The sequence below is a fragment of the Coffea arabica genome, chromosome 7e (assembly GCF_036785885.1).
Source record: "Coffea arabica cultivar ET-39 chromosome 7e, Coffea Arabica ET-39 HiFi, whole genome shotgun sequence".
NCBI classification, from domain to species: Eukaryota; Viridiplantae; Streptophyta; class Magnoliopsida; order Gentianales; family Rubiaceae; genus Coffea; species Coffea arabica.
The window spans coordinates 24,915,844-24,977,852 of NC_092323.1; the positions used below are offsets into that span (position 1 = coordinate 24,915,844).

The 62,009-nt window shown below is 35.2% G+C and overlaps 1 protein-coding gene across 8 annotated transcripts; it reads right to left on the minus strand.

The window, feature by feature from the left end:
• Window positions 1-40,648: 40,648 nt before the first annotated feature.
• Window positions 40,649-56,373, minus strand: LOC140010917 (putative late blight resistance protein homolog R1A-3). Of its 8 annotated transcripts, none has more exons than XM_072058566.1 (11): window positions 56,128-56,373; window positions 55,711-55,840; window positions 55,582-55,625; window positions 46,123-50,325; window positions 45,585-45,630; window positions 44,443-45,036; window positions 43,798-44,309; window positions 43,467-43,506; window positions 43,064-43,176; window positions 42,878-42,950; window positions 40,649-41,206 (listed from the first exon to the last, which is right to left on the minus strand). In XM_072058566.1, exon 4 carries the CDS (start codon window positions 50,015-50,017, stop codon window positions 46,214-46,216), a length of 3,804 nt encoding a protein of 1,267 aa, XP_071914667.1. In that variant the 5' UTR covers window positions 50,018-50,325; window positions 55,582-55,625; window positions 55,711-55,840; window positions 56,128-56,373; the 3' UTR covers window positions 40,649-41,206; window positions 42,878-42,950; window positions 43,064-43,176; window positions 43,467-43,506; window positions 43,798-44,309; window positions 44,443-45,036; window positions 45,585-45,630; window positions 46,123-46,213. The 8 variants fall into 8 exon arrangements, with proteins under 8 accessions (XP_071914667.1, XP_071914663.1, XP_071914666.1 ...); XM_072058562.1 differs by having other exon boundaries at window positions 44,443-44,543; window positions 44,828-45,036; window positions 55,582-55,840; XM_072058565.1 differs by having other exon boundaries at window positions 44,443-44,686; window positions 44,828-45,036; window positions 55,582-55,840.
• Between the last annotated feature and the right edge of the window lie 5,636 nt (window positions 56,374-62,009).

Sequence of the window (62,009 nt, forward strand, 5' to 3'; positions counted from 1 at the left end):
GGTCACCTTAACTTTCCAAACAACTTCACCAATCACTTTAAAATCACCAAGTGGAGGAGTTTTGTGGAGCAAAACCAAAATTAAACGGTAGGAGTGGAAGATTGAGCAAGTTTGGATCCAATTTTGGAAGAGCTTTTCTTTTCTTTTCTCTCTAATGAGGGCCGGCTATGAGCTTGATATTTGTGGGGATTTTTGGGTCAAATTTTTGAGTTATTTTGGTAAAATGGTAAAAGCATGAATAGTAAGTCAAAAGTAGAATTTAATCTCTAAGTGACACGTGTCACTTGCATTAATGGTTTGCCTAACTTTTGTCTCTCTCACACCTATCCACTCGGCAACCTCTAAATATCTCATAACACCCGATAATTTAATTCCAGTATCCAAAACTTAACCTAGTTGGCCGAATTTTTCCGAACTTTTCGCACTTGTGGGTCCCACGTCCGGTATACGCTCTTAATTTCTCAAAATCTATTCGATATTAGAAAAATCATCTAAAAACTATATTTACTCATAAAAATTATCTAGAAAATTTTCCGGATACAGAAAGTGCAGAAAACAAACCATTGAAGATAAGAAAACCTAGAAATATAATGAAACCTAGAAAATGGAAAAATTACGGGTTCTCACACTCTCTCCCCCTTAAGGAAATTTCGCCCTCGAAATTTTTCCTTCAAAATTTAAAGTAACCAATGGCCTGTACCTTCTCCGTCTTCAGAGTCAGAAGAAACGAGGTTCTTCATTCCAGTCCCTTCTCCACTTGACGGTCCAGGGTCGGTCTTGGTTGGCAGCTGGGTTCCCTTCTTTTCGGGCACTAAACCAGGGCAATTACCAATCAGATGCTCGGCGCTCCCATAACACAGACATCTCCTCCCCCTTTATCCAACAATCTACTTCAATATGATTGGATTTTCTACAATAACTACAATTTGTCACACCACTCGCTCCACGGCCCCTCTTAGCAAATGGCCTTCCAACTTTACCCTTTTTCTTTGCATGGAAGATCTTCAGTTGTGGCCTTGCAATTCCTGTCTTTTGAGCTTCCTCTGGAATCCCCATAAAAGTATTGCTTTGTGCCATTGCTACTGTCTCCTTGGAAATCTCTTCGTATTTCCTCTTTAGCTCCATGTTTTGGTGTAAGAGCTCAAGTTTCTCCGAATACTCTTGCTTCCATCGCCCTTCCTAGTACTCGGTTAGCCTCCTTTGAACCTCTATTTCGTCTCGGAGAACCGCGATTTCTTGATACGTATCAACCCAATGTGTCATCGTACGGAGTTGCTGGAACTCAGATGCTAGCCTATCGGGCAATACAATGGGTCAATTACATTCCTAAGTACAAGTGGCATTCTCGGTCCTTGTCCAGCTATTGTTTCCCTTTTCTTCTCTTGGTTCTTGGCCTCGCTTAGTTCCACGGCCACGACCACGTCCGTGACTCCGTTTTCTTTCCATGTGCTAGATATTATATATATATACATATTTTTGTTTTTCCTCTCTTTTCTTTTCTTCCCCCCCCCAAAGATACTTTAGTAAATAAACATAGCAATAGGAAATTGACTAAAGCATCTAAAATTGAGGCCACCAATTACACAAATAAACATATATGCACATAACACTCCACATATCAAGGAAACAAATGATCAAACATACAAATACGTATCAAATCAGGCAATTATTCATATACACAATTATACAACCGACGGCATGTAGTAACAATATACGAGCGAATCAAAAGAAAAGGGATATATCGTCCCAAACCTTGCTAAAATAACCCCGTCCGGTCTCTCACATCACCTATTATACAAATGAAATATCCATTAACCTCTTGTACTCATTCCAGTCGAACAAAGCCTATTCATGTTCCCAAAATGCAACTCTCACCTACATAACACCGCCTCAACTCTGGAGTACTCAGGCACAAGAATCCGAAATAAGACAATTCACCTCTCGGGCTGGCCAGTCCCAAGAGTAAACCATCTACAATCAAAATTCCCACCAGACGTACCGATCTATCATCCTCAGATACCACAAGAAAAGTTAAGGCCTATAAAATTCACAATTCAGAGCTTAGGCTCGAACGAGCACTTAATCCTTCATACCTATTCACCACTTAGTCCAGGCTCACTCCGCGCAGAGACCACGCGAACCTGGCTCTGATACCAACTGTGACAGCCCTACCTCCCCCTAAGGCGAATCAAAGGGTTCGGCGGACCGCCTGCCCAGCTCTCGCCAGGACTAACGGTTCGGGATAGAGCGAGCTAATACATTCCGGAACTTACCAACGCGGTAAACAAATCAAAATGTCAAAATAAAAAAAAAATGAAACCGAAGTCGGCTATGAATAGTAACCGACCCGTCAGAACCCAACCAAATATCAAGCAAACATTCACATCTTGAACTTAGCATTTACAAGCCAAAGTGGCATACAAAAGTATTCAACAGTGGATACATGTCTGGTTTGCCAAGTAAAAAGGAAAACGGTCCCAAAAGTACATTTAGGGTTTCAATACATGAGCGATACAAAAGATATGTTCAACTAGTTCAATTTGGCAGCCAATTGTCAAATCCAGTCCAAAAGTATTTATTTTCCTGTAAGGAAAACAAAAAGGAACAGAAAGGGGTGAGCTTGCGCTCAATGAGGTACCAAACATATAGCAGTAAAATCATGGCATTTCACATTTAACAAATCAGGTACACATGCCAGACGTAAAGTAAAGGAACCAATGATTCAAATCAGAAGGATACAGGTGACACTCAGGAGCCAGCTTTCCAGCGCAGTACTTGATCCAAGCCGGTTGACTCTCCGTCAACATATATAGAACCAACACGTCCGTAGACCCCACTTTACACCAAATTCCGTCCACCAAACACCCCTTTACCGGGCCCGCTCACCTCAACAGAAACAGAAATGGTAATACTCGAGTATACCCGGAATCAAGGGTCTCAATACCCAAAGATCCCAAAACAGACTACCGTGGTTCGTTATCTAATCGTCCAGGCCCTTGCCGGCTCGACTCGAATAACTTAGCCACAGGATTTGAACTCATAGGTCACGGAAAGGTCGTTGGACACAAGCTTCCAAACGACGTCAGAACAGATACAGATCTAGATACAGATAACATATACAGATACAGATACAGATAGCAGATTCAGATACGCGTTCAAAATTGGCATATGAACAGACCAGAGAACGAGTGTGATAAAGTACACCCTCGCCTCCATTTTATCAAAACAGTATTTGGCTTCAATAGTCATAAATCAAGTATTCAGATATTCAGATATTTCACATAACGGATAGCAGGTAGTGGAACACTCACCGGTTCAAGTACAGATACCTCAAAAGTTTTCACTTCGGATTGGCTTTAATCGCCAAGAAACCCTAAAATAATCAAAGTAAACCAATTGAAGGTTTCACATCCAGAATCGAGTAAACAAAATGCACATGTGAGGCTCGACTACTAGTCGTATGCCTCGCCAAATAATTACTAATGCAAGGGTACAAAACATGATTTTTGGGAACAAAAAGGTAACATGAAGACCTAGGTTCAACAACCCAAAAGCCCTTCATTTCTATCACAAGCCAATTCAAACTTAAAGGAACCAATCGGCCTAGAAAAATTGGACAGCACCTCCCCTACATTTCTTACTTTTCCAGCCATCACGGTTTCATTATTTTCCTCAATCAACTCCCAAAGTCATACTCAATATACATTCATCACCACAGCCGTTCAATAGGCTCAAGGTTATCCAAGTACAAAAGTTAGCTGGGAAAATGACCGGAAATAAAAGTCAAGCCCTAGAATATTCCAATAAGCACAAGAAGACTCGATTACAAGTCATAAACCGATGCCAACACGATCACAATAGGGTTCCATAAGCATATATAAGCATTAGAGGAAACCAGAAAAATCCGGAAATGGAATTAGTTTTAGCCCTGAAAAAACAGTTTTTGACCTCATTTTGCGGTAATGGCACCAATTTCACTACGATTATTTGATGAGGGTACAAGACCCACCATTTCGAAGCTAAAAGACAGGGCTACAACATCACAGAAGGTCACTCAACCCAGTTTTGAGTGTAAACAGGTCAAAAATGCAAGATTCTACATCAAAACGTAAAACAGATTCACCAAAACGCATTCTAGCGGAAACATCATAACTCAGGCTCTCCATGTCCAAATCTAGAAATTCCAAAACCAGATGAAAGCTAAGAAACAGGGATAAATTTAATCAGAAGGCCTCAACAACCAATGCGGAAGCAATTCCAGCCAAAACAACCAATTACAGGCGCAGTTCTCAATTTCGGGTAAAACCAGAACAGCAATAGTAATTTCGACTTATCTCATTCTACACTACTCCGATTGACCTGAAATGTTTTAGGCACCTCCAAAATGTCATTCCCTACAACTTTCATGTTTTGAGCTAAGGCCAATTCGGCCTCTATCTAGGACCTAAAAATTCGTACAGAATGCTCCCTTAAGAACCCTAGGTTTTTCAATTTTCTTCCAAAACAGAAATTGGTTGCAATTAATCACTTTTTCCACCTCCTAGAGTCAATATAGACCATTTCCAATCATCATAGATAGCCACACAATCATGCTTATATTAAAACAGAAAAATCCCCATGTCACTGGCATTAATGGTTTGCCTAACTTTTGTCTCTCTCACACCTATCCACTCGGCAACCTCTAAATATCTCATAACACCCGATAATTTAATTCCAGTATCCAAAACTTAACCTAGTTGGCCGAATTTTTCCGAACTTTTTGCACTTGTGGGTCCCACGTCCGGTATACGCTCTTAATTTCTCAAAATCTATTCGATATTAGAAAAATCATCTAAAAACTATATTTACTCATAAAAATTATCTAGAAAGTTTTTCGGATACAGAAAGTGCAGAAAACAAACCATTGAAGATAAGAAAACCTAGAAAATGGAAAAATTACGGGTTCTCACACTCTAAGCTAACTAGTACAAAAGAAATTTCATAATCTGATATTTCATGACATCTTACGCATACTTTTCTTGATAATTACTTACTTTTATGCTATTAAAGCTACTAGCATGAGATATTTGCTATTAGAACTTTTGAAAATTGAAAGTAGGTTGGTTAGTGAATGTATTGGTTCACCTCATAGTCTGAAGCTTCGATTTATAGTGGAGCATCTTTTCCATTATTTTACATAGTTTCACTAAAATATTAGATGCATCAAATTTTTGTTATTAAAATCATTAAAACATTACCAATGGGTGCAAAGAATCTCTATATATGCTGGAGTTTTATTTGTCATCGAAACTTGGTCTAGTGGTAGACAATATCGTTTTCAATACTTGAAAAGTTAAAGTTGCTATGCATGATCTATTTAATGAACCATACAAATGGAGCCTACGAAGCCATAGAAGGATCACTGTTTGGTTCTTAATATGGTAGCATAAGCATATTCATTGTTTCCTAAGTTCTTAATAATTTAGTAGAAGTAAAAGAAGTGTTTCTTGAACTCTAATGTTCTAAGTGCTTTATCTCTTACTTTGCTCTTATTTAGTCACTGTCTAGATTATACTTCAAAAGAATGATTTACCTTATTTTCTTGCAAATTCTTTGGTTCTCTTTCTTGTCTCAAGTTTTTCTTATGACCAACTAATAATTGCAGGACTTCACTGCAGATATATTGCTCATTTTAGCTTTTTGGAAGATCAGCAGCAGGAGTTGCTAATTGACTCAAGAACTATAAAGAAAATCTTATACTAAGGAAATGTTTTGACAGCACATATTTTTTTTGGGACTTGGATTTGTTTTTGTAAAGCTACCTTGACTTATATGTGAAATTTAGGCCAAATACCACTTATCAAACTATTTGTAGTGTGTTGTTGAACTTCATTATGATATTCGAATGTTTGATATGATAATTTGGCATTTTGTAATGTATTGGATGCCTTCATCTGTTAATTATCAAGCATTGTCATTTTTTCCCATTTTTAGATATAATTGTATCAGGAAAATCTTCAAATTTCATGGTGATAAAGTGTTGTCACTGAATCAGAATTCTCCATTGATAACAACCTGTTGTCATAGAATTAAAAAGTGTTTAGTGACAACAAAGGTTGTCAATAGTTAGTCTATACCAATGACAACTATGGATTAGTTTTAGTGACGACATTACTTTGTACATCATTGACAAAATACTGTGTCATCACTAAAATTACAACAATTATTGATGACACCAGTTGTCACGAAACAGTTTGATTCACTGACGACTTTTAGGGTCGTCGCTATGTACTTTTACCGACGGGCCTTCAGTGACGACTCTGCGACGACTAGAAAGTTGTCAATAAAAGTTATCAATGACGACTTTAAATTTTTTTGTGACAAAAATGGCTTATCACTAAAGATCAATTTTCTTGTTGTGCTTGGAGAGCGTTTTCTCACTAAAACTACTCTATATCTTTTGTATCTTCAGTGTGCAAAAGTTATTTGAAATTTCTGACCATGCTCTATTTATAGGAGACCAAGAAAGTGCTTTATTAATGCTTCCAACGGATAGAAAGTATTAAAGAGTCAACTAGCCGTTGGGAGTATCGGACGTCCGGTACATCCGAAGCATACGTCCGACAGCAGGCAGTGTGTTTGAAAAATCTTCTTCAATTCTATCGAACATTTGGTGCTTGCGTCCAAAAGCAGACAATGAGTTAGAAGGAATATTTCAATTCTATTGGACGTCCGGTATTGTTTTTGTGAGCGTCCGACAGCTTTCGTCGAGTTTGAAGGATCTTATCGGACGTCCGATGCTTGCGTCTGATCGAAGTCAATAAATTGGAGAGAATATCTTATTTCCTTCGAACGTCCGGTGATGGAGTTCTTCATGCGTCCGAAGTTGCGCAATGATTATTGGATTTCCGATCCTGTCTTCACAAGCGTTCGACAGCTTTCAGCAACCTTTGTTTCTTTCAATTGCACTTGATCTTTGAATCTGATTTGCTTCATAACTGAAAGTATATCTTGAAGAGATATTAGTATCATCCATTTGTTTTGTAAACATTAAAAGCTAGGGACCAAGATCAACAGTTCTTATGTTAAAAGGCTTTGTAACTTAGAGCAATCACTTTCCAGTGATTTGTCTAAGCCATTTGGTTCGATTAGATTAACGATTTTTAGGAAGAAATGCTACTATATATATCTTATGGCAACATCCACTACTTATCCTAGGCACCATGGCACACAGAACTAATTTATCTTTTCTTTGTAATTTAATGAATTAGTTTATGTTTTTTTTATTTTGCATTTGGGTAAATACACAAAAAATTTCTGTTCCTGTTATGTGTTTAATTTTATTTTCTTATTAAAAAATTAAAAAGAAGATGCATGTGTTTAGCCATTTTGAGTGAAAGTGTTTTCCAACTCAATGCATTGATTGTACTTAACAATTTGAATCTGATCTTTATACAAACTATAAATGTAGAAAGGAAATTAGTGTTTGAACTTTGGAAAAAAAAAATTAAAGATTAGCTTAACACAAAGAGGTCATTTTGGTACAAAGATTTTCATGTTTTTTACTTTTTGGTCAAACAAAAAGTTGATTCTGAGGTCCAAGTGTTTTAAAATATTTAGTAGAAATCCTTTCTATAGAAAGTAGTGAGTTCTAGTATGATCTACCTGCTTCTATTTCTTGAAATCTTTAATTTGTTTTGGGATAAACTTTTTATTTTTTTTAAAAAAGAGTATCAATAGTGATTCTTCACTTACCTTCTAATAACTCTAATCCGTGATCTCTTGACTCAAATCGCTTGTAGCTTGAGATAATTGTTCATTGGTTAAATTAATGCCTAACGTTTTCATATTTTACATAATTTAACTGATACTAAAAAATTCACATTACAGTTTGTAATGGAGCCTTTTTTATTATCCTTTATAATTTTGTTAAAAATAGTAATTAGTTCTTGTAAATCTTGCTTAACAACCATAGAGTGGATGGCTTCAATTACTGAAAACTGCGTCTTCAGCCATAAGAATTATTTTTCTTTTGTCCTTTTTGAAGGAAGAGTTGATTACGGGTCCAACTGTATTAGAAATTAGATTACAACTCTCTCATCTAACAGTAGCCAAAAGCCCAATACTACAGGTTAAACTCTTTTTTAATTTTTTTTGTGTCACAAAAGATAAGGTGCATTATAGTAATAATAAAAAGTTCAATAAATAAAAGTACGCTTTCCCAGCAAGTACCATTGTGGCAAACAAGTACCGACTACCAAGACCAAGGCAACTGGTGTTTTTGGTCTAAACTGTGTTTATCGTCAAGGAATCACTCTAAGGAGTGTTTGGATTATTGAATTATTTCACATAATATTTGACTTGTATTATAAACACATTTTTTAATTCATATTTTTATATTTCTAATTATCATTTTATTTTACATGTATCATATCACAAAAAATGTTACAGTAATTATTTTAAATAATATTATATCCAAACATAGAAAAAGTCAATAGTACATGGTACGCATGTGGTGCTTTTTTTTTTGCCCAGAAATTTGTGGAAGTCTATGAGCTGCACGTGCTGGTTCAATTAGAATATATAGCAAAAGCACAGCCATGTCAATTAGAGCAGGCTTATTGTTAGGAATAGAAAAAAGATGGCTGCAATATGTGATATTTGCAGACTGCTAGAGACTAGTAGTGTCTAATAGTAGGATAGATGATGAATCGTTTTTATCTTTAATTCTTAGGGACATTTGGTAACTACAGGAAGCCTTTTGGAGCTGCCAGTTTGTTTTTGTTTGTAAGAACTCTAATAGTGCTAGGACCAGCTTGGCAAGCTTTGCCATCAAACTGATGAGGGAGGTAAAGTGGGAAAATGATTCCCCCCTTTGGCTTGCAAGAGAGGCACAGAACATTGATGGGGTAGTCCCCTCTTTTGTAAATGATATGTAAAGCTGATTATGATGCTAATACAAATACAACTGACATTTTGACAAAAAGAAAAAAGAAGCACAACCAATTTTGTCACTTTCTTCGTTTCTTCAATCCTTTTCCTCCAATTTCACGAATTATTGGATAAATAAACCTTAACCACAAAAAGATTCTCCGTGATGCCACATAAAATCTGAATTGCATTTCATGTGTTGTAAACAAACTTTATCAAACTTCAAATCTCCTAGAAATAGAGGTTCAAGGTTTAAATGCCTTTGTCCTCTCACCGCTTCTTAAATTGCATCCCTCTTCTTTTAGAAAAAAATTTAAAAAAAATTTATACTTTAACCCGTTTGGTAGTAAATTTGAGTCTTCTATCGGTTTTCTTCATTTATTGATTCTGCTTTCTTTTACTACTTCAGATGCCTTTGCTTCCTCTACCGTACATTTAGGTGGAATTACAAGATGAAAAAATGAAATCGTTATGCATCAAATTTTTTTGTTTCCCAAAGCAAACCTTGTACCATCAACTATATTGACATGTTCCAATATTTTTTGACGATAAAGGAAAATACATGAAAGTTCAAATTGTCAAGTTTTCTATTTTATTTATCTTCTTGGACTGAGTAAGGCACATTAAGTTTGGGAAAAAAGTAAGCACTTTTCTTTTTTTGTATAAAGATTGTTATTATTATTATCAATGTTATAATTATTTTGTGTCAGACAGAGTTGATTCTGAGGTCAAAGTATCTTAGTGTTTTTTTTTTTTGGTGAAAATTATTTCTACAAAAACTAATGAGTTCTAGTCCGATCTACCTATTTCTATTAAAACTAATTTGTTGGCTGATGAGCTTTTCTACCTTCTCTTTTATTTTGTTATCAATTGCTGTAACTCTGAATCTTGAGTTCCATTAACAATATTTATGCTTGTTCTCCAAATCTTGGGATTTTTTGTGAGATTTACAGAGTGCATCTTTTTAAGAAATTTTTTATAATCTATTCAATTAATTTAGGCTTTTCCCTCCTTTTTTTGTGCTGGATTCTACATATCCTTTTTGTTTTCCTTGTTACTTTTGCTAAAGAGGAGTAACTAGTTCTAGCCTAACAAGCACAGAAAGGAGGGCTTCAACATCCCAGAAATTTATGTCCAACTTGTGACGATCCCACCTCCCCTTAAAATGAACCAAAGGGTTTAGCGAACCGCCTGCTCAACTCTCGTCAGAATTCAATCACAAACTACCTGACGAATCTTGGTCACAAGTGCAACTACCTCAAAAACAAGAATCACATCTCCAAACAACAATAACAAGAACCATTCTTCGACAAATACATGAAACAGTGATCGTTTCAAACTTAAGGTACATCACTAGTTCAAACTTATAAAAGTTGAGTTTTCAAAATTACAAGTCATAAATAAAACCAGAAAGTTGATACTATTACACTAAGGTAAAAGATCTAGACAAAACTCGACCCTTCTTAATCACTTGCCCAAGTGCTCGACCACTGTAAAGAAAACAAACTAAAGGAGTGAGCTGTTGCTCAATGAGGTTCCAAGAAGTTCATGCAATCAATAATATCAATAATTTAATACACAAGCCATAAAGAATGTAAGGCATCATAAGATAGAGCAATTACACTTCAATCAAGCAATAACACATTCATTAAAAAGGATACGGGGCTCTCATGAGCTTGTTCAGGTTGCTTGATCAAGATTCAAGATTTCCATTGACAGTTCATCAACTTTATTCCATAATGCTAGCAAGTAATCCACCACTTCACGTCATTCTCCAACCACTGGTCAACCCCCTATCGGGCCCGCACGTCAAATTCAAGAAAGGTAATACTTGAGTATACCTGTTCAAGATCAAGTTCAAAAATTCAAGTGCAAGTTCAAGTTCAAATCTAAGTGACAAAACCCATGGTTCATTGATCTCATCAACCAAACTCCTGCCGCCTCGACTTGGCCAACCAGTCATTGGGATTTTGGAGCCCCAAGCACGCAATGGAGTCGATGGAATAACCACCCAAATGACCAATAAGTCAAGTACAAGTAAAGCAATTCATTTAATACAACCATCAGGAATCTAATCAAGAAGGATTGAGCATGATAAGGTACATGCTCACCCATGCAATATCAATTCACGTATCAGTATCTCAACTCAGAAAACATATCATTCAATCAAGGAAACATGGCACATAAGCACTTCACAAGCACTTAGAACACTCAGCACTTAAAGCAAAGTTCAAATGTCCATCTCGGGTGCAACTTCGAACTCACTTCCAAGTCCTAGAATCAAGTAAATAGAGAGTACGATAAGATCCACTACTCCAAGCCACACATTTAAACGAAACTACTTCCAAGTCCCAATTAAGAAATATTAAGTTTTCAAATTTTTCTCACTCACAAACTCTCCCCAAAACGCATGGTTTCTTATTCAATTCAAGAGGGACATCTATGTACATGTTACGTCAATGATTCAAGTAAAAGGTAGTGTGAAAATATCTCATTTTCATCCACCAATTAGGGATTAAAATTGGCCAAAATAGTTTGTTTCTAGACTGGAAATCTAGCACTTAAAATAGGAAAAAATGAGGTTTTTCACCTCTTAGACTTATCATATTTCGCTGAAATCCATCACCCATGTTAGGGTTAAGATATAATCAAGTGTATAAGGCATTAATATAACAATTTCACCCCACAACTTCAAGAGAAAAACTGCACAAAGCCTCTCTCTCTTCGGCTAGTTTGAGCAGAATTTTAGCGAAGAAAACAGTGAGAAAATGGAGTTTAAACCACTTAAAGTCCATGATTTTGGTTCAAATCCAACACATACTTGTAGTTTAAAGTCTTATAGAGTGTTTTGAGAAAAATTTAGTTTACAATCATCATGAAAATTTTAAAATTCAAGCTGAAATTTCTAGTCCTTGTTTTCGACCAGCAAGCAGAAATTTTTCTCAAATTTTTTCCCAATATTTATCCAACTAATCACTCAATTTTTAACCAAAAATTCTTAACAAATCCACAAGGCTTCATCCCCATCATGTTAATAGATATATATATAACTATAAATCTTAACAAGTAAAGCCACCAAAGTTACATACAAACATCCAAACCCTAAATTGTCATCTCGAGAAGTCAAGCATCAAATTCAAAATCAACAACTTGGAAAACTTCTAGGATTCACCAAACCCTAAGTTGTTTGGCACTTGAGTTTTTTGCCAAGTTTGTTTGCTACAAGTTTTTTAAAAACTTTAGCTATAGTAACCTCAAAAAACTTTTCAAAGCTTTAAAACTATACACTTCAAAATATTCAAAAATTTATACACTTCAAAAAAATTTTAAAAAATTCTACAATAAATTACAGTAAAGTTTTAAACAAACACCCAAAAAACTCACTTGTCAAACAGGGCAGTCTTTAAACCCACAAGATCAACTTACCTTAAACATAAGAAAAAAAAAAGAAATGTAATCTAGCATGTTTACTGTGAGGCCCCGAAATTTTACTTGTCTTTATAGCTCTTATTTGAACTTACTTGCCTTAGATTCTTGGTTGTTTTAATGGTTGAATTTGAGCCAAGGGAATGAATTTTGTTAAGAAAAGTTTCATATTTTCAAGTTGTTAGAAAATCTGAAATTTTCGCAGGAGGCTCTGCGCAGATTTGGGAAATTGGCTATAACTTCATATTGGAAAGTCGGAATTGAGTTCCATTTGTTGTGTTTGAAACTAGATTCATAGGGCTTCCTACGATATAAAAATTAGAGTTTGATTCAATTTCTATAAATACCAAAAAATTGGCAAAGTTGACTGAAAATTCTGCCCTGCACAAGTAAAAATAGGAATGTTATAGTAACTTACGGCTCAATTTGGACCAACTTATGAACTGAATCTCTTTGAGATGTCTCCAAAGATTATTAGTGTTTCAAGTCTAGTTTTTAACAGGCCAAGTTGTATGAATTTTTGACATTTATAACTCAAGTTATGATTTTTCTAAAGGAATGGTGCATACTAGGGTTTTTGGTGTGTTTTTGCGTATTTTGGTAGTGTGATCACTTGGTGAGGTGTGTGTACTAAATTTGATGGATAAGAGTAAGTATTAAGTAAGAGGAAGTGTGTGATTAGAAGTGCTAATAATAAACTAGTGAACCATAAGTAAAAACACAAGTACGAGCGAGTTAAGGAAAATAGACTTGAATCGACGTGTACCGTTTGTTACCGATTGAGTACACCACTTGACCACTACTTTTTTATCCTAATATTCTTGTTTTTATTTCACCTAATCCTCCCTAAATTACCCCTTAATCTAGCCATCTTTGTTGACTAAGGAAAAGGAAAGAAAAGAAAAAAAAAAGAGAAAACTTGGCTTTGACAAGTGTCAAAGATCCAAGGGTTGGTTGACCAAATGAGTTATCTTTCTTCTTGGTTTATTTTTCTTCATTCTCTTCTGGTGTTGGCCGAAATTGGGAGAGAAAAACAAGAGAGAAAACCTCCAACTCCAATCTTGAATCTTGCCTTGTTTGAGTTGAAACCACAAAACTAAACCGATTAAACTAGCACCAAGAAGCTAAGGAAGCTTGTTGTGGAGTTGTTTGGAGAGAATTAGCTTGGTTCTTCACTTTCTTCAAGTGTTTTGGAAGGTATAAGTCTAAAACTTCCTTTTTATTTCTTGTTTTAGCAAAATATGGGATTGATGCCTTGAATCTTGAATTATGTTGGATGATACTCTAGTTTTGGTGAAGATTAATTAGTGAATTTCAGCTAGGGTTTGTGATTTTTCAACTTTGATTTATGATATTTATCTCTAATATGTTGGTATTGAGCTTGGAAATGGAATTTGTGAGATGATTAGTGGCTTGATTGTGATATTTAACCTTAAAAGATGAAATTTCAGTTTTGTCAAGCAATTTCCAGCTTTGATGAGTAGTTTTAGGGTTGATATGCAAAATTTCAGCATTTGGTGGAGAATGTCAGTTTTGCCCTGTTTTTGGACTCAACTTGGGCTGCGAATTTCCCAATGTTTTAGACTGAATCAGCTTTTGGATAAAACATGAAAGTTATAGGGATTTGAGTTACTTTCTACCTGCAAAATTTCAGATCAATTGGATCATTTTAGCTTATGATTTGGCCAGAGCACTCCTGACTGCGCAAAAACTCTAATTTTCCTGACCTATTTTTCATGTGCTTCTAACCGTCCATTTTTTACCTTGAAATTGTAAGAACTGGATGTCAATGTCTTCATAAGAAATGTAGGTCTATGTCTTAGCTTTAAAACACCATAAAATTTACCTTGATCCGATAGACTTAGCTACAGTTATGACCAAAACACCGAAGGATGACAAAACTACCATTTATCAGTTCTTCTTTAAACTGGTTTCCAACTTTGGTCCATGGTGATAAGTTATTATTTGGTTTGTTTGGTTGGCTTTGAGGCATTGAATAGATGAATATTGTTGGTTATCACTTATGGTTGGATTGGAGGGTTGTTGGCTTATGAATCCAAGTTGTACTTGGATGGGAAAAGTAAGAAAATAGGGGAAATGCTGCCCAAATTTCTATTACTTGCTCTTATGAATATTAGTGAGACGTAAGGTTTGATTTTAGGGTTAGTTGGATCTTAAGTTACATATGTATCCTTCAATGCACTTCAATAGTAGTATATGAGTTGTTTTTGACTAAGATTTGGTATCAACTAAGATGAAAAGTGTTAGTTTTATCTCGAAAACTTTGAATTATATTTGTTCACTTCAATTTGGGATTGGTTGTTCTTTCAACTACTGATTCCTAGAATTTTCTTTCGTTACGTTTGAATTTGAGAAATGACTCAAGATTTTTCATACCTTGGAAGTTCAAATGTTATTATTCACTCTATAACTGTATTTTCATATTTGCGCTAGTAATTTCTGGATTTTTGATGGTTCATCTAGATTTTGATTAGTTGAACTATAATACCTTATTTTGACTGATTTAGGTTTCTTTGGTGATCCGGAGTACAACCCGGAAGGAAACTTTTGACATATCTCTTGCTTATATTGGTGAGTGTTCCTTGCATATATGTGTACTTTAAATGACTATGTGGAATGTTGTGAATGTTGTTTGAATGTTAAATGCTTTCCAGTGATTGCTAAATGAATTTTCGATGGGCAAGTTTGTACTTTATCGCACTAGACCCAAGCAAAAGTGAATTTTCAATGATTGAATGCTACTTGTGCATGAATGTAAGCCTTTTGGCTGAACTGGGCCCTTGCCCTTCGTTGCCGGTCAACTCGGTCGTGCAAGATATAGCAGATTTCCTAAGGCTGCCCCAGGATTCCTGTGGACAAAATTTTTAGCAGCACCTCCTTTGTGTTTACTGCTTTTTCCAGCCAATTCAAGGCTTCATTCTTACCACAAAACAGCCTCAACTCAAGCATATACATACCAAGCCAATAACTTACTAAATCAAGCATATAACCATCACCTACTAAAGCTAGAAAGTGAAACCCTAAGCTGAAATTCCTACTCACAAGTTGGAATTTTCTTTAGGCAAGTCAAACTAGCATGTAAAAGTTAGATATCTCACATAGCAAAGCTACCAAACCATGGCCAACACTTAAGCATCATATGTGGGCAGAAATTTACCAATAAAACTGAAAATTTCACACTACAACTTCAAACCATGAAAATTTCTCATGAAACTACCAAAATTGAAACCCTAAACCACTAGTTGGCAAATATTTGAAGTAGAGGAAAGTTTCTTGCCATATTCAACTCTTTACCTCCAAACCCAAAGATGACAAGCAAATCAAGAGGGATGAAAGATTTTCTTCTTCTAAAACTTCACCAAAAGCTTCTCTTCAAGCTTATCTCAAGATTGATCGGAGTAGATTAGGATTTTTTGTTGGATTCTTCATGATTTAAGCAAGAGATCAAGGCTGAATTTTTTCGTATTTTCTCTCCCTTTTCTCTCTAAAATTTTGTCCATGATGTTTACAAGAAGAAGAAATGATGAAAACAAAAGGTTTGGTCAAGATAAGAAGAAGAAAGCACGGTATTGGTCAAAGGTTCAACTTCCAATGGTTTCGCGACAAATGGCGCCTTAGGGTTTATACTCATCTCTTTGTCTTCCAAAACTAATCTATCTAACTAACGTCTAATTATCCCTTAGCACCTTATAAAATAACATCCCTTTATGCAAAACTTCACCTAATCGTCAAAATTTTACCGCACTTACCGCATTAGCGGGTCCCACGTCCATAATGCACTTCAAACTTAACATGTACTAACTTATATCACGAAAATGATTTAAAAGATTGACTCACTTATAAAAATATCAAAAAAATTAAGGCAATAATTTAAAGTAAAGAAAATGCATTTAAAGAAATGAATAAATATAACCTAATTTTTCGGGTTCTCACAGGGGCGATATAAAGGCTTTCAATGAAAAGTTTCAAAATTTCCTAACGATTAAAAGGAATATGTGAAAACTCCCTAGCCGACTCTGCCACTAGTAGCCCTACAATATTCAATCAAATCAAAATATGGAGAGCACAAAAAATGAGCAATAAAGAAAGTTCCAGAATTGCGAACAAAAGTGTAAAATGAAATAGACACGGATAAAAACTCACACCAACTAAAAAATAATGTATGTTATAGTTGCATTTTCCAAAATTTAGATTTTTTGGCTGATTTATATTTCTGTAGCAATAAAGAAAAGCAAATGAAAAGATGAGTTTATTACAAAAAAAAGGGGGGGAGGAGTTATGGGTTAAAGGGAGAATTAGGACATACATGAGGAGATTAGTTGTAAATTCCCTTAAAAAGATCATGTAGGTAATTTTAAAAAATTCTTGTTTTAAAAATCACCCAAAAATGATACAGTAAGCTGACTAAAATTTGATCAAGTTACTAAATTGATACTGAATTTATGACTATTTGGTTCAACAAGTCTGCAATAATTTGTGTCTTTAATTAATACTAGCATATGAGAACGTGCATTGCACATTGGCAATGTGTTTTTTTGCTGATGATTTTGCAAATTTAGTAAATATAAAATTGAGAAGTAATGAAATGTTGTATGGTAACAATGCAATATAGCAAATTAACTAATCCTTTTTAGGTTTTTGGAGATGAAATTTAAAAGCATTCGGCAAAAGATAAACCAAATTGACATTATCAGCATTTAGTAAAAGAAACTTAAGTGTTGTGATAGTTTGGTCAAGGAGTTTATCTAACAACAGTAGCACATCACATCAAAACTTTCTTTTTTCTTTGCGTACGCATTGTCGGCAATACTATTTTTCCTTTTGCATGTGTGATCGGGAAAGATAGTGGGGACATGATAGTTAGGCTTGTCAACAGGACCGGGTCCAGGCCGGAATCAATAAATCTGGACCTGGACCCGTCATATTATATCAGTTCTGGATCCGACCCAAATACCCGACGGGTCTTCTATTCTTTCTTCCTGAACCGGATTCGTCGAGTCATGAATTCGGGTCGGGCATACCCGAAAAATGTGTTGAAAAGCTCAGAAGTCAGAAATGTACACTTGAATCCCAAGAAGAAGAACCCACCTTGCACTTGAGAGACGGTTTGGAACTTCTTGGCCTTGCATTCAAGAGGACCTCATGACTCTCCTGCTAGCCAAGCAAATAACTAGTTGAACATATATAAAAACTAGGTGGTTCCACCACGCTCACAGCGTGGTGGTATATATGCCCAGTTAATCTGTAGCAATGAAAAGTAGTGCTATAAAGTGGGAATATATTATACAGGAATATTAGTGGAAGTCTGGAAAAAAGCAAACAAGTTTAGTTTTCATCCTGAATGTTTAGGCTGCTGAAGTTGAGCTGATGAATGTGTAGAAGGTCATCCAAAAAGTATGAAGTTACAATGTTGAATGCAGTTGCTTGAGACAGCCTGATTGTTGAAGAAGGAGGTTGGATGCAGCAAATAACTGTCCGTCCATGTAATTTTGGTGTAATGAGGTTGCCAATGTTAATATTCTGTTTCAAAGTCAAAGAAAAGAAGAACAATGTTAATTATTAGAGTTGAAAAGAAGGGGTAAAAATTTTGCGTGCTAATAAAGGGAATAAATATTCACCTGCTGGTATGCATGATAAAGCTCATATGTTGAATATCCAAGTAATTTTTCAGCTTGAGCATCGATGGCGGTGGCATATAGGGAACCAGTTGTATCAGAAAGTGAAAGCGAAATACATGCTCTGTAAAGGGAAAAGTGATAATGGTTATAGGAAGATGAAATCGGTTCGATTATGAATCTGAGGATTTATAAATAATGGAAGAACCTGGACAACAGCTGGACACCGTGTTCACAATGCTGACAGAATGTTGGCATTATATATGTAGAATAATGAGGCTCTTCACAATTAGGACATATCATACGGTACATTTTATTATCTTGATAGCTTATTTCAGCAGAGCCTCTAATCCATGCAGTGCCAACTTCCTATTAATCAGGTATAGGAAGGGGGGAAAATATAAGTGGTGGTAAAGTAAATGTGAACAGAATAGAATTGAATAAAAGATGAGTTCGGAGCGTTACAATTTGTTTTACAGTGGCAATATACATGATTTGATCATCATTGGGAGGCGGAAGGAGGACATTGGGATTAGTATAATCTGTGCTGGTTAGAAGCTGTGTTGATTGGGTAGAATTAGCAGAAAACCTGATTCATGCATAGAAAAATTACCGAGGAAGTTTAATAGTAAAAGTAGATGATATAAACATTGGAAAATTACCAGTTATGCATGTCGACTGCCTCTTGAATGTCTGGATTTATGAGAATGACTGATGATCTTTCAGTTGAGAAGCTAAGATCTGGTGTGAGGCGAAAAAATTGGTGAGCCAAAAAAAAGCAATAAAAATATTAAAGAAAACGAGAAGTATGTTTGCTCACAGTTTTTCGGTGTGACTTTGATCCTGATAGCAATAAGAACTGGAAAGTCTTCAGCTTGGGAAGCTATAATAGGTCCATGGGTTTCTTCAATTTGATTACAGAGAGTGAGAAGCAATGGGCGGAGACTGTGTAAGTATAAAAAAAAAGGATGATAATTGTTGTGGTTGTAGTATGGTTGATAGGCATGATGATTATGTGAATTTAAAAAATGGATGGTAACCTGGGATCAGCAATTACATAATCTCTACTGATGGCCAATTTTCCTCGAACAATTGTTTCTCTTCTAGGTAGGACATGCAGACTTTTCCCATGATAGCTATTAGAGTTATATATAAGAAGCAATGTAAAATAAATGGTAAAACAAGGTTTATTTTGTGCGGGGGAAATTAATCATAGAGAATGGAAATGGTTTTTTGTACTTATCAAATGATTTGTATTTGCAAGTGTGTCCAACATGGCAAAGGGATGTAAGTGGAAAGAAAGTGGAAGACAAGGTCGTTGCAGTTGCTGTATTTGGTGAATGCATGTTTGCTTGGCGGCAACCCAATAGTATGGGTAGTCTTCGGCAGGGACATCAGCAAGGGATGGACGGACAATTGCATTTGATACGTAGTATGTTTTAAAAGGTGAAAGGAGACTGTCCAGTTGTTGAAGATATTGAGCAGGTATATGCATGTTAACTCTAAGTCCCTGTATTCTAAGATTGTTAGCCTTTGCTAAAAGGTAAACGTAGGAGAAAAAAAATGCTTTAAAAAACAAAATTGCGAAACCTGTGGATCAGCAAGTGCATATTGCTGATAATGAGTCTGAGGTCCACCGAAACGGATGAGATGCATTTTTTCAATAACTTGGACTACTGTTGTCCAATCTTGCAGATCTGGATCAATGGTTGAGAGCGGAACGATAGTATTTTCCATGGGGGGAAAGGCTGTGGCAAGATGATGTTAGTAAGCTGAGCAACAGGTAAAGGTTGGATTATCTAAAGTCATGAATAATTAAGATTAGATTATAATTAATTAGCATATAAAAAAGTCAAACAGAGAATAGAAGTAGGAGGGCAAATATAAAGGAAGAAGATGCACAGGGGCTTTGTTTGTTGAAGCTTGATTGGTGAACTCAGCGCAGAATTATCATAAAGATAAGTTAATAAGCGGGCAGATTCTTTCGTTGAGTACACAGAGAAGGCAAAAAAAGAAGAGATGGGAAAAGTAGAAGAAGGATAATTCGAAGAGGGAAAAATCAGCAGATATGTTATCAAAAATAGTAAGAGGAAAGGACAATGGAGAAAAACGACAAAGAGGGGAAAGAAAATTACCTTAAGAGTAAGGGAGTTCAGCGGGTGAGGAAAAAATTGGTTCAGGAGAATTTATGAATTGGGTTGTAAAGGGTTTTGGCAGAGATGTAATGCGATATAGGAGACAGCTAAGTGATTCATGTATTTACATATGTGTGTATTGGAAATGGATGAATGACAGAGCACTGGTGTCTGACAATCCCGTGAGGGTATACACGTGAAAGCTGAAATTGTAGAGCAGGGGAGAGGATGCTGCTATTTAGGTGAGGGTTGGCAGGTGTATAGTGGCAGGGTTTTGGGACTGTTTTGAGTGCATTATGAGAAAGTTTAGGAAAGGAGAGCAACGATGATTGGTAATTTTGTTGGTAAAAATTCATGGTTGACCTGACATTGGTCTCCGAACTATGCTAATTCATAGTTACCTGACATTTTGTTTTCTTTATTATTGGGCCTTGGTAATTTTGTTAATCTGTTGCTAACAATTTTTTGGAACGCATAATATATAGACTGAATATCCTTGGAAATTTGTTAATCTGGTGTTAATAATTTTGCATATTTTATTTGGAGGGTAACATGTTATGGATATATTTTGATAAGTTGGCATATTTTTTTTGGATATCGTTGAATGTAGTTATGGACCAGTACTTGATGGTGCTCAAAAGTTGAATATCATTTAGCTCAAAGGAGGAAGGCCATAAACAAATACTCCTTTTCCACAGTGAGGGAATGAGCATGCACGCACAAAGCAAACAAGCGAGGGGACATTAAAAGGAAAAAAAAAGAAGGCAGAATGCTTTCTTCAGCTGCACCCACAATAAAAACAAACAAGGGACTAATTAGGAAGTAGGAGTGGGTTTAAATTTGTAATTAGTGTAATACTACTACTATAGTCTATAATCATACCACTATAGTACTAGTAAGTACTGGTAAGTAATGGTAGTGTTATTTGCAGCTTAGCTTTTATCAGTTGCAAGTTGAATTCAAGTTGCATTTGCAGGTGGCGGTCTCACGGTTAATTGAAATTTGCTTATTTAATAATGGAAGTGATAAAGTACAGTCGGTGGGAAGCAGTAAAGATCTGTAATTATTTAGGTCTTACAAGTTGACAGTTTTATGGGAAGCGAATATTGAATTGATAAGGTGCAAAAAGGGAGAGGAGATGGCACTGACATGATGAATGAAAATAAGGTTAGAGGTTAAAACGCATGAAGAGAATATGAATAGCATTTAGACTGGCATCTGAATAAAGCTAACAAATTACAGATCAAAGATAAGAATGTACATAGTAGTTATTGTTGGAGTGTATGCCCTAAAACAATGTATTTGTTTTATTTTATACATTCCTTATTATATGTTTTGTATTTTAATAACTTCTTATTTATCTGTTAAATATTAGTTATAACCGATAAAGTCCTTAGAATATTTACTGATGTGATGGTAGTCACAAGAGTTGGTGACCATGAGATATCAATCGCATTTATAGTAATATTTTTAGAATTCCCTAGTTATAGTACTCTAATGAAATAGGACATCTTTAGTACGGTAAAACTAGTACACAGTTAGCCTCTGATTAGGTAATTAGTGGTTGTTCTCATCAACCATGGTATGAAGATATCTAGGCTAATGTGTAGATGATTTGAAGAGTTCAAATGCATTGGAGTGATCCGTTTAGAGATCCCGTTAGGATATCTATCTAGTACCAATGGTGTATCTCTAGTGGAAAATTGTGTAAGTGATCCTACGACTTGAAATCACCATAGCATCTTGAGTGTGAATCACTACATTTTGACTCTAATTACTTGTTACTCTTCATGAGTACCTTAAAGTGTAGAAGTTGGATGTAGTGTGAAGCACGTAAAGAAAATGGGTCATCAAGATAGAATTTACCACTCTGATAGAAGAAGTTGATATCCGGATGGCCACTAGTAGGAATTTAACCCTAAAGTCGACTATTAGATAAATTGAAGAATGTCTTCAATTTAACCTAATTCAGGGTAAATTTCGGGAACTAGAAAAACTTAATTAGTCATCATGGAATTGGCACTTATTCCTCATTCCTGACTAATTGGATATCTTTGGTGAAAGGATAATAATTACAAGGTAATTTTTCACGGAAAGGTTAGGTCAAATTCCCTTGACTAATTCCGAGAAATTGGGCAATCGCGATGTGTTGCTAGACACCGCTCGTGGTCTAGAATTATGGATTTATGTTTTATTATAAGTTATAATAAAATAAAGTCGTTTATTTTATCTAATTATTAAACCATAATTATTACCAATTTATTCGGGACCTATTGGGTCACACGCAATAGAGATTTAATCCTGGATTAAAACTATGTAAATTATAGGGGTTTAATTTTAAAAGAAAATAAATCCCAGGCCTATTTGAGTAGATAAGAGTGAACGATTATCTCTTATCTGTCAGATAACTAATAGATAGAGTCTTGTGTGATGAGAAGTCTTATCGTTTGATTTTGAATTAGACAGCAAGACTCATCATTCTATCTTATTATCTCTCTCTCTCCTTTTAACTCTTAAGGGAGAGATAGAGGATGGGTTTTTTGAGGGTGAAGGTAACCAAAAAGGCAAAAGGGAGAGTCTGTGAGCGTCACATACTTCGAATAAGAGCAAGAAGGGCTAGCAACTTTTTCTTGCTCTTCAATACATAGTTCGTGAGATGACCCAGGGTTGCTCTAGCGTGGATATCAGTAGAGGCAGGATGGTTGGACTGCTCAAGGGCTGACCATCCTCAACAACACTACAGGGAGACGCCGCAAGGATTAAGGTAATCCTATAACCCTCTTTTTAATGCATCATACGTAAAATCTAGGGTGATTTCTGGATAGTTTTAGGGAAAATTTTTTTTTTTTTCCACTGCATAGTGTCCCTGAAACCTAACAGTTATGATACTAGGGGAAAATTTTTTCGAATCCATCTGTCTTGTAGACTTGCACGGTAAATGATTTTTCTGTCTCTGGTATGAAGACTAACTTCTCGTTGAGCTGCAAATTGTGTTGGAAAACAAAGGAAGGCCAGTTGTCGCTGAACTCTCGGCCCTTCATCTTTACTTGAAAGAGTTTATATCCAGCTCTGAGAGTGAGTTCCGGCGTTCTTTTTTCATTTAGGAAAACGCTAACAAACTTTGGTATTTTCTAGTATGGAAGGAAAAAGAAAATAGTAAAAAACCGTAATGAAAATGTACAAATTAAAATATGCAAAATTGAAAATCACGAATTTGGCTCTGTTCTTTTTGTCGTAAATCTGGTAAAAAGATATAGAATTCATAATGTTATGAGTTATATCCGGTTTGATGGAAGAGGATATATGCTGATATATAATATTTGGTGGCTTGATATCACCTGAGATGAGAACCACTGAGTCAAAAATGCAGAATAAATGTCTACGTATCCTCGGCAGGAAAAAGCAGGCTAGTTATACTGACCATGAATATTTGCAGAATATTGCAATTGCAGAATATTAACAAGAGGAACTGTCCATCTAAGATAAGTGTGCATTTTAAGTTCTGTGAACTGAATAATGTCAAATTTTAAGTTGCCGATGTGGCGCAGGAGGATATAGCTGTCTTGGCCAAGCAAGTTATTTTTTTGAAATTGTGGCCATCCATCTCCAAATTTTTGGTCTGCAACTTGAACATTCCAACTTTCATTTCCTTGAACAATAGTGATGCTAGTTTTGTTATGCAGTTTTAGGATATAGTGAAAGCTGGAGGTCAGAATCTGCAAGTTGAAAGCGTAAAAGATGAAGTTGTAGAATAGAAGTTTCTCTGTGGACGTATATATTTATACATGGGAAAAACAATTTTACCTTTTCATGCTGGTTGCATTTGAAGAAAAAACATCCTTCAGTGACATTGGAACTATTAGGTGATTGGTTCGAAGAATTACTGCTGTGAATGTTGATTGCCATCGAGTTCGATAAAGGGAAAAAAAAGAATTGTAGGATTAATGGTATAAATAGGAAAGAGCTTAGTTGATAGATTGTAGAGAAAAGGAAGAACCGGCTAAGATGGTATTATAAAGATCATTGAAATGTGGCTGAAAGGAAACGAGCTTGTTAGTGATATATATTAAGAAGTACAGTGGGTCAGCATGTAGGGAAGGAAAGTTATGAAAGAAAATAGGAATGAACAGTAGTTCAAAATGTGTGTGGAGCACAGATTTCTTGAAAGTCAATAGAGTTGAAGTTTGTGGAGACTGAGAGCAATAGTAGGTTTACTAACTTATTTATGAAAGACAACTGATCTGAAGTTCGTGCAGACTGACATGAATAACTTGTCACACTGAACCACCTATGAGTTTTCATAAGCAAAGGGACAAAAAGAGAGAAAAGAAACAGTGAAAGCTCTCTATAATCAATTTGTACTTGGACAAAGATCTGGGGAAAGAGGAAATTAGATTTTTAACAGTTAGATTATACTACTGGGGTAGATAAAAATTGCTTGAATGGGAAGGGTATTAAAAAACGTGTATGTTAAAGTTAAAGGAGGGGAAATTCCATTTTTCATTTAATGTGTATTGCAGATTAAATAAATAGTGGTTGTCATATTTAACCGGAGGATGATTAATTTATGTACATAAGCATTTAATTAAATGAAGAAGATAGATTCCAAGAAGACTGATTGGGATGTATATTTTGTGTATCAAATTGTCTGGCGAAGATTAAAAAACATGTAAGTTAAATATCTTTGCTGATTCATTACTATTGGTAGAGCAGACAGAATGAGCAATATTTTTGTCCGGCAGAAACGAAAGAATCAAGATTAAGAAGATGAAGATATAACCCGAATCAAACTTACAAAATATAAGGCAAGTCAAGCCAAGTATGTTTTTTGTAATTGTCATATCAATAAGGTAAGAATGGGCAAATTTCATCCCTAAAGTCTGTTGCTAGTAACAAGAAATGGTTGTCTGAAACCAGCAGAGCATGTTCAACGTCACTTTGCACTCGTTTATAGGCAACTTATGACAAAAAAAGCAGGAGCATGTATGTGGAAACAGGTAACATATAATCAAAGCAGAATGCCAAGCCAAGGATAGGATGCAGCAAGTTATTTCCAGGATAATGGAAAATAGGCAGGTTCAACATACAATCAGTTATATCGAGCTTACTATAAAAGAAGCAAGACCGTCATTGCATCAAGATATCTTCTCCTCATGGCTCTTGGGCCGCCGATAAAAGAAGAAGGCAATATCGTTCGGCGGCCGACTGTAGACCCTCGTGTCTGGCCTATAGCAACACTGTCTATCACCCCCTGAAGAACTTCAGTTCTAATTTCAGTTTGCTTCTTCCTATGAAAGTCTAGCCTAGACGTTTCAATTTTTATGTAGGTACTAACAACAAACTGCTGAAATAATCTGAGGATATGAAGCAACATAGAATCATCATTGTCTCTTATTTGCAGCCGATAGCAATAGTACTCCCTAGCAGATACAGTATAATCCTGTTCGGTTTTTCGCTGAGCAGCTAAAAGGGGGGAAATGAAGGTATAATATGAGTGAACATAAAGAACATTATAGCAGAAAAAATATATAAGTATAAGAAATAGACATGCCTAGATCTTCAATGCTGAATAAGTCAGCAGGATTTTGAGTAGAAGGGAGATCAATATCAGCATCCAGATTGAAAGAATCAGTTTTGTTCCTTCTCGAATAGACCCTCTTGATCCCACGATGCCAACCAGATTCACCTCTAGGGAACAAAAAAGGGTATTGAAGCGGATCATAACACGCGTAATACGATTGGACTCTATAACTTGCGTTTGAATGGCTATAAACCTGAATGTGCGGGCTCTTCTCAACAAATGCATCATTTGTCTCGGTCCAGATAGCGGGAACTTGAGAGGCAGTAGGAAGATTAAAGACACGTTGATCAAGACCAGGATAACATTTTAGAACAATCGTTTGGTTGTCAAGGGCAGGCAGATCCCTAAGATTTTTAAAAAATCTGGTATATGGATTTCCTTGGAAAATTGTCATCAGCAGCCTAAGAGTGCTCAGCCTAAGCTTATCAGAAATTTCAACTCTCTTTACGAGTTCTTCATCAGTGTCAAAAAAGTAGAGCTGAACGCTTGAGGATTTATCAGACGGAGAGATTAGGCTGTCCAAGAAGTGATACACCTGGCCTTGGACTCGAAATGTATAGACCCCTTTTGTATTTTTGGTCAATTCACGATCATATTTGGCACCATAAGATGTGAAGGCCACATTATTATTATATGTCCGGGAGTTCTTTCTAAAGTGCTCACATTCCTCATCGTCACCAATGAATAGGCGCTTTAGAGCATAAGGTATAGCAGGAGCAACAATAGAAATTTCACCCTCAAAGCAACAAAAAGAAGGAGGTTCTGAATGGAAACGTTTAGCACCACAATGTTCACAATTCGGAGCAGTGGGAAGGAGGAGAGACTCGTTCGGGACACTTTCTAGGCGAGCTAATCTGGAAGGCGGATGATGAAGATTCCTTCCTGGAAAGGTCTGAACATTATGGCAAAAGTATAGGAATACAGGGAATGTGTATGATGATAAATGGGAGTAGCCAGGCATTGTGGCTGAAACACTGGGTAGCTAGCTATTATTCCCTTAAAAGTGACAGTAGCAAAGGGCCTAGCGTGTTACAAATGGCAAAGGCATGAGCTTGATAGAAGAGAATAAAAACGTCTCTCTTGAATGAAATAAACATAAACATAGTAGTCAACCTGGGCAACAATAAGAAGCTTGAATGAAATATGCAGTACATCTCACAATGCACGTTTGGTTCCATACAAGGGAAATCTGATAGGGAAAAACTACAGGTAATAGCAACGAGGTCTCAATTGGTCACAGACAAAAAGTAAAGACCACAGGTAAGAGGAAGGAGGAGCGAGCGTGAAAAATATGGGAATGAAGGCCATATAACGATGACTGTACCTCGAGGAAGTACTGGTGGGGAGAAGTTTGGTGCAGCAGAAGAGCTTGAAGCAACATATCCGGACTGGTTGAGAACCAAATTATTCGCGGCAGGATCTAACAACGCTGAATTCAGGAGGGAACTATCCACAGTATCGGCCAAAAGAATGCCAGTCTGGGTATAACCTAAAGGGGTTCTAGAGAAATAGTCGTGGCTATTTTGGCTAGGCCTCTGAAACCGAGTTGCCTCAGCAGAACAAGGCACAGTTGTGCCTCTTTTTTTTGAGGCATTGCGTTCACGGCGGCGACGAAGAAGGGCAGCTTTCTGCTCATGTGGCATTTCTGCATACCTTTTACGCCTTTTAGCATTTTTATCCATCCTTGGATAATGTGCATTCAAGGAGCATTAAAACTGACAGCGTGGAGATATATCTTCGGTAGGAAATGCAAAAAAGCATTCCAGGAAACGCAAGAGTGAAAAGTGCAAGCTAAGTGCAGGAAAAGAAAGGAAGCATAGCATATAATCGAATCAGGCAACTGAAAGAGCAAAAGGAGGGGGGAGGAGCAGGAGAAGCAAAGCAAACAATAGCAATAACAGTAGGCCAAAACACACCAGCATGATACGAAAGCAAGCAGAAGACAAAATACCTTAAGTAGGAAGCGCAACAGGAAAAACAAAAAAACATTCCAGGAGTGCAGAAAAAGAAAAGCAACAGTAAAAAGTGCAAGCTAAGTGCAGGAAAAGAAAGGAAGCATAGCATATAATCGAACGAGACAGCTGAAAGAGCAAAATATGAAAGCAACAAGAGCAGGTTAAAACACACCAGCATGATATGAAAGCAAGCAGAAGACAAAATACCTTAAGCAGTAAACGGAGGATAAGAGAAGCACGCGGTGGAGGAGCGAGCCGAAACTGACCTGCATAAGCAAAACGAGATAAAGGTTAAAAAAGTGGCGGAAAGCAGGACACATACCAAAAGGGGAAGCAAGTATAAGGAGCAAAAAAATAGTGAATAAATCGAAGGAAAAGGGAGCAAAAAGGAGCACGAGAACAAAAGATGGGAAGAACACAATGCCGCCAACAAATGCTAGGCAAGAGGGCGGGTTCTGTTTGGAGGTAACCCGAGGACAATTGTAGGGCAAGAGGGGAGTTTTGGACGGGGGGGTACCGTTGGGGTCAAAGGCTGAGCTGAAGTATCGCCAAGCAAGGGGGTGTAAGCAACAGAGTCAGCATTGAATTATAATGAACAATAGGGTGGGGGCGGGAGGAGGGAGAAAGCGAAAACTGGAGGGGGCGACAGAGGGAGAGGGAGAGTGGCGGGGTTCAGGGAGAGGGGGAGTGCAAGCAGAGCAACGAGAGAGCAGCACAGATAACCTGGTTCAGCAGAGAGGGCAATGGCAAGGAGCAGCAACAACACCAAAATGGGAACAAAAGGCCACATAGCGGTTCATGAGGAGCAGCAAAGAGGAAAAGCACCATGGTTCATGATGGCAGTCACCTAATAGGTCAGGCTGCAAGAAGTCAAATCAGGCGGGCGAAGGCATGCAAGATAGTCTCAGGAACAGTATTCTGTAAGGGGGAAGCAGAACAAAAAAGGGAGAGAAACAGTTGGAAGTGGGTGAAGAGCCAAGTGGGGGAAGAGCGAGGCAGGATGGAGTGGGTGGAGACGAGACTGGGGAGCAGGGAAACAGTACAAAATGAAAGACAGGGCAGGGGAGCAAGAAGGCGTACAAGGTTGGAAGGCAAACAACAAGGTGGGAGTGGGAGCAGCTGGAGGACGTGGCAACCTCAAGAGAGCAACTCCAGAAGGCCACAGCAGGGCTGAACAGTGGCAAGGAAACAGGAAGAAGAGAGATGCAACGACCACACCCGGAAGGAAAGCTGAAGGGGAGAAATTCATTCAGACCAATCACGGCGCGCCACGCGGAGGACGACCACGTCCGACGTGGATACCGGGCGTTCGCCCTTAGTACTATATGGTTAATGAAAACCCGGATCCCGCAATCGAAACCAGATCCAATTAAGTAGTAACAATTAATAATCCCAGGTACATTTCCTATTACTTGTTGTCCTATCCTTCTCCCCCGCAGTCATTCAATTAGTCAGCTCTCTTCTTAAAGAGGTTGCAAAACAAAAAACCCTTCTACTTCTGAATCCGTCCTTTCTCGGAGGCAAGGGACTGAAAGGGCATATCTGAACGAAGTAAGTAATCTTCTTTTACCAGCATCCATTTCTGTTTGAACTCACAAACAACACAAGATTACCTACCTCTGCTTTCATTTCCTCCATTTCTCTTGTATCCTGAACTAGGCCCCGCACATTTAATATTTATCTGGTGCACAACCCTCGTCTTTTTATTCATCCAAATTTTAACCACTCTACACAGTCCCAGAAATAGAGACGGTGGGCTGGAAGCTTAGATTTTGCCTTGCTCAGTTGCTCCTCTTTGAAGCTTGGAAATGGGACGACTGAAATTGTCAAATTGGGGACAGCCAAAGAGAAGAGGGTGAGAGAGATATCAGATGTGGCAGCGGCGCTCGTCTAATACCAAAGGGATATTAGGGTTTGGTGTGTTTTTGGATAATAGTAGAGAATTAAATTTGGGATATTATATTAATAAATATATATATTTTAAATTATTAATTAATTTATATTCGGGTTCGGGTCTAATACGGGTCGAAATATCATATTTCGTATTCTACCCATTTTTTTGTTTGATAAAACGGATCCGGGTCCAGGTTCGGGTCCCGAAATTATATCCTTACCCGTACCCGGAATAAATTGATGGATCCGGTCTAGACCCGAACCGTTGACAGGCCTAATGATAGTGATAATATCACAAGACTTTTCCATCTTTCGTCAAAACTTTATCAAGAGAATATGCTGCTGGTGACCCCATACAAAACAAATGAGGTTCTACCATTAAAATTGATGGGCCTATTGACCAAGAATTTGGTGTGTTTGGATTGTTGATTTTTTACAGAATATTAGTTGCAATCATCATAAACATATTTTTTAATTAATTTTTATATTATAATTACTTTTTGTATTTTACATGCATCATATCACAAAAAGTGTTACAACAATTATTTTAAAAAATTTCAAATAATTTTCAATCCAAATATATTTTGTTGTTGCCTCTTAAATATTCCTTTGCATACTTATGTATACAAGCATGATATGCTATATCAGTAGGCTTAGATTTTTTTTTGTTTTTTTGCCCATAATGAATTCCAGAAGCATAATCATACGTTGCAGCGATTTCGTGAATATTTGTTGACTGACTAGATGAGGGTATGACATCATATTGAGTAAATCAATCCCTGAATTTAAGTTACTAGTGATTTTCTTTTCTCCTTTTTTCGGTGGCAAAACAGAGAATACTTGAACAAGCGATTAGAAATGTAATTTATTTTCAAATGGGCAAATTGCCACTAGCAACAGTGTTTTAGATCCAGACCGGATCGGTCAGTTTCACTTGTTCAACTGTGAACCGACCTTCTTCTCGAGTTGGTTTGTAAAACAGAACCATTTTGATTAAAAATCAATTAAAACCGTAAAAAATCAATGAAATCAGTAATCCGGTTCGACTGGTTGACCCGATTCTCAAACTTTTCTTTCTTTTATTTTTTTCAAACATAATTTGAGTTACCTAAATTGTAACACTTTCATTTATTAATAGGAATAAGAAAACATCATCCACTTAATGTAAATACCAAAATTACTCGCTTTTCTGAATGATCTCTAAATCAAAATATATTCATCTCTATGATCTTATTAATTTAACACTAGTGATTCCAACTCGTATTAATTTATTTTAATGTATTTTTTCAAGTAGTTTTCGAGAATGAACATATTTTAGTTATGAATTTACAATTATATATATAATTATTAGGTTCATATTTGATTGTAAGTCTAATATTTTTGGAATATTTTCTATGATTGGCCGAATAAAACCAAGAACTTAATTGCAATATTTTTGAAACTTATAAAATATAAAATAATTATGACATCATGCTGATGTCAGTAAATTTTTTAGAATGGTCCGATCAATTCGACCAGTTGACCGCTAACCCAATAGTTTAGCCGAATCGCTATTCGATTCGAGTTTAAGAACATTGACTAGTAATAGATTACCAATCTGAATATTTTGAAAGAAAAGAAAATAAACAAAGAAAGAAGCTCAATCAGCAGTAGTGAAATATTCAATCAAGTCTGAAATATGGGAAAAATGAACAAAACAAGAAATATTAACCAGATTAGCAGTCCAAGTGAACAGTAGACAAGTCAGAAGAAATTAGGCACCCGAGATTGAAATGAGAAAAAGACAATTTACATAATCCACGACTGCCATTACACAATTAAGAACTGGGATTTTCTTGAAATATAGTATAGATGAAAAAAAATAAAGAAAACAGGGATGAAAACTCACTTTCTCGTTGTTTTCAACCACTTGACTCTTGAAAGAGGTGGCGGTAAATAAGATAGTGATGGAACAAAGCCGGCGCTATTCACTTTGTGGTATGAGGAGTTTTAATATCCCACACTATTTTGCGTTCTAAAGCACGACCTTTTCCCTGTGTTTTCAGACTCGGATCGGAACGGCCAGTTGAACCGGTAGAACCGAAACTAGCCAGGCATCCTGTTCGAGCTAGGTAAAAAACTCGGGGATTAAAAAATCTGTGTTTTCATACTCGGATCGGACCGGCCGGTTGAACCGATCGAACCGGGAGCTGGCCAGGCATCCGGTCCGAGCTAGGTAAAAAACTCGGGGATTAAAAAATCTGTGTTTTCAGACTCGGATCGGACCGGTCAGTTGAACCGATCGAACAGGGAACTGGCCAGGCATCCGGTCCGAGCTAGGTAAAAAACTCAAGGATTAAAAAATTGGTCAAACCCGATCAGAACTCGGGTTTTACCGGTGAGCCGTAGAATCAAATTAACCCCGATTTTTTCTTTTTTCCTTTTTCTGCCTTTTTTTTTTTAATAAAAAGTTTGACTCAATACTTGATTGACTGAAAAAACAAAAAGAAAAGGAAAAAAATGGAACGAAATTAGACAAACGCAACTCTTTGCTTCTCTCTTTCGTTCGTTCCTGAGAATCTGAGATTAACCCTAAAAATCTCCATTGCCGTCTCTTCATAATCACCGATCGTTTCCTAATCGCGATTGCCGCCGATCATGTGTCGTTCAACCTCTAGCCTCCACCGTTGCAGCACTGCCAGTTTCTTCAGAGTTCAAGGCTCAAGCAATGCGCGAGGTCAGAGCTCAATCTTGTAATTTTTAGAATCTAAGACTAATTATATTCTTCACTTTTGCTTGATGATGGAAAGAAAATAGTTATGCTCTAGATGTTATTGTGGGGGAAAAATAGATGGAATAGAAGAATACTTCTGCCCTTTTTCTCTGGACATTTTTTATTGGGCCATTTCTTTGATTCGGAGGAATTAGGCCTCAAGGACTTGAACATTTTTTGGCGTTTCTGGTTACTTACGAAAAGGAAACGAAAACCCTTTTGAACCTTTCTTTCTTGCTTGGTTCGTCGGTCTTACCTCCTTATTGATTGGTTTGTTTTCCTCCAGTGTTTTTTCCTACCACTTCATTGGCAGTATTTTGACTATAATGACGAAGATTGACTGGGGACATTGTAAAAGATGCTCTTAGCTAGGCAGATGGTTTCAGTTACTTATATATAACAGAAAGTTATAAGTTTCATGTAAACTTGATGGCAGGGTATTAAGTGAGAGCTTTAACCTGCTTATTAAATTCTAGACTTTCAATTTTGTGATAATTGACAAATATAGTATGCAAGTTAGATTACAAAAAGGTTAAGTTCTTGCATGCTGGTCTGGTTTGTATTGATCTTGTATGTTCTTCATAATTAGATTTGGCAGTCTCTTTGTTTCGAATCGAGTGCTACATTCTTGATAGAGTGGTAACTTATAAAAAATCTGGGTTCATATACTCTTGTAGTTCCTAAAGTTGATATGACTTGAAAATTCTTGTGAATCTTTTGATGGTCTCAAGATGCTTCAGATATGCTTTTCTTTTATGTGAGTTTGAAAAAAAGTGTGGCCTTTATGACATACAATATGCATTTTGAGTAGGAGGTTAATTCAACATGTTGACGCCATTCTTAAGTGCCAAGGATTGCAATTGCATCTTTTAGATATATTAACTATATTCTTTAGATTCTATTCTGACTGTGGCTAGAACATGGGATGTAAAACATAAAGTTTTGCTGGTTTGGTCCATTAGTGAATTTCTCAATTAGTAGTATAATCCTCACTTCAGGTCCTTCAGTATTGAACAAGCGGGAAGATGTAAGAATCCTCTGATTGTGCCAGTTTTTTAGTGTTGTATTGATATTTATCAAGGATTGAACATGAACTTGTTGCCTTATTTGGATTGCTATTTGTCAAGGATTGAACATGTATGGGATTTCTATTTTGTAAATTTTGTGAGTGACGTATTTATGACGTCATCCAGCTTGACCCCTTATCGATCCCGGTCGAACCCATTGACCCCTGACCCCTGAGTTTGCCCGAGTTGATTGCCGGTCCAAGTCTGAAAACATAGCCTTTCCTTCAAAAAAAAAAAACACGCATGACCTGAAAAATAATGAACATTGTTTTATGGGATAATTTCAGAAACCTCCCTTGAGGTTTATCATAATATCACTTAGCTCCCCTCAAAATTTTAAAATCTCACTTACATCCCTTGTCAACTTGACAAGACTAAATATTCCTATTAAACGTCATAAATTGACAATATTACCCTTGCTCTTAATAAGTATTTAACCAAAAAATCAAAACATGTCAAATCAAGGGAGGCAAGTGAGATTTTAAAAATCTCAGGGGAGCTGAGTGATATTACGAAAAATCTCAGGGGAAGTTTCTGAAATTATCCCTTGTTTTATTGGTAAACTAGGATTAAACTATACTTTCCAAGATTTAAAGTTTGCATCTGACATGCTTGACAAGAACGGATATTCGTACTCAACAAAGCAAATTCTTCATTTGAAATTTAAATTTGAATTCAAATTTCAATTATCCCGCTTTCATCTTGATTGCTGCCACGTGGAGATGGAACGGTGCACAAAATGATGATGTGTGTAAAGCAATTGAGAGAGAACTTATATTTGAAATTGGACATTAAATTGAAATGTCACGTTTTTCAGATCCTTTCCTGTCCAAGACTATGTTTTGAAACTTGGACCAGACAGCAACTAGGTCGACCTCAGGGATCAGGTGTCAATGGGTTCAATCGGTTAGATTGGGGGTCAAATCGGATGATGTCATAAATATATAAACAAATTAATATATAAAAGTTATCCTTAAATTAGTGGTTTACAACTTCATTTACATGTATGATAAGTTTAGATTTAGTACAAAAGGATTCAATTTAAAAATTATAAAAATGTAACTTGGAAAATATAATAGGTTATTTTACACTTTGTTAAAATAATGAAAGGCCAAAATGCAATTAACATAAACTTTTAGGATATTCATCAATATGCTAACAAATATCAAATCTAATCCATCTTCTTCCTTATTCTTTTTGGCTATCAATTCCTCCTCCTCATCTCTCTCCCCCCCCCTCTCTCTCTCTCTCACTCTCTCTCTTAATCTTCCTTTTTTCTTCTTCTTTCTCTATACCAGAACTCTATTTTTTTCTTTCGTCACACACAATAAACAAACATGAAAACTTTCTTTTTTCTTCATTCTTTCTCTTTCCCCTCCTCTCTCTTCTTGTCTTTTTTTCTATTTTTCCTATTCAATATGAAATCTTTCAAGAACTTAAAGAATTTACAGAATGGAACTTTTCTCTTAATTTGGGTTCTTAATGACACATTTTAGATTCGATAAAATGAACAATTCATCTAAGCCATGAATTAATCTCAAATTCAAGCAAAGAAGAAGGGATCTCCTTCTTTTCCTCCATATTCTATAAATGACAGCAAAGTTGAGAAGAAAAATGATGTGTGGTCATGACATAAATCATGCTACACTCTCCAAGTGAATTGCTTGACATTCACCATTTCATTTGGATTTTTAAGTTATTGGAAAGTTGCAAAGGTATAAAACTCTCTACATGGTCAAAGAGAAGGAAAAAAAAAACCGTCAGATTAGAAAAATCGAAAAATCGGCTCATAGCACTGATTTCTTTTATGTTTAATGTTTGAAATTTTTTAGAGGAATTTAATGTTTGAAATTCAAGTAGTAGCAGAATTTAATGGGTATGGCTGGAAGGCGGTTCTATTGCAATAAATAAGACGATGGAAAACTTGCACAGTCTACGACGTCCCTTACACATGGAAAGGAAAGAAACTTTTTGGAAGTTAAAAACTGGGTTCTAGCTGGTTTTGCCAGTTTTCGGTCAAATCTGGGTTTGACCAAGTTTTTGACAACCAGCTTTTGAGGATGACTCGAACCGAACACTTGATCGGTTCGCAATTCAACTGGTCAGTCCAGTTCGAGTTTGAAAACATGGGTCCAAGATGCCTAGTTGGCTGGAGAGTATTAGATACGCTGCATTTTGGAGGAGTATAAGCACCTGGTGATGAGTGCAAGTGTTCCATCAGAATGGCAAATAGGAGAGATATGGCAAAATTTTTTAGGATCCTAAAGGATTGTGGCATGGAGCATGTCGTGTTCTTAGGGATGTGTGCAGTTCTTAATATGGACATGCATAGATTCATTGTGGAACTCAATTTGCTATTTATAGCAGTTGAGAATCTAGAGGAGATCTTGATGGAGGTAAGAGAGAATGAAGATGAGCCCAGCTGGGTGGGAAGCAATTGACTCTGCTGTTGACATGCGTATGTGCATTCAGTGGAAGAAGTGGGCTTGATAAGTATTATATACGATGGGCACGTAGTTTAGGAGATAAATGTAATGTACTTATACGTATATAGAAATTCAATGTAATAATGCCACGTGTATTCAATATCCAATATTTGAATAAAAATATATTAATGCATTTTATCTTGGAACAGAATGTTTTAAAATTTTAAAAAAAAAACACTTAGTGGGCAATGAATTACATGCTAGTTCAATAGTAATTGGACTGATAATGCCATAGCTATTGGGTTGTTTCATAAAAAGTATGCGAACCTTGCTGTTGATCGTGCTAGGATGTATGTCCTTCAATTTTCAGGAAGTCCGGATCCCCAACTTTGCCCGCATGATGTTCAGTCCGCATTTCCTGCGAAGGTTATAATTTGCATGTGTTGACACCAACCAAGTGGTTGGTGCATTTTGATACACGGTGAAATGGGAGAATAGGTATGCCTGAATTGAATTCAAATTTCAAATTTAAATTTCATTTCTTACTTCTCAAAGTAATACTTAAGAGTTCATTTCATTTCATTTTAAACCTTTGAAGCATACACAACTCTCATTTTGGTCCTCTGAATTAAAGTTTAGGATATTTTATTCTCTAAACTCTTAAACTTGTCATACTTTCATACAATCATTCAGGAATACGTGAAACAAATAATGACAGTCACTCTCTATTAAGGGAATATTCTAATCCCATTAATTTTAAGGTAATCAAGGGTCACTCTTCGTTAATAAAATATTCTAGTTTTAGCTGTAAGGTAACCCAGGGTACTGATTCTTTTGTTAGTTTTTGTGCATTTTGTTAACTATTGGACAAAACTTAGATGACTTTAAGACTTGAGGGGGCAAAGTGTTCCAAACTAAAGTTCAAAGACCAAAGTGAGAATTGAGTATATCTCAAGCTTGCAAAATAGAATTAACCCATCAGCATAAATAGACAAGATGCCGTGAAGTCATCACAATGCACTTAAGAGGGAATACCTAGACGTTAAATAATTTAGAAGTCGATATACAGCATAAGAACATATTTTAAATCGTGGCACCTAAAACATTAATTCTTATGTGATTTTCTAAGTTTTCTTTTAAAATATTGTTCAATAGCTAGAACCACTGACTTCAATTTGCAGACTTTGAACTATTGGCAGATTAAATAAGTCTAAAAAACTAGAAGTTTTTATGTTATTGTTTAGTACTAGTATTTCAGTGAAATATAAGTTTTTAGCAGTTTATTAGAGTCAAAATATGGTAGCTTTATTACTTAAAAATTGGTATTATTAGGTAGTTTATTGTGGTTATCAAAACTTATTTACTAAATCATCTAGTCTACAAATAAAAGTCTTATTATTATTGTTGTCAGTTGAGAAGAGTAAAGAGTAAAATTTAATAAGCTTTTGTTATGGTGTTATTGATATATTCCTCTTCTTCAATACAAGATATTTTTATGTATGTAAATTATCTCCCCATATATATTAGTTTTACAAAATTTATCTCTTACAGCTTTTTGGCAGATTTTGTGGGTTTTACATATGGTATCAGTGCCTTAGGTTCAAGAAATTGATCCTAGAGTACCTGTGAACATTGAAGAATTGACTTGACTACAAATTAGTCCTAGATGTTTCCATTGTCAGAAGTCAGTTGATCAAGTTAGATCACAAGGTTAGCCATGAAGTATCCAGTCGGTGAAGATTAGACCGTAAAATTGGTCTAAAAATTATTATAAAGACAAAGATTGGAGAAGAATCCTATATGATAAGTTGTAATTATTAAAATTACAAAGTGAATTGTCAATAAATTGACATCAAATTATGCTACGAAAACAATCTTTCTAGGTGCATGGATTGTTGCATCGAGAGAAATGTTTGAAGACGATGGACTAATACAAAGTGATATTAGAATTTGCAAGGAGATTGTTAATTGTGATTGTGTTTGAATCGATTTGAGAGAGTTTGATTTAAGAGAGGTAATGTTAGCATATTAAATCAAAACTAAAAAAAATAGAAGTTTCTATATATGTTATTGTTTAGTAGCAATATTTTAGTAAAATCAAGTTTTTAGTAGTTTATTGGAGTCAAATTATGGCAGTTTTATTATTTAGAAATTGGTATTATTAGGTAATTTATTGTGGTGGTCAAGACCTCAAGACTTGTTTAGCAAGTCATCTAACTTATAAATAGGAGGCTTGTTTTTATGGTGTTATTGATATTATATTATTGATTTATTCTTTTCTCCCATACATATACTAGTATGACAACTAGTCTGAATTTGAAATTCAAATTTTAATGGTTTTATGAAATTTATCTTCTATCGTTTTTTTTTTTTTTGGAATTTTTTGGGTTGTAATTATTCATGACTTACATTCTCACAAATTTTTATGCCCTAATTATTTTTGGCTTAACTCTATAACCAAAATAGTCCACATTACAAATAAATCCAATTTTTCTTTTATCTTTCTTTTTTCTATTAAAGAGGATCGGCAATAGTTTCATGCTTATCCCCTTGATTACTCTATCCTTACAAGTAAAGTGTTTTACCAACTAAATTGCACTTTGTTGTCACCCAAAGTTTGACTTTCTTTCAAATAAAATTTACAAAATAACATATACGTTTACCCAAGTCAAATAGTTATTCCGTGTTCAAAGTGTTACCTATGTCAAATTGTTTACCTCAGCCAGCTTCAAGCTTTCTTGACGTTTACCCAAGTCAAATTGTTATTCCGTGTTGAAAAATTCATTTGCTGATTAAAAAAAAAAAGTGTAGACCTTAATTGTGTTCAAGGTAGTTTTGGAAACTTTGCAATGCCTTCAATTCTTGATCAATGCTAATGCTGCGAATTTTTACACCCACGCATTGCAAAGTCTACAGTGGGACCAATAATTAATCCATCTAAAGTCATTTAAGGATATTATCTGTCGGGTCAGTCTATAATCAACTAATGCACTGTCAATTCTGTCCTGAACTAAGTGGTTCATCCTTCAGTAGATGAAACCTATAGGCATCTCTAAATAAAAGTTTTTTTATTGCACCATCTTAAGATTATTTGATAGGGTTCTTAAGATTAATTCTCAAACAATTGTTTCCCGATATTTTTCAGTGTCTTGTTCAATTTCCGAAATCACTCCTCAAAAATTGCATTTCCTAATCCAATTTTTACAGTAGAACTTCAGTGACTAATAACAAAAAAGGAGCTTTTATACTACTTTTGATGCCAGAAAATTTTTGTTCCAATCCATACAACATTTTAATTCAACCAAAGATAACTTTACGACGACGGATCAAAAGTAAAGAAACAGAGTGACAAAGAAACTGCATAAGCATTGTTTTCTGACTAGTCTTTTATATTTTTTTTTCTGGTCCTGTGATTATGTGATTTTATTTTCCAAAAGCTTTCTTTCCCTAAACAGTTGACAGAATTTCCCTATCATTCATGATTTTCAAGAACTGCACCGGAAGATCTATAGCATTCATGCTTACTAACTAAGAAATTTTCTTTTCTATTTTCCTTTAGCTATATTTCATTTCCAATTGAAACTTTTATTCCTCAAGAAAATTAAGAAAGTTTTTCAATTAAGACTATATTTTTAAGTAAAGATTTATCGCTAGTATTACATGAATAGCCTCAACAATAATGAAGACGTGTTGCTATAATATAGACATTAAATTACATATTGAGAGTATTGTCGGAAACAAATGCACTAATTCAGATCCGCACTTTTAATAAGTATAGATATAGATAGATCATTTATAATAAGTTATTAAATTAAAATATCATTGTAGAGGAAGAAATCGAACTTTGAAATTTTAAAACCTAAAACTATCATGGAAAGGATGAAGAGGAAGAATTGAAGTTTTAAAGTTTAAATGAAATAACGGTAAACATGTAATCATATAAAGTGACTAAAATCATTAACACCATAAGGCATAAGCTTGCTCTCCCTTTATATATAGTATAGTAAAGTATAGATATTTCAGGACTCCTTGACTTCAATGTCAAACTATGGTACCGCAAATTCATGAAGTTGTTAACGAATAGTTCACTGTGGTTTCATTTACATTCGAATTTGGTCGAATCAACTTGTGAAATCAAGCTCGAATTTATAACAATTTGGTCCAATAAGGCTCCAATAATCTCTATTTTTATTTAATATAGTAAAACATTTATATAATACATATATGTGTGGTTATTGATAAAATAATACTGTTGAAAGAAAACTTGGCTATTGATAAAATAATACTATTGAAAGAAAACTTTACATAACTCACAAAAGATTCGAGATGAAACTCAAAAACTTTAAGCTTGCAGAAAATTTGAGCTCAAGACAAAAACGTTAAATTGAGAAAGACAAAAAAATTAAATCGAGCCTAACAACTTTAAAAATCGATCTGACTAGATATGATATCGTTCTTCATTGTTCTTAACGCCTAGAGCTATTCTGAGTCTTTCAAAGGCTTCCTTTATATTACTCCCCCCACACTCTACATAACAGCAACAAAACATAGTCTACTCTTTCGTGTAGTGTTCATTACTGTGCACAAGTAGTATTCTTAGTTAATTATAGAGAAATCAAAATTTTAATTGACTTTGTGCATGGTGTTTTTAACAAAAGGATTGCAATTTATGTATTTTTACCTGATTACCATAGTCTTTTCCAATAGATTAAGAATTTTAAGAAGAACTGAATATTTGTGCTGTTAAGAACTAGCTTCTTGAAGTGTATCCAGTTTTCATGGCACCAACACTCAATTGCAGATTCAAAGACCAATTAGAGACTCTTGAGCGCTGAAATTTTGAGAACAAATGCATAGACGAAGGTCATAAGGAGCAATTGCTAAAACTTGTATATTGCTAAACCAAAAGTTTCGTACCAAGCTAAAAAAATTGTATTAACAGGAACAAACTTGGGAGCCGGCAACCATTGCAGTGAAATTTCTTAAATTGCCAATTGGGGATACAAAAAGGAGCAAATGCAATTTCTATTGCTCTTTTGTCACTTCTTGAGACTCCATGAGGAGCAATCGCTACCTGTAGATAGTGCAAAAGGAAAAGATTGAGCAGACATTCAAAATGATGGCAGGCTGGGCTACAATGCTGGAATCCAGGGCTTTTCTATCAAGTAGAAGATCAAGAAAAGCATGAGAATGTAGGTTAAGCAGCTCATGCCAAGCCTCAGATGAGTGAGATAACACAAGAAATCGGAAAGTTTTGGGCTTTTGGCCAAGAACCTTGCTCCACTGAGGAACTTGGTGCAGGCTAGCAATCCAAGAAGCTTATCACGTCATCAATGCATGCTCCAACAATTCGTTGATTTCTTTTGGCTGTCCTTCAATCTTCTGTATAGTGTGCTGCTCCTTTAGGAACTTGCGAATGAAGGACCTAGAAGGAAAAGAAAGAAATAGAATCAGATCATTCATACATGAAATTTGCAGGAAAAAGTTTCTAGTAGAGAAAGATACTGAAACTGCTAAGACAGCATAGGATAGTTCCTATGTCTACTAAAATGTCAGATGTTCTTTTTTGAAGGACCTGCAAAATCAGGAGTTGTGTATATGCCCTTTCTCAGATTTGCGAGGCAATGGAATAAAAGAAAAGCAAAGCAATATAACAAAAGTAAAAACAAAGGCAATAGAACAAAAATAAAAAGTTCTGTATAACCTTATATTGGGGAAAATTGCCAAAGTATTTCATAAACACAAAGTTAATAGTAACTTGGACCATTTTCACCTAGGTTTCATCAGCAACAGATACAATGAATCCTTTAGATGTTTCCAAATGTCTTCAAGTCTAGGGGCAGAATTCTTGGAAAGAACAGAAAATACATATGTAGACTTCACAAATGGAGTTCATTTGTTGAGCATCTCTAATGAACTACATCCTCTATTAAGGGCTAATTCAAACTTAAAGGACTACCTGAATACATATCTTTCATCAACCTAAGCAATAGAGAATGAGTATTAGACATGTGCAAACTTTATGGGAGTGCTAGTTTAGCAGATGGTCAAACAATCAGAACACGTATTATAAGGAACTTTTTCTCTTCCTCTGTGATCAGCAACGAAAACATATTGCACCTGGATAAGTTTGAAGTATTATATTCACAAATGGAGTACAGAACTGTTTCCGGGATAAAACTATGGCTGCTTAAATAACAGTGTCAAAATTATTTGGAACTTTTCTTTTCTTAAGATGTGAAACTCAAGCTTCTGACATAAGATCAGGCATCAAAAACAAATGGTCGCCTTCGTCATATCTCTGTGTCTCACAGTTTCACACGCACTGACAAGCTGTACAACCAAGAAAATCTTGATTTTATATGAGACTAATTTTGATCCTTAATAGTCAAAGATATATGCTCAAGATGCAACTTTACTAACTAAAGGGCAAGTCTGATCTGAAATATCGAGGTAATAAATCCTTTTCTTTTAGATTCATCACTTTTTTTCCCTTTTTTTTTAATTTGCTCATTTCCTCCACTTCCAAAACCTTTCAGCAGCTTGTCAGTTAATCAACCAGATGGATATTCTAGAATCATGAAATATTCCAAAGAAAAACGTTATGAAAGATTCACTCAAACATACAGAGAAAGAATAGTTATTGGAACCACATTAAATGGTTCGTCTTCAAGAAATGAAGGAAACGTTCTAATGCCAACATCTGAATTTTTTTCGATTTGGCTTATACATACACATCTAAATGTCAGAACAAGATGGCCTAGGGCCAAGTCTAAAGCACAAAGAGTTGCAAAGTTTTGAACAATCTATAAGAACAACGCATAACAAACTCTGCCAACAAGCAGAGGTAAGCAGGAACAAACTCATCTACCGAGATGCTGAATAAAAGGGAAAAATGGGAAAAAAAAGGCTAAGCTCAGATTCAATCAGAAAACTTGAGCAAATGAGCAAAAATCTTTACAGTCACCACATATTGGTGATTCTAGAACATAAGAACTAGAAGCAGGAGAACTCCCTTGAACCAGTTTAGCAAGCTAATTGAACATGACCAGATCTGTTCCAAGCTGGATTTATATACACTGTCACCTTGACTTACCTACTCGATACTGGCAATGAGGCAATTTCTTGTAATACCACAATATTTGAGTGCACTGCAACTTCAATAAGATCTGAGACAAGCATCACGTTCTCTCAGATTGAAGTTGCAGGGTGCAGAAAGAAAGGAACATCAGGGAAATTAATGGATTCTAAAACTTTGCCATTAACGGATCCTAAAACTCACCAAATTGAATTTCAGCTTTGGTATGTTGTCGCAGGTCTGTGAATTGGTAACTTTGATCTGTGCTCAACTTTGTCCAACAGTCACTCAATGGGATTTTCCTCCCTATTAAATACCTAATAGAAGCAAAAAAAGAAAAAGAAAAGAAAATCCAAGGTGAATCACAGCAATAGGAGAAGTAGGAGTAATTTCTTAGCTCATATCCGATTTATAGAGGTTATTTGAACTTAAAGAAAAAAAAAGAAAAAAAGGGAAGTAAGAAAGAAATGGATTCCTGAGCCATTTGTTCTGAGCAGAGAAACCAAGTCTGTTACTCTGACAAAATCATACTGAAGGAATAGGGGAAAAAAAAAAAAAAAAAAACCAACAAAAATTATACTGAAGGAATAGAAAAGAGTATCTTTACTATATGCTTCTGCTGAGCCGATTCTGGGGATCATATGAATCTGCAGCAGCAGTGAAGAGGGTTTCAGAAACTGGGACAATAGTTCCATAAGATGTGTCTAACGTTGCATGAAAAAAGAACATAAAGAACATTTTAGCAGCGGATAATTATAAAAAGCGTTGCAAACTATTAACTTAGGACTGCGCTTACCACTGTAATCACTTAGCAAAGTTGTATCATCAAGTTCAGATTAAAGCATTGGGAACCTCCAAAAATTCTTTTCTCTTTCGAGAAATAGTTTTATCCTGTCTGATTTAACATATACAAGTACTAATGGAGTCGTACATCTCACCTATCATGTAGAATCCACATCTGCATGGACTCTCCTGGCAAATGTAACCATTGTTGAAAACACACGCATGCTTCGTCACTCTAAAATATGAGGTGAGAAAGTTGACTCTGCTTTCTGAATAAATGAAAGAAAATGTGGATCACCAATATTTTATACTTTACAATCTTTAGAGCCTCATTTCCCATGTTTACCTGTCGTTCTTGTATTTGTTTTACTAAACATATAGCAGAATCGTGACAGGATATGGCCTCAATCATTCAAATAGTTGTAATTATGATGAAGCAGATCTCGTGGCCACAGTTATCAAATAAATTTAAGCTAGGATCTGAAAGAACGGATAGTGGGAAAAACTATGCAGACTCACCACATTTTTGTAGTCTGTTGAAAATCATTACACATAGCAGCAGGAGAACTCCTTACCACAATTTTATCAAGCAGATTGTGCATGATTACTTCTATTTTGAGCTGAATTTAAGGACACGTGCGCCTTGACCTACTTGATATTCGCAGAGCTGTTTGTGTAATAGCAACAATTGAGTGCATTTAGACGTCAAAAAATTGCAGGACAAGAACAGTTATCAAATAAGTTTAAGCTAGGATCTGATAAGCACAGATGGTCTAGTGGGAAAAACTATGCAGACTCACCACATTTTTGAGGTCTGTTAAAAATCATTACAAATAGCAGCAGGAGAACTCCTTATGACAACTTTGTCAAGCAGCTTGTACACGGTTACTTCTATTTCAAGCTGAATTTAAGGACACGTGCACCTTGATTAGTTGATATTCGCAGAGCTATTTGTATAACAGCAACATTTGAGTCCATTTAGACTTCAAAAAATTGCAGGACAAGCATAGGATTTTGCAGGTAGAAGATGTGACGCTCTTTAGGCTGAATTTGATCCGAACAGTAAGAGAATTTAGGATAGAATTCGAAGAAACAAAAGAAATCAGGAAAATTAACGAAGGCCAGCAATACTAATCCAATGACATTCTCGAGAGGCATGAAAGTATTCTGCAATTTGATCCTAACCATATGGAATCACAGCTTTGCTTGTGTATCTGTAGGTCTGGCAACAGCTCCTCTTTCCTCTTAGCTCCACCATGTCCATCCGTTGCTATGTGGTATTTGCCTCCTCTAGCCCTTTCCAATCACCAAGAAAAAAATAATTTCTTGGCAATTGCATGAATTGATCAATATACCAGTATGTTGCTCCAATTGTAGTTTCCTTCTGGCAATAGCTGTTGGTAGTGATGAATTAAAATGATTTGCAGTGAGGTCTAATTTATTTCTACTGAGCATTTATCATACAAGAAGGAATACAGAAATCTTTGTTATTCTTCATTGGAAAGTGCCTTTTGGTTAAGCTCTTCAAAAGAGAATTTGCAGATGTTTCCTTGAATTCTCCGTTGTTAAATGTTAGACGATACCAGATTGTAGAGATCTGAAATGAACATTGAACTTTTCATACGATGCATTTGAATAAAAGGAACTTTTTGAAAAAAAAAAAGAAAAAGAGACAAAGAATAATGGTTTGATTAAAAACAGTGATAAGAGGAACAAACTCATATATCTAGATGGTAAAAAATTAAGAAAGGAAAAAGGCAAAAGAACATAAAATAAAAGCAAAATTCTACACAATAAGGTTGCAAAAGCATACCGCATTCTTGGCATTTCAAAACGAATTGAAAAAAGGAAAAAGAAAGTATCGGGTCATTCAGTTATTTCATCTCAAAGAGAATTAGCACTCTCGCTGGAATATATATATAACAGGACCAGAAAAGTGTACCTGGCATATTTGATTGTACTCAACTGGTTTTAAGGATCACACAAATCTGTAGCCATATTGAAGAAAATTTCAGAAATTTGGATGATTGATAATATACATTATGAAATATTGAAGGAAATAAGAACTTCAGAATATTACAGAAACAATTTTGATAGACAATGGTGAATTCATAAATGCATGACTCATCAAATCAAAGAAAGTGTCGGGTCATTCAATTATTTGACTGGGATGAAAAGTGTAACTGGCATATATTTTTGTGCTCAGCTGGTTGTAAGGATCACACAAATCTGTAGCCATATCAAAGAAAATTTCAGAAATTGGGATGATTTGATAATATACATTATGAAATATTGAAGGAAATAAGAACAGCAGAATAGCATCGAAATGTGTTTGATGGACAATGTTGAATTGACAAATGCATGACTAATTGAATCAAAGAATTGGAAAGCTCCAGAAATTGCACTGAGAAACATGAAAAGCTATACTAGCATTGAACTGATTGAATATACACAAATAGAACAGCGGTAGTATATCTAACCTGATAAGTGGAACCACCATCAGCTTTTGAGTCTGTGCCCCCTCAAGAAGATACTTTAACAGCAGCCATTGCAAAATGTGATGAGAGGAAATCACTCGCTTTCTGAATTGGCACCAAGAAGATGCCATAGATCAACAATAACAACCTTTAGATCCTCATTTCCCACATCCATCTGTTCTTGCTGAATTTGCTTCACAGAATTTACGGCAGACTTAGAACACAGTTTCACCTCAATCGTATCAAGAGTGAGGGTTTCCCCTAAACAACAAGGGACCTCTTTGAGGCGATCGCAATTATACAAAACCAATTTCTCAAGACAGCAAAAATTATCAGAGGAGGCAGTCCACCAGCGAATGTCCAACTTTGACAATTCCAAGAATCGGAGGTTTTGGAACTCCCTGTCTTCCATTTCCCATTTTTCCCCCACAAAGGAATCATTGCGTAATTTAAGTACTTCAAGGTTGGGCAGCTTTCCAATAGCTGAAATTTTACTCCATGGCTGACGATTATGTAAGAGACTTAACTTTCTCAAATTCAATGGGAATTCAAACTCAGATCCGGCAAATCCACCCATCTTAAGTGATTCTAAACGACTCAAGTAGTCCAGCATGAGAATCCCATTGTAATTTCTAGGAGATGCGTTGTATTCAGAAATCCATTTGTCAGCCCCATGCATGCATGTTAGCCTGCGGATGCTCGGTAACTTTGAGAGTATCTTTTGCAAGCTTTGACTTTCAGAAGAGGGATCGATTGCAAGGGATAAAGTTTCTAAGTGTTCTAAATCTGGAGAGCCTTCAAGATTGTCGACGGGAAATTCGAAACCACGTCCATTATTCGAAAAAATTTCAAAACTTGGAAAAACAACAAGATGCTTTAATGTTTTAATGTTCCAGATAGTGTTCGGTAACTGAAATTTACGAAAGGGTCCTCCTACGGCAAAAGTTTCTAACCTTGAGAGGTTGGCTATTGCAGATGGGATTTTCGGGCTGCCCAATTTAATTCTCAAATACCTCAAGCAAATAAGGAATAACACTTCCCTTGGAAAATATGGACAAAAGATCTCCTCCAAATCCAGCACTCTAAGAAGTTTATGTAAGAGAAATTTGTGTGACTTGTACAGCTGCAGTCCACGATTACCATCAAAGAAGAGCAAACTACGCAAATTGGGAAAAAACTGCCATGACTTTGTAGGTTCCCCACTGGTGGTAGGGAAAATGGACAGTCGGTAGGGGTTACACGATCCAATAAGAAGGTCATATCCATGTAAAATCTGTAGAAAATTTTCCTCTTTTGCTTTAGCCACGCAAAACTCATGTACCAAATCATGAATTCGGCAAACTTTGATCCCACCTAAAGATCTTCTTTGGGTAGCCATAACTAAACTTCTCCCAATTAGATCCATCAAATAGTTGTCCGCTATATCTTCTAAACTTTTTCCTTCAGTTTTTTGCACGAATCCTTCAGAGATCCAAAGCCGTAGCAACTTGCGGACAGGAATATCTCGGTCTTCTTGAAAAGCACCGAAGTAAAGAAGACATGGTTTTAAATAATCCGGTAAATAATTGTAACTGTGCTCAAGTGTCTCCATGCAGTGTTCATTGTCCACAAAAATGGTGGAACTTAGATGTCTTGTGACTTCTTCCCAGCAGTCTTGCTGAGTAGTAGCAAGAATTCCAGCAACAAGGACAACTGCAAGAGGTAGGCCCTTACAGTATCTTGCTACGCGCAGCACAACTTCACTTAATGTTGGAGGACTACCTTCTTTGGCAAATAGCTTCTTCTGCAGCAGTTCCAAACTCTCTTTATCAGTGAGCAAGCGAAGGTGGTGAGGCTTGCTATCAGGTTTAATTTGCAAAGACAAATTCTGAATTCTGGTGGTTAAGAGTACCCTGCTTCCATTGCAATCATCTGGCAATGAGTGTTTCAACAAATTCCACCCGTCAATGTCCCAAACATCATCCAAAATAATAACATACCTCTTCCCTTTCAATTGCTGGTATAGATTTATAGCCAAATCATCTTCATTCATCTTATGATATTGGTCAGAACTATTAGGATCAATAACAAGCAAAATCTGCAGCAACAAATTGTGCTTGCTATATACTTGAGAAACAGTATACCAAACACGAATATGGAAGTGGAACTTTACTGAAGGATCACCGTAGACATTATTGGCTAAAGTTGTCTTACCAATCCCAGGCATACCCACGATGGCAACAACATCGAATTGGCTTGATCCTCTCGTAAGTCTATCAATTACACGTTCTACCTCATCACTGAGACCTACCAGAGCTACATTAAATATTGGAGCTACAATTTGTGATGGCATGTGAATGGTAGTCTTAGTAACTCTCTGGGTTTCACCACCATATTTTATGCTATCATAGATCTCTTCAACCTCAATCTTTATAAGCTCGATATCTCTAGCAAGAGCAGCCAAACAATATTCATGTTTATCACTAAGCAGTGCAGAGTCAATTTCTATTTCCACACTGTATGCAATCTTCATGACACGACTCCAAAGAACTTGAAGTTTTCCATTCCGGCTGCGCTGCTCCACAATATTTCCAAGGAAAGCTCTTAAGAATACAAGATCTTCTAGGATTGAGCGTATTTGATTGTTTGGAAAAGCAATTGAATCACCTGTAGAACTTGCTAGTTCCTTGAGAGTTTCTAGAAGAAAATCAAGAGAGCCAAGCTCATTAGTCCTAGGGAAACTAAGTGATGATGATGATGATTGTAGCGGATAAATGTGTCCAACTTCTGCAATGATCAACTTGAGCACTTTGAGCAAATGAGAAAGTGCCAGATCTGTTTCCTTGCGCAAGCCTTCTTTCATTTCATTCACAGAAAGGGAGAAAATCAATATTCCTGCATCACAGACCACAACTCCAATGAGATCCTTCATCTCATCATTTAGTGCATCGAACTTCTGCTGCTGCCGGCTAAGAAACATGATCAAGAATCTTACTCCCTCATGGAGTTTTAGCATTTGATCCTTCACTGGAACCAGAAAACTGTTATAAGATTCTAATAGCTCCATAAGACTATGCAGGAGATAATCAATAAATTCAGCCAATTGATGCTTATTCTCCTCCATAGCTAGAGTGTAGGATGATCTTGATAACTTGGAAGCTGTCAAGACATGGATATAAGTTTCTCGGGCTTGGGGATCAATAGGATCAATCTTCTTGTGTATCAGTTGAGAAATTTCAATTTTCATCTCATTGCACATTTGTTCATCATCTCTTTGAAACCAAGATCGACAGATCAGGCTTGCAGCATTGACAGCCACAACTTCAATGTGAACCAACATATCATTTAATTGCACACCCTCAACACCTTGTAATGTCGCAAAGCAAATGAAACTCTTCAAGAACATTAGCTTCTTTTGAAGGGTTTGCATTACAATTTTCAGATCTTCATCAAATTCGTAACATTTGAGATAAAGATGCCTCAGATTCTCTAAAATGGAATCAATGAATTTTACAACTAGTTGTAAATCTCCCAGCGAGTAGTTGAGCAACAAACTGATGATGTTGAATTCCTTGATATCTGAATAAAAGGTCAACCTCATATTTTCTTTTAATCTGATGAGCTCACGTTTGAGGTCACTAGTATTTGATGCAGAGTCAAGTCCCAGCAATATCCCCCTGACCAGATCATGAATCCTGAACGAAATACTGCTGTGTGTCAAACTGTCAGACTTGCCATCACCGTTGCTCCTCTTCCTCCTACACTTTCTAATATATAGATCAAAGGTTTTCAATAGCCTTATCCCTACCTTCAGCTCCAAGCAAGAAGATTCATACTCATAGTGCAACTTTTGAATTGAATCTAGACGATCCAAAGTAAGATTGAAGCAAGTAGTCGAACTGTAGGAGGAGATGTTCATCGTGGTGCCTGCTTATCACTCTGATATCAGATTTTTGTCTATTGTAGCTATTGATATTGAAGATGTACAACTTTCTTATGATCTAACAACAACAGTCACACATTGCTGTCAAGAGTCAAAACTCTCTCTCTCTCTCTCTCTCTCTCTCTCTATGGGGTAGGGGTGGTTGGGTGTGGTAGTGAAGTATATTGCAAGGCTATTCCCCCGTCCTTTTGAAACTTTATCAAAGAAAGATCATACCAACAGGCATATGCTGTTGGTGACTCCCAAGTCCATACCAGTGAGCTTCTGTCGTGAATATGGCGGGCCTAAGGATCAAAAGTGGAGAAGACAAAAATTCTTTGTCACTTTAATTTGTAACAAGCATATACTATATGAGTAGGCTTAGACTTGTTTTTCATTTGATCTGTTGAATTACTATATATATGAGTATCTGATGCATATTGAGTTAATCAAATCTCAGAAATTTTGATGAACAAATGTTTAAAAATTAGAGATGCATTCAGATGAGGGCCTAAAGGCTTTTATACGTTGCAAGGATGATAAATTCGGTAAAAATAAAAAGGTTACAAGTATTGTGGAGAAGCCATGTCATGAATAATTTTTTTTTTTTTTTTGTATTACTCAGCTTTTTGGCATTTTGGTTATGTCGTACCTAATTGTAATTCACTTGCATGAAACAATTGTCATATAAGAAAATGTAAACTATAAATTAGGTTTCGAAATGTACATTAGTGCACCATACATTGTCGATTTGATGGGAATACATTTGTTACTGCTATTATTAGCTTTTCTTGGATGATGTCGTGCCTTTGACCTTTATTAGTCGCCTAATCAATTCATAAATTTTTTTCTTTTTGATAGGATCCTTCCTGCATATGTAAAATTAAAAAATGTTAGAATGATTTGCTTGGAACTTCATGTATGTTTCACATTAACCATGAATAGTATCATGTTATGGGTAGAAGCAAAATATTATGCTTGTTATAACATTGGCCATTGGTCTTATAAAGTCTCTCAACTTATACATATATTATTTGCATCTTAAATGTGTATGTGAGAATGGAAATATGGGTATTCCTGGGCTATTCTTTCTTTCATTTACGCTTGAATTATCATCATTTTTTTCACATCAATATCATAATTTTTTTACACGAATTCATTTAAATTTATGCTGCATAAACACTAATAATATTTTGACAGATATTATTTATTCACTTGTTAAAATAATCTAGACTACTTCAAGTACACTCCTGTCAGTCCATGAAACACAATAGTGGTTTTAATTGCTATGTAAAAAATAGAAATGTGGTTAAAAAAAGGAAAAACATGAAAAGTAGCAAAGTGTGAAATTGAAGGGGAAAAAAACCATAAATGACCTTATTTGTTACCTGGTGGACAAAGCAAGGAAACAACCATAAATAAAGAGGAGAGCCTTATTTTTTTTCCTTTTTTTATCAGGGGAGGGGCGAAATTTTAAAATGAAGGAGGAAAAAGGGAATCAGAATCCAAGATTTCTAAATTTTGGAGTTTCAACCTTATCCACTAGATCAAGACCTTCTTCACAAAAAGAGGAGCTTTAGGTATGAACTTAAGAGAATTTGTCAAATTGAATATTTGTGTGGAAAGTAAATGTTCGGAAAGAAGTTATAGAGATTACATTGGCAGTCAATTAAATGCATACACAAATATGGAGACCTCCTCAAGTTCCCTGAGCAATATTTTATGGAAACAAGTTTTACAAATTTCGTTAAGCAGTCAATTAATTGCATAAACAAATATGGAGATTTCCTCAATTTTCTTGAGCAATAGTGTGAAAATAAATTGTTTGGAGAAAAGTTTTAGAAACTTCTTTGGAAATATATTTGGAAGCTAAAGAAGAATATCATATCAATTTCTTATTCACACATGATTGTTATGATTGTAAGGAAGCTTTTCTGGAAGCACTTTTCGAAACTAAAGAACAATATCAATAAGCTTTTAGGAATAAAATTTTAAATTGAAGAAAATACTTAAGAAAGTGTTTAAAACCTAACATTCCGTGAAAATGCAATACATATGACCTTTATTAGTCTCTAATCAATCCATAATTTTTTTTCAATAGGATCCTTCCTGCATATGTAAAAGCAGAAGATATTAGCATGATTTTGCTTGGAACTTAATGGATAAGTACATAATATTACTAACCATTTTCTTAAAATAGTGATTTCCCATTGGAGTATCATTCCCTTTTTGTTTCACAGATGTTTTCAGATTAACCATGACTAGTGTCATATTATAGGTAGAAGCAAAATGTTATGCTTGTTAAAACATTGGTGAAGTATCTCAACTTATACATATATTGTTTTCGTCTTTAATGTGTATGTGAAAATGGAAATATGTGTATTCCTGGACTATTTTTTCTTTTGTTTATGCCTGAGTTAGCATCATTTTTTTTCACATCAATATCATAATTCTTTTTTACAAGAATTCATTTAAATTTATGTTGCATAAATACTGAAAAATATTTTGAGATATATTCTTTATTCATTTGTCAAAATAATCTAGACTATGGCAAGTACACTCGTGTCAGTCCATGAAACACAAATGGGAGTTTTAATTGTTATATTAAGGATAGAAATGTGCTTAAGAAAAGGAAAAAATGAAAAGTAAAATAGCAAATTCAAGTGTGGAATTGAAGTGAAAAAAACCATAAATGACCATATTTGTTACCTGGTGGACAACGCAAGGAAACAACTAGAAAACTGGGATGACCAAAAATAGGAGAGCTTTTTTTTTTTTTTTTAAAGTAGGAGAGGGGTGGGATTTAAGAAGTGCGAAGGGAAAGAGGGATTGAAACATAGGACTTGTGAGTTTTGGAGTCTCAATCTTAACTATTAAAACAAAACTTCTTGGAAAAAAAGGAGAGAGAGAGAGAGAGAGAGAGAGAGAGAAGAGCTTGAGGTATGAGCGCGCATAAGAGAATTTGTCACATTGACTATTTTCCACAACATTAATTGGTGAAGATCAATTGAGCAACTACAAGGTGCTATAACTTTTTTTTTTTATGTATCTATCTGGTTGGCTAGCTATGTAATTATATATGATAGTGCAGTTTGGCTAATTGATACCTAGTGGGCTCTCGTTAAAAGGGGCCTCACGTTCTAGTTTTTTTAAAACGTGTAATTAATTTGGAAAGGTGTCTAAATATAGGAGTATAAGAATTATAATTGTGTGTATTCACGCACTAAGGGCTCATTTGAGGTTGCGGTACTTTTAGTTAAAATGCACTTTTGGGTATTAAAAGTACTTTTGGAACATTTAATGAATATCATCTCATAAAATTAGAAGTGAAGTTTTTGGTATTAAAAGCACTTATAGAGCACTTTTTGAAAAAGTTCAAATTTGATACTTTTATATTTTAAAAAATAAAAGATTAAATTTAATCATGTTATCCTATATTATGAACTAAAAAAAGAGATAAATGCATTTTAAAAAATTCCAAATTACATATTATTCAATACAATAAGTACTTATTGAATTATATATTCAAATAATATACTCAAAACCACTTAAATACTTAATAAGCGCTTTTATTAAAAGGCTTATTAGGTGAAGTACTTTTTGATAAGTTATTGCAACCCTAAACGGGTAATTTAGATGTGTTAATGGGTACCTCTCACAATTAAAAAATTCACATAACACACACACATATACATACACCAAATGTCAAATTTCTACGTTTTTCTTATGATATGGACCTTTCTTATGATCCCACAACAGCAATATGTTGCTGTCAAGACTCTCTCTCTCTCCCTCTCTCTCTTTATTTATTTATTTTCTGGCAATACTCTGTTTTCTTTTTTTTTTGCATGTGTGGTAAGGAAAAATAGTGGGGCATGCCCGTAATAATATCGCAAGGCTTTTCCTTTTTCCACTTGAAACTTTATCAGGGAAGATGCTGCTGGTGACCCATACAATACAAATGAGCCTCAGCCATTATATTTGGTGGACCTATAATTCAAAAGTGGATAGAAGACTACGTTTGAACTTGCAGATTGCTACATTGTAGTTTGCTCTTAAATTTTCCTTCTAACGTAGAACAAGCATGCTATACTAGGGGTCTAAACGAGTCTAATTAAACCGAACATCCTAGCATCGAACCAAACTCGAATGAGTTTTCATTGAGTGTAACTCGAGTCGATCTCGAGTAACTTGAGTATTTTATCTATAAAGTTTAATTCTATGCTAATCGAGCCAAGTTTGACCTATAATGTTTATCAACTATAAAATGCTGTTCAAATTTAATGTGATTAATTAGCAAATCAAACTCGAACAAGCTCTTATCGAATCAAACTCAATTTGAGTACTAAATAGTTTGATTTATTTTTTAACCCTGTTATGCTATGCAATATCAGTAGGCACATATTTGTTTTTCTCATAATGGAACTCAGAAGCATAATTATACATTGCAGCAATTTGCGAAAATTTGTTGACTGACTATTTGAGTATATGTTGCATATTGTGTAAATCAATCCCAGAAATTTTAGTGAAGAAATGAGTAAAAAAATACAGATGCATTCAGCTGAGTGTAGGGTGGAGGTAACATTGCAAGACTTTACCTTCATCCTTTTGAAACTTTATCGAGGGAAGATAGCACCAATGATTACCAAATTAGAGATGCATTCAGCTGAGGGCCTCATGGCTTTGTAATTTGCCACATCCATTTTTTTAAGTAAGTAGTGATTTTTTTTTCTTCCCAGATGGCCATATTGCCATTGGCAATAGATTATAAAATGTGAAGGGGCAAAAAAAGATGATTGCAGTTTCAATCAAATATGAATATGGGAGCACCAAAAACGAACAAAATGAGAATTATTAATTAGATTAGCAGTCAAAATGAACAGTATAAAATTCAGGAAAAAAATGATTCATGGCTATTGTTTAAGAATTTATAACTAAACTCGTTTAAGGATTTCGGAGAAAATCGTTTTATAATTTCTAATGTATGTAAGTGCTAATGTTTTAATGCTTCTGTTGGGTTTTTTTTTTTTTTTTTGGTTCTTTAACTTTGTTAATTTGGTAACTTCCCCAAATTCAAAAAGTTGTACGACAAGACTAACAAATTTACTTCTTTTTCCGTGTGAGATAATTTGAACCAGTAGACCATCTAAATCAATTTTTTTTTGTTTTTTTTGTTTTCTACATCCACGAAGAAATAACAACTACTTACATGTAAGATAAATCTTGTGGAGGTGAAGAAACACATTAATTTCATAGTTACTCATCATATAATACCACATGAAATACGTTCACATAATTGTTTCAGTAATTTCAGCAATACAAGTATTCATATTGAAAATTGATTTTATCTGACCCTAATTAAGTCAAATAAAAATGCTGGAATTTCCTACTATTTCATCCTTAATTTCCTTGGGTTTCTTACCGTATGATAAGGTTGGGAGGAAATCGCATAAGTGAAGCGATGATATGCAAGTATGAAATGTCAAGAACACCTGGAAGCCATATATATTTCAACCAAAAATAATGTGTGAAAAAAAAAGAAAAAGAAATTCAGCACTTACTTTGGATCTGTTGAATCTGCAGAAATTCCATTTATGTCGTGAAGCTACGTTAAAAAAAAAAAAGAAAAAAACTTTAAATATAAGGGGAAAAAGTACAAAAGCCAGCAGTCACTTGTGAGAAAATGAAACCTCCGGCAATAGCTGGTGATCTTGTGAGTATACGAAAGTTCCTATCTCGTTATTGATGAAAAGAAGAGTAGAGTGATATTGGTCATGAGTTTCCAGCCCGTGTAGTAGTACAATTATTGAACGTGTGGACCTATAGATTAGAATTGTATAAGAAAAACAAAGAGCCATCTATCCAGCAATTAGTAACAGATGTTTTCATTCTTTTTCTATTGTTCTTTTTCCTGTTTTCAAAAACTAAGAAACTGAGAAATAAATAAAAAGCCAATCATGTTTCCCCTGTTCTCCACTTCTTTCATTCCCTTGTTTATATTTTTCCTTCCAACTTATAGAACATATAAACAGCCGACGAAATGGAACAATTAATCGACTTATTCTTTTTTTTTTTTTCTTTTTCAGTTTCCTTGAATTTAACAATACCTGCTGTAGATGAGCACCGTGCTCAGCTCTATTTGAGGATATTGATTGCAGAAGCTCCGGCAACCCGCTCCAGCTTCGCCGCTTCCCTAACAACCACCCGTTTACTCCTCTCCAATGGTTAAAACTCTACAAATTTATCAAAAAAAAAAAAAAGCAAATTTTTTCATGGGATATCTTGGAAATGTTTACTGCGATACAATCAGATTTGTGAGAGTCCACGAATATCTGAAACGAGATGTGTCACAGCAGCAGGCCTTCACTTTCTCAGTTTCTTATTACTCACAAAGCACAATAATGCTGCCCAAATAAACAATGATTTTGTGAAGAAGATTCTTTCCACCTTTCAACAAACCTTTGTCGCATCCACTAAGGCAGAAAAAATGGGTCGTTTTGTGGTCGTTTTCATTTCAGGTTACTATATCTTTAATTTTGTTGCATGATCGCTAATTAGTTCTAATTGGGTGGAACCTATCATAATTTTAATGCTCTTCTATTGAATAGTCGTAGGCATCCATTGGGTGGGAAATTCACAATTTTAAAGTTTTTTTCTTTCCAATTTCTTACTGAGAAAACACAAATTTCAATTGAGAAGATCTCCACCTTTTTTTCAACGGATTATAATATCTTCATATACACAAAAGTTACAAACATTTATATAATTCCCTCTTTCATTACTTATATTGTTTTCTTTTTTTTTTTTTTCTTTTGGCTAACCCCGATCTTGGGAATGGGTGTCACTCCAGATTTTATTCATAGATCACACGATTACAATCCAAAGCAGGGGACTATGCCCTCACATTTCAAGAAAGCAACCTTAGCATTACTTATTATATTGCTTATTATGTTAAACACTCGCAAAAAATGTTGAGATGCTCGCAGAAATGATAATGAAAGATTTTGAAATTTTAGTTCCATCATAACATTTGTAACATTCCCATCTTCTTTTTTTTTTTTTTTGCAATCATGCATTATACTTTCTGTACTTTGGACTATTGAATTTTTTTATTCAATAACTTTTTTTTTAAGCTTATTTAGTTTTACTAGATTAGTAGCAATTAGCTCTTGCTTATAAGGAGGGCAAGGGGGGCGAGTACCCACCCCATGGAGGGAGGAATAGGGCCAGGGGGTTCTCCCCCTTCCCTTGCCTTAAAATGGGGCAGGGGAGCATAGCTCACCCCGTTCCCCTCATAAATAGATTAAATATAATATATATATATATGTACAATATTATAACCTAATTGTTAATTACATAAATATCTAATAATTATGTACAAGACACGACACAAATCTAAGGGTGCATTTGATAGAACTGAAGTCTGAAATTTATAGTCTAAAAATTGAAATTTGAATTTGATAAGTAATTAAATTAATTAAAACTTTTATAAATACTTATAAGTACTTTTCTTTCCTATGTTTCTTAATTAAGGTTGACCCAATTACCGAGAATGTTTGAATCTAGTGGTTAAGGTTGAGTCCCAACGAATTAAAAATTTTGGGTTCAATTTCTCTCTTTTCTCTCTCTACTTCTTAAATCACAAAAAAACTAAGGTTGAAGCAAAGACAAATCAAAATTTAAATCCAATATCTAGAGAAGCTGAATTTATGGAACCATCACCTTATTCCTAACTATATACCTTAAGCGTGTTCAAGGTTTGTAGTGCCTTGATCAATGCTAATGCTGCCAATTTTTACACCTATGCATTACAAAGTCATTGAACGACGTTGTTTGTTAGGTTAATGTATAATCAACTAAATCACTTTCAACTCTGTCCCGAACTAAATGGTTCATTCCTTAGTAGATGAACTAATGGTTCTTAAGATTTCAAGATATTTTTCAAGAACTGCACCAAAAGATCTTTAGCATTCATGCTTAATAAGACATTTCCTTTTCTATTTTCCTTTAATTTCTAGACCATTGCCATAAAATTTTTCCAAAAATCCCCCAAAATATTTTCTTTCCAATTGAAACTTTCATTCCTCAAGAAAATTAAGAAAATCCATCAATTAAGACTATATTTTTAAGTAAAAATTTAACATTAACGAAGAAAGGATTAAGCTTTAGTGGCCTAACATACTGCCATAATATAGTCATTAAATTACATATTGAGACTACCATCGGAAAGAAAATCTAATGCACTAATTTAGATTCGCACTTTTAAATAGTATAGATATAGATAGATAAATAAAAATAAGTTATTAAATTAAAAATATCATTATAGAGAAAGAAATGGAACTTTGAAATTTTAAAACCTTAAACTGTCATGGAAAGGATGAAGGGGAAGAATTGAAAATTTAGAGTTTAAATGAAATAAGGGTAAACATGTAATCATGTATAGTGACAAAAATCATTAACACCATAAGGCATAAGCACGCTCTCCCTTTATACATACTAGTGTTAAGAGTACATCCAATATGTCTACAATTAGGGAACAATTAAAATGAATCACATACAAAAAATTTATATAAAATTTTCATGAAAGAACTTTGGTTTATATGGTAATAGTAATTTGGTAGTTACAATATTTAGGATGGTATGAATAGTTATATTGACAAAATGTGATTAGGTGATTACAATAAAAATTAATTTTTTTATAAGAGTAAAATTGAAAGTTCAAAAGATGAAAAAAAGAATTTACATCAATTGCCATTACTCAGGCATTATATATTGTATAGATTATAGCGTATATATTTCAGGACGCCTTGATCTCAACGTCAAGATATGGTACAAGAAATTCATAAAGCTGTTAACAAATAGTTCAGCATGGTTTCAATTGCATTCTAACTAAGTCGAATCAACGTATGAAATCAAGCTCAAATTTATAACAATTTGGCCCAATAAGGCTCCAATAATCTCTATTTTATTTAATATATTAAAGCATTTATGTAAAACATGTATCTGTGTTATTGATTAAAAAATAATACTATTGAAAGAAAATTTTATGCAACTCATAAAATGTAGAGAAGCAAAAGTGGTTATTATAAATTAAAACAATTAAAAGATGAAAGTTTTTATGTGACATTGGATTGATTCAAGATGAAACTGAAAATTTTAAGCTTTTCCAAAATTCGGGCTCAAGGCAAAATCGTTAAATTGAGCCTAACAGATTTAAAAGTCTATCTGATTAGACATGATATTATTCCTCTTTCGTGCTTAATCTCTAGAGCTATTTTGAGTTTGTCAAAGGCTAATGAAAATGGAGCTGCTACGTCCTTTAGGCCAGTGGCGCAGCTCGGACCTTTATTGAGGGGGCTCAATAATTTTAAACTGAACTTACAACAAGTGAATTGTATGCTTTTAATTATACCTGGCAATTATGCCCAAAACCCAACAACCCACCCAACCCACCCACTAATTTCAGAGGTTGGGTTGGGTAATTTGGGTGTTGGGTCGATTTTGGGTTGGGTAATAAAAACCCAAATATATTTTGGACGGATTGGGTATTTGTGTTGGGTACCCATTACCCAACTTCCACTTTCATTTGACAGAGATGTAAAACTTGTTCTTATACTATTGTCTTCTCTAGTTTGTGCAAATTATAAATATTACTACCCAGATTTCTGGTTAGCATCAAATTTGACTCTCAAGCGGATTAAAGTTTTTCTTGAATAAGAGAACAATAATTTAAGTCTTGGCATTCTTCGTTAAACTTTTACTAGAATTATATTTCATGTTACACTATGAATTAGGTGACACCCATAATAAGGATCATAGGAATGGCCAACTAATCGTGAAGGATATATGGCGTAATATGGAGTATAACACAAAAATGTTGAACGGAGGATCAAATGCCAAATTCTACTCATGATATATTCAAAATAAATTTCAGATGCAAATTCGGAAGTTATCTTTTAGGATGCAACATGATTCATTTTGTGTTTATTTCTAATTTCTAATTTCTCCATTTTACAATAGCTCAAATGTGTTATCATGCATGATTCTTTTGTGTTTATTTTTTGGGTCAAAATTTCAGTTTATAACTTTCTTTAAAGTGTGATTGGATCCAAGTAGTTTAAACAGTTAGTATGTGTGTGTATTTGTGAAAGTATATTAGTGTGTTTGTATGTGTAAAAATAACGTATTCCAAAAGAACTTAAAAAGTGAGTGTGTGTTTGTATCTGTGAGTGTGTGATTATCTCATGGGTTTGAGATAATCCAATATGATCCAACCCAAAATTAACCCAACCTAATATTGGGCGGATTGGGTGTAATCCATTTAAATGAAAACCCAACATCAACCCGTCCAATCCGCCCAATTGCCAGGTATACTTTTAATACAGCTTAATGTTTGTTAAAGTTTAATAGGGATGAACCAATTTATTCAATATTACGACAATTAAATAAAAATTTACTATGTGCATTAGTTTTTTAGTCATCTAATGGTATAAAATCATAGCTAATATTATGAACAAGACTATAAGATGTACATTCTAATGTCGGATAGGGAGATAATCTTCAAAATTAAATTATGAAATGAATATTTGGTTTGCATGTAATTCGTATAATTGGGCATATAAGTGAAGTTCAATTTTAAGTAAATAAGATGTATTAGATAAAAATAAAAATAGCATGGTATTGTATTTCAAGTTTCCATTTTAAGGATAGTGAGAGGATCTATAGAAAATTTCAACGCTTTTGGGTGTAATTGTGGGCTACATGAAATATTTTGAAAATTCAAGGGAGCCAAGAGTGAGACAACACTAAAGGGCTAAAATTTTCATTGGCTTATTATATAGTTTTCAAAAAATTGAGAATGTAGCTCGGCCGCTACTTTATACCATTCCTACCACACTCTACATAACAATAACAAAAATGTAGGGTCCAATCTTTTTCCTATTGCTGATTATCATTTACAAAGTAGTATTTCAAAAATATTAAATCAAGCATTATTAATTAGTGACCACGTGTCTTTGTTTAATTGTTGACTAAATAGGTGATAATTGTGTTTTGTAGGGTGAAGCGCAGGATTAATTCCTATGTTAGTAGCCTTTGTAGTTGGGGTGAGGGGCGCTCCTGAACTGTTCACGGCCAGATTTTGGCCAAAAAAAAATGTGCGGTTCAGATCACTAGTTGTACATCGATTTTCACAACTTGTGTGGGGCCCGCAAAATTTTGTACTAAAGTTACACGTTGTGCAAACAAAATTACGCCGTGTGTAACCAAAGTTACACGCTGTTGAAAATGACCAAAACCGTCAGGAACGGTTGCAGGTGCCCCTTGTCCCTGTAGTTGCCAGATATGGGGCACAAATAGTCATCAGACGGACTGTTCAGGAGAGGTCCTCTCACATGCTCCAACAAGAGGCTCAGCAAGAGCCACGTCGCAAGGGAATAAGTAGGAGACAAAACGACCTCGTTTCAATTAGTAAGGCTCAAAAAAAATAAAAAAGGATGTTTTACTTTAACAGATTCCCTCACAAAGCGTTAGGACTCCGTTCCATAGAATCCCGCCCAAATGAACAGGTAGCAGTCATTGAAACAAAAAAATGTCCCTTGCATTCCCTCCAAAATAATTGCCAATATTCATTCATCCACAACTCTAGAAAATAGGGCAAGATAGCATATGGCAAAATAACATCATAGAATAGGAAAGTGGCAGACCAAGGGCAAAGAAGAAAAATGGTGGAAATGCACTGTCACCTAACATAAATTACAATGAGAAGAAGGAAGAAATAGTGACAAAAAGGGATAGTCTCGGAAGTGTGAAATCTAAAAGAGTTTAGAGAAGATGAACCTGAATTGTAAAATAGGATATGGGGGATCCGGAGCAAAGACTAAGCAGAGACATACCCAGGTAATAATACTGCAAACTTATCACATAATTTGCATATTTTGACAATGATGTGGAACAATTTTACTTGTACTTGTTTTAAGCACACAACGTG

Excerpts from the sequence above, each read along its gene's own strand:
- LOC140010917 (XM_072058566.1), bottom strand. The coding sequence starts at position 50,017 with ATGAACATCTCCTCCTACAGTTCGACTACTTGCTTCAATCTTACTTTG.